At 48.3% G+C, this 72,089-nt stretch overlaps 2 pseudogenes across 2 annotated transcripts; both read right to left on the bottom strand.

Moving 5' to 3' along the window:
* Positions 1–9,491: 9,491 nt before the first annotated feature.
* Positions 9,492–36,555, bottom strand: LOC307066833 (zinc finger protein 541-like; annotated as a pseudogene). Its single transcript has 16 exons — positions 36,450–36,555; positions 35,984–36,245; positions 32,550–34,418; positions 30,738–30,796; positions 30,371–30,530; positions 28,823–29,153; positions 23,260–23,323; positions 22,525–22,667; positions 22,016–22,119; positions 20,703–20,778; positions 20,056–20,144; positions 16,424–16,564; positions 16,060–16,240; positions 15,835–15,942; positions 11,909–12,150; positions 9,492–9,529 (listed from the first exon to the last, which is right to left on the bottom strand). The product of its transcript is annotated as a zinc finger protein 541-like (transcript).
* Positions 36,556–41,312: 4,757 nt separating this feature from the next.
* On the bottom strand, positions 41,313–71,998 carry LOC307067087 (zinc finger protein 541-like; annotated as a pseudogene). Its single transcript has 14 exons — positions 71,692–71,998; positions 67,509–67,770; positions 58,261–60,129; positions 56,449–56,507; positions 56,082–56,241; positions 54,534–54,864; positions 48,927–48,990; positions 48,190–48,332; positions 47,682–47,785; positions 46,368–46,443; positions 45,722–45,810; positions 42,054–42,194; positions 41,689–41,870; positions 41,313–41,571 (listed from the first exon to the last, which is right to left on the bottom strand). The product of its transcript is annotated as a zinc finger protein 541-like (transcript).
* Between the last annotated feature and the right edge of the window lie 91 nt (positions 71,999–72,089).

Genomic DNA, 72,089 nt, shown 5'->3' on the forward strand with positions numbered 1-72,089 from the left:
TGCAAAACTATGGCTAGCCTAGCTGCTAGGAAGCCTGGGAAAGAGAATGGCTGATAAAGGGGAGAGCAGTGCCACTGGCCTCATCCAATTATTTTAAAGCTATTTTGGCCACAACCCACAGTAGGAAATATGTACACACAGAGACACACAAAATTGAAACGAGTATCACAAACTGATCCTTTTGCTTACCCTGTGTGATGCCTTTTAATATTTCCTATTCTATCCCATTCCATTTGACCCCATACTCTTTAACTTAAAACAAAATTCCTTGTCACAACCTGCTAATTTGATTTCACAACCCTCAAAGGCATGACCCATAGTTTGAAAAAGACTGAGTGACTCAGAACAGCGTTTGTTTACATCTTGGAATTGGCAGGGGTTACCCCGAGCAGCATCAGGCTTCTGTGAGCAAGGCGAGGAGGGGTGGGGAAATGGTGTTTGGAAAAGCAACAGCTAGACTTTGCCACATCCTCTTCACCTATCACTTCCCATGAGCAAATGGTAGTGTTCCGTCGACTTTCATTTTTATGACTTGCAAATAACCTGAGGGTTACTAGCATTAAATTAAATCTAAATTAAAATTAGCCTGTTTCTGGAGCTTTGCGGGGACTTTTAATTCTGTATCCTGCTCAGCAGCCTGGCCTCTGCACAACTCCTGATGACAACGCAAAACTCCGATGGCATTCCAAGTGCCGGAGGCATTCACAGGATTTTCTGGAAGGACACTTTGTCATTGTTGCATCGTGGCTGTTCTCTTGAGCTGGTTGTGGTTTCGCAAGCCCATCTTTTCGTGCTTTTTATAGCCCAGTGGTGGAGAACGAGGTTCTTCAGAATCACAGGGTCTGAGTTCAAATTCTGGCCTCACAGTGTGGTTTGGGGCAAGTGTCCTGACCCCTGGGAGCCTCAGTTTCCTGCGCTGTGGGAAATGTTCCTCCTGCCTCCCCGGGGACTGGGAGGAATCAATAGGTGTGGGGTTAGCACAGGGCCTGATACCAAGGAAGCACTGGGGCAGGGTAGGCTCTTCCTAGATGTATCAGCCAGCTTCGGCTGAGTGATTCGCAGTAATGAGTGAGCCCTAGATCTCAGCAGCTGACAGCAGCAAAGGCTCCTCTCTCGCTCGTGTGTCCGAGCTTCGTGCATTGGCTGTGGCTCCGTCCTCGTACCCATTGTCATGCCAGGACTTGGGCAGAACCGTGCGATGGCTTTTAAAGCTTCTGCTCTGAAGGAGCGCAAGGCGTCCACTCCCCTGTGCGTAATTTGGGGCTGCAGCTTGGCATGCTAATTGTGTGTCCCCCACCTCCCCTGGTCACTTTTTCAAAAGCTTTTTGAGTATGTGTGTGTCGAGGAAGGAGAGGGGCGTCTAATGTCACCCCTGGTTGAGAACCACTAGTCCTGATCTTGCCCAAAGTCAAGGACTGGGTCTGCTTTTGTTCGTTACGGTATCCTCAGCTCTCCCCCATGCTGGACACAGAGCGGGCAATTAGTAAATGCCTTTCTCACCAGGCTGCTCTTTGAACGAACGATTGGGTTTGTTTAACCACCTGTGCAAATTCATTTGTTCACCCCACAAATATTTAGTGACCCCCTACCATGTGCCATGCTCTGTGCAGGCTCTGGGTGTCCCACAGGGAACAAAACAGACAAAATCCCTGTCCTTGGTGGGGGTTGACATTTTGGTGGGGGAGATGACAAAAAATCAGAGAGACGTATGATTTTTTGATGTTCAAGTATTTTCAAAATAAAAAGTTTTCATTTTGGAAAACTGCAAATGTGCTCAAAGTAGAATAGTAAAACATGGACCCCATCAACCAACTCTTTGCCAATTTTCAGTTTTCCGCCACTCTGACAGACCAGCGCTGCCCAAGAGAGCTTTCTGCCACCGTGGGAATATTCTAGATCTGCGGTGTCCTATGGGGTAGCCAGCAGCCACGTGTGGCTGTCAAGCCCACGAAATGTCGCCACCGTGACCGCGAACTAAATGTTTAATTTCCTTTACACTCTTAAGGTAAATCTGTTTTTATTCAAAACTTTCACATTCCTCATTGTCCCCTTTTTTTCCCATTTGTTTATTGCAGTAAAATATACATAACACAACCTACCATCTCAGCCATTTCGAAGTGTACGATTCAGCGACAGTAAGTGCGTTTGCATAGTTGTGCAACCTTCACCCCCATCCTTCTCCAGAACTTGTAGCATCTTGCAGAACTGAAACTCTGCACCCACTAAACAATAACTCCCGGTTTCTCCTCCCCTGCCCCCAGTCCCTGGCAGCTGCCATTCTACTTCCTGTCTCTCCGTCATAAGTGGCATCAGATGGTATCTTTGTCTTTTTGTCACTGGCTCACTTCACCTAGCTTAAGGTCATCCATGCTGTTGCGTGTATCAGAATTTCCTCCCTGAATGCTATTCCATTGTAAATAGACACCACATTTGGCTTATCCATTCATCTGTTGATGGACACTTGGGTTGTTTCTACCTTTTGGCTCTTGTGAATAGTGTTGCTGTGATCGTGGGTGTATAAATCTGTCTTCAAGACCCTGCTTTCAATTCTTTTGTGTATATATCCAGAAGTGGACTTGCTGGGTCATATGCTAATTCTATTTTTAATTTTTTGAGGAACCGCCAAAGTGTTTTTCACAGCAGCCGCAACATTTTACATTTCCACTAACTAACAGAGCACCAGGGTTCCAGTTTCTCCAGGTCCTCGGCAAGACTTGTTAATGTTTGTTTTTTTTTTTTTAGGTGTTGGGGGTAGGAGTTTATTAATTAATTTATTTATTTTTGGCTGTGCCGGGTCTTCGTTTCTGTGCGAGGGCTTTCTCTAGTTGTGGCAAGCGGGGGCCACTCTTCATCGCCGTGCGCGGTCCTCTCACTGTCGCGGCCTCTCCCGCTGCGGAGCACAGGTCCAGGCGCGCAGGCTCAGCAGTTGTGGCTTACGGGCCCAGTTGCTCCGCGGCATGTGGGATCCTCCCAGACCAGGGCTCGAACCCGTGTCCCCTGCATTAGCAGGCAGACTCTCAACCACTGCGCCATCAGGGAAGCCTAATGTTTGGTTTTTTGATAGTAGCCCTTCTAATGGGGGTGAGGCAGCATCTGTGGTTTTGATTGCATTTCCCTAATGATTGGTGGTGTGGATCATCTTTTCCTGTGCTTATGGCCATTTGTATATCTTCTTTGGACAAATAACTACTCAAGTCATTTGCCCTAATTTCATTTCATTAGCTTGAACTTAAATGCGCGTAGTCACACATGGCTAGTGGCTTCCGTATTGGACAGCGCAGGTCAGTATGCCCCTGACCTCCCAGAACTGGATTATTTTGCAGTAAATCACAGACATTTGATCACTTCACCCCTATGTATTTTAGGATGTATTACTAAAAGGTAAGAACTCTAAAGGAAAAAAAGCAGAAAAACAAAAACACTATGCCATTGTTACACCTAGAATCTTAATCCCAATTTCTTAGTATCATCAGATATCCAGACAGCATTCAAATTCTGTCTTCCCACTCTCAGTGGGTTCATTTGTGTCTTTCAAGGCTCCCTCTGTCTGCCGGGTTGAGAGCTGCAGGCTCCTGGGTAGCCCTGTGCATGAGTGGGTAGGGGGCACGTATCACTGGTTGTGTGTGGGCCATGGTTTCCCATTCACCACTCTATTTAGCCTCGTTTATCTCACCTGACAAATGGGGTAACAACAGGGGTTTGGAAGGACCCAAGGAGACCTGGTACCTGGCAGTTTAAGTCAGACCACGTGCATAATCAAATGATATGTAAACCCTTCCATATGGTAACTCCATTTTTCGTTTTTGAAGGAGCCTCCATGCTGTTCTCCATATTGGCTGCACCAATTTCCATTCCCATCAACAGTGCAGGAAGGTTCCCCTTTCTCCACACCATCTCCAGCATTTATTATTTGTAGACTTTTTGATGATGGCATTCTGACTGGTGTGAGGTGATACCTCATTGTAGTTTTGATTTGCATTTCTCTGATAATTAGCAATGTTGAGCATCTTTTCATGTGCCTGTTGGCCATTTGTATGTCTTCTTTGGAGAAATGACTATTCAGGTGTTCTGCCCACTTTTTGATTGGGTTGCTTGTTTTGTTGTTATTGAGCTGTATGAGCTGTTTGTATATTTTGGAAATTAAGCCCTTGTCAGTCACATCATTTGCAAGTATCTTCTCCCAGGCTATAGATTGTCTTTTCCTTTTGTTTCTGGTTTCCTTTACCGTGCAAAAGCATATAAGTTTGATTAGGTCCCGTTTGATTATTTTTGCTTTCATTTCTGTTGCCTTGGGTGTAAACCCTTCAAAATGTGCTCAAGGGCCAAACGTGACAAAAGGCACCAAGTGGAAAAGCTGGGGCCTGGGGACTTTTGTCCAACCTGACTGTGCTGTGGCCAGAAAGCTTTGGGATTTGCCCCACTAGGTAAGATTCACAATGGCAGCTAAAATGATGATTGTGTAACAGTATCTATCGCTTACAAAATACTTTACTACACCAGAGGATTAAAGGCCTAAGAGCCTCTGCCATACGTGAAAATAAGGACTATGATTGTGCCCATTTTACAGATGAGGGCACTGAAGCCTAGAGCGGTGAAGTCACTTGCCCGACTTCAGCCCATGTGTGGGGAAGTGGAGATTTGAACTGCTGACTCCAACCCCAAACTGTAACCCCATGCTGGGCCTCTTGGCATCAACCTGATAGGCGACATAGATGCCAACCCTGGCACCTGAACGGGCGACCCATCTCAGGGGAACCCCGGACCTGCTGATCATTGACAAATGGTTTTCTTTTTATTATGGAAACTTTCGAGAAGATGTATATTAACTAGAACGGTGTACTGAGCCCCCCGGTAGCCATCATCCAGCTCTAACAGTTACCAACATTTGCCATGGCTGTTAGCTCTCCTCCCCCACTACAACTCTATGCTGATTATTTATTTTGTACAGTTTTGGGTTTTTTTTTTTTTTTTTTTTTTTGCAGTACGCGGGCCTCGCACTGTTGTGGCCTCTCCCGTTGCGGAGCACAGGCTCCGGACGCGCAGGCTCAGCGGCCATGGCTCACAGGCCTAGGCGCTCCGCGGTATGTGGGATCTTCCCGGACCGGGGCACGAACCTGCGTTCCGTGCATCGACAGGCGGACTCTCAACCACTGCGCCACCAGGGAAGCCCTGTTTTGTACAGTTTTTTAAAGGTAAAATTAACATGGTTGAATTGACATGTGTTGACATACACAAACCTGAGCTGTGAATTTTTAAACCCCCATGTAACGGACACCGCATCACCATGCAGAACCTTGCCCTCTCCCCGGAAAGTCCCCCTCGTCCATTGCTCTGCTGTTACCATCTGAATGAAAACACATGGATAACAGATTCTCACAGGCTGGAGCCTCCCACTGGACATTCACCCGCAGATCCCCTTTGGAGAGCCCTGTTGAGGAGACACCCACCTCCTGGCTCTACTTCTGGTCCGACGTTTACAGAACTTGGGCCACACCCAAAGCTTGGGGCATGGAGGAGGGGGGAACCCACATGGAGCTGGCGGCGCTCACAAAGCCACCTTGGGCGCTTGTGATCACCCGGGTCCAGGGCAGTGCACCTGGAATCTAGATGGGCCAGGATCCCGTGTTCCAGGGTCTTGTGACAGATGCTTTCTAGATCTTTCCAGGGCCTGGGGCTCTCCATAAAAAGGAGAAGCAGCTCCCGTTCCTGCTCTCTCTTCCATCTGCTCGCTTTATCGCTTTTTTGGATCTGAGCTATCCCAGGCATTCACAAAATGCTAACAAAGGCTGTCACCCAGCTTCGTCTTATCTTGACACTGTGGCGTGTTGGCTTCACATTTAAAAGAGAAACAATATGAGGAGAGGACCGTCTGTAGGATAGTGGTTAAGGGCGGGGACTCTGGAGTCAGCCGACCTTGGCTCAGATCCCAGCCTGACCACTGACCACTGGAGGGATTATAGAGCGTATGGCTCACCGTTCTGAGCCTCGCCTTCCTCATCTGTGGAATGGGGCTGTGAAAAGCACCTGCTTCATAGGGATTCAAAGACGGTGAACAGGCTGATACGTGTAGAGTACTTCAGACCAGCAGCCATCATCATCATCATCATCGTCATCACAGCCACCATCATTACCGTCATCAGGTCAATCCTTGTTATTCGTGGATTCCATATTTGTGAATCCGCCTATTTGCTAACATTGTTAACCCCCAAATCAGTACTCACGGCGCTTTCCTGGTCACTTGCAGACGTGTGCAGAGCCGTGAGTCTATCTTGAGTCTCCCGATGCACGTGCTACCAGCTGAGGTTGAACGCGGCGACCCTCTGCCTCTCTGTTCAGCTCGAGAGCTATAAACAAGCATCCTCTTTAGTGCCCTGTTGTTTTGCACTTTTGTACTTTCTGTGGGTGGTTTTGCTGTTAAAGACGGCCCCTCCCGTGTAGGGCTGAAGTGCCCTCCGATGTCCATAAGCCCAGGAAGGCTGCGATGTGCTCTGGAGAGATCGCGTGTGTGAGGTGACCTGCCCCCAGGCATGAGTTACAGCGCTGTAGGCCTTGAGCTCGGTGTGAGCGAATCAACCGTTTATGTTAAACAGGGTGTCTTTATTGTTTTTTTTAATTATTTTTTAAATTTATTTATTTATGTATTTATTATTTATGGCTGAGTTGGGTCTTCGTTGCTGTGCGCGGGATTTCTCTAGTTGGAACGAGCAGGGGCTACTCTCGTGGTGCGCTGGCTTCTCATTGCGGTGGCTTCTCCTGTTGCGGAGCGCGGGCTCTAGGCGCGCAGTCTCAGTAGCTGTAGCTCACGGGCTCTGTTGCTCCACGGCATGTGGGATCTTCCCGGACCAGGGCTCAAACCCGTGTCCCCTGCAGTGGCAGGCGGACTCTCAACCACTGCGCCACCAGGGAAGTCCCAAACAAGGTGTCTTTAAACAGAAACACACATAAACCAAGGGGATGTATTGATGGGTTGAGAATGGCACCAGAGGCTGGCAGAAAGCTAACCTTGTCTTTCCCCAGGGGCTGCGGCTCAGCGGCCATAATCGCAAATTCACGGTGACCTTATAGCACATAAGCACCTCAGATGATGAGACCTGACTGTATTTTGCTAGATTGAAGTGCTGATGGATTATATCATATAATGTTATATACTATTGCATGATGTGTGTGTGTGTGAATATATATATATATGTACATACACTGTATGTAGATATAGTGCAGTGTGTCTGCATATATATATGTGATAATGTACAGTGTTGTTTCCTGTGTTTTTATTTGTTGTTGTTGTTGTTGTTTTTTGCAGTACGCGGTCCTCCCACTGTTGTGGCCTCTCCCCTTGCAGAGCACAGGCTCCGGACGCGCAGGCTCAGTGGCCATGGCTCACGGGCCCAGCTGTTCCACGGCATGTGGGATCTTCCCAGGCCGGGGCACGAACCCACATCCCCTGCATCGGCAGGCGGTCTTTCAACCACTGCACCACCAGGGAAGCCCCTTTCCTGTGGTTTTAAACTTGTATTTGACCTCTCGTCTCTCTGGCTACATCTTTCTCCTTTTCACTGCCTGTCTCACTCACAGCCTCTCTCTCATTCTCTCTCCACAGCTGGCCCCCAAAAGGACGCTCCCCACATCCCCAGCTGGGGGCCCTGCGTAGAGCTGGAGTGGACGCCCCCTCCTTCCCTTCATGATTCGTTTGTAGCGCAGGTAACCAGCCAAGCATCCCGCTCATTCCCGGAGGGGCCGTGGTCTCCCATCCACCTCCCCGGAAGGGACGTTCCTTCTTGGAAGAGCCTGGCTCAGCCACATCCTTCAGCCCCGCCCTCTCCATCCTGGGCCCCCTGGGTCATTCGGGCCATTCCCCCCCAACCTCCATGCCATCTGCAGGCAGGATCTCCCTCCCCCCTTTCCGTCTTCTCCAGATTCTCTGCAGATCCTGCCTTGTCATTCCCTGGCCAGGCCTTGCCCACCTTAGGCTGGTTGGGAAGGGCAGGGGCTCGTAGGCCACAGAGCTGGTGACATGGGAAGACAGTGGGTGTGGGCGGAGATATGAAGCCAGAGAGAGTGTGTTATCTTGCCGCACGGATGCAGCAAGAGCCTTGGAAGGGCCTCTCTGGGGACAGTCCCCGGGACCAGCTCTAGAGGCGAGCGTGATGGGTGTGTGAGACTCCGGGGCCATGTGTTTCTGTTCTAGACTGTGCTTGTTAACCCAGGGCCCGTGAAGTGTGTACGTGTGTGGATACGTGTGTGTGTGTGTGTCCCATGACACACTTCCCCCTGGGAAAGAACGTGTAACGTTTCTGGCCCACATGCATGCTTCTGGCAAGAGGGTCCTTTGTTTTCATCAGACTCTCCAGGGTACTGTTCAGAGAAGCTCCTAAACTAACCATGTGGGGTCCCTCCCTGAGATTCTTTATGTCACAGAGCCGTCGAGGGTAATAGGGGCTGTAGTGGTGATCAGGAAGTTCAGAGAATGCTATTGGGGGTTAGGGGTGGTGACCCAGCTGGGTGGGGGCACGACAGTCACCATGTCCTCAGTGAGTTCGGGACCATCCCCCTCCCCCTACCAAGAAGAAAAAGAGAGGGTAGCAACTCCACGGCCCTGGACTGGGATTGTGTGTGATTTCTCATCGTGTTCTGTCTGCGTGGTTGGGAGGGAAGGATGCGTGGGCTGATGGAAGGATAGGCGGATGGGGACTTCCCTGGCGGTCCAGTGGTTAGGACTCAGTGCTTTCCCTTCCCGGGCCCGGGTTCAGTCCCTGATCGGAGAACTGAGATCCCGCAAGCCTCTCAGTGCGGCCCAAAAAAGTAAAAAGGAGGAGCGGATGGAAGGACGGGTCAGTTTGTGTGTTTGGAAGACAAGAAAGATGGGCGGTTGGGTGGAAGTTTGTAAAGATGGGTGCATGGAAGCTTGGTAGGGTGTCTGGAGCAGTGGTGGTTGGCGCGGGGGTGGATGGGCAAACAGAGAACTCGTTTTCTCACTTGTAAAATGGGGCACACGGCATCCCTTTCCCATGGGGGCTGAACAAGCTAACATTTGTGAAACGCTTGGCACAGTGCCTGGCACATGGTAAGCAGGAGCCAAATGTTAGCCGTCCTCATCCTCATCATTCTGACAGGCTCGGCCCGGCTCTGGCGGTTCCTCTGACTCAGAGCGCCTGCCCTCCTGGCCCCTCTCCCTCTCTGTTCCCCGCCTTGAGAACCACGCTGCATGTGTCTTCAGGGGGACCCAGAGCCTGGGCCCCTTCATGCCGCCTCCCCTCCCTCCCTCCTTCACCCAGTCACGTGTAGGACAGGAGCACAGGCTTGGGGCCAGACTTGTGGGTTCAGGGCTGGCTCTGCCACCTGCTAGCTGGGAGACAGAGAACCATGGTCTCAGCTCTTCCTTTTACTCATCTGCAAAGCGGGGGTGGCAGGACCCACCTCGAGGGATACTGTGGGGATTAAATGAGATACATGTGTGTGAAGCACTTAGCACGGGGCCTGCATGTGGTCAGGACTCAGTCTGGGTTGATGTCATCACCATTGTCATCAGATGCTGGGGAGAGAGAGGGAGGAGGAAAAGGCAGCTGTCTGTCTCTGATCAGGAGGCTCTGGTACGGAGGGCACCTGCCCCACCCCTACCCATGCCCCTAGACTTAAGGGGACAGAAACCCTGACCCCTCCAGGGGTCTTGGCCCCAGGGAATGGTCCTTGCAGGGAGGGTCCTGGCACGCTGCCGACATCTAACTTGTCTCCCTTGCCCTCTTCCCGCCCCGCCCCGTCCAGTGGCGATGAATGATGAGGATGGGAGATGCTTACTAGACGTGATTTGGTGAGTAATGGGCTCCACACCCCACCCTCCCCCACCCTCTCCCTCCCCTCCCCTGTCCCTCATCTCCTCAAATGTCTCTCCCCTTCTCTCTTTCAGTGACCCTCAGGCCCTCTATGACTTCTTACATGGATCTGAGAAGGTGAGTGCTGGGGCAGGGAGAAGCATCCCCAGGGCAGGGGCCTGTGGAATTGGGAGCTGAGAGACACTCCCCGCTGATTCAGTAGACATCTGCCCCTTGCCTTCCATGAGCCAGGCCCCAGGGTTATGGCAGAGAGTGAAAGAGATGGCAAATCCCTGCCCTCACTCCATACACATTTCCTTGGTAAAGAAAGCAACCGAGAGCTAATAAAGGTGATGGTGGAAAGCACCATGCAGAGCAGCATAAGAAATAATAATGTCACTTGCACAACAAAAGAGGTTTAAAAGAAAATGAATGGGAGGCGGAAGCAGGGGCTTCTCTAGCTGGTGTGAACCTGAAGGATCAAAGGGAGGTGGCCATGGCGCTCTGGGCAGGGAAAGGACAGGTAGGAAGGTTGGAAAGTTTGAGAAAGAAGGCCAGTGGGGCCGGAATGAAGGGGAAACTAGAAGGTGGTAAGACTGGAGTGGACAAAAATCACCAGGTCATGAAGGGCTTGGAGGACTTGATCGAGGAGTTCAGACTTTATTCTGAACGTGACAGGCAATTCTGACGGGTTATTAAGCAGGAGAATGCCACATTCCGTTTGCCCTCCAGAGAATGGAACAAAGTGGGGGCGAGTGGATGTCTGTTGAGCCATGAGGAGCTGTATCAGTCACCTACAGCTGCATAACAAGTTATCCCATCACTTAGTGACTTAAAACAACATTTGTTAGAGCTCTCAGTTTCTGAGGGTCAGGAACTGGGGAGTGCTTAGCTGGGTGTCTAGCTCAGTGTCTCCCCTGAGTAGCAATCAGGATGTTGCCTGGAGCCACTGTCATCTGAGGGCTTGTCTGGGGCTGGAGGATGTGCCTCCACAATGACTCACTGCCGTGGCAGTTGGCTGGAGGCCTCAGCTCCTCACCATGTGGGCCTCCCCCTAGGATTGCTTGAGTGTCCTCACAGCATGGCAGCTGGTTCCCCCAGAGCAAGTGACCCAAGGGAGAGAGGCAGGAGGAAGCTCAGTGCCTTTTATGACCTAGTCTCCAAAGTCGCACACTGTCACTTCCGTCATACTGCATTTACTAGAAGCGAGTCACTAAGCCCGCCCACACTCACAGGGAGGGAACGGGGCTCTGCTCCTTGAAAGGGGATGTATCAAATAATCTGTGGAGCGGAGGCGAGTGCGGAGCAGAAGTTGGTGGCCTGGGCCCCAGGGCAGGCACGGGAGGAGGTACCAGACGCTGGCTCTGGGATCTGTCTGGGAGGCAGAATCACTAGACTTGCTGGTGGCTTAGTCGGTGAGGAAGAAAGAGCATCCAGAATGCCTCCTGGACTTGACCTGAGCAGCTGAGTGGGTGGTGGTACCGTTCTCTGAGACTGGGAGTTCGAGGTGGATTCCAGAAGTCCAAGGGCGGCTATTGGATATACCAGTCTGGGGTTCTGGAAAAAGATCAGCTGGACAGAGAAACTGGGGAGGCTTGGCTGTGGACAACCATTCATTGGGCGCTTAGGGCCTGTTGTAGACATTGCCTATGTCTACAGGAACGAGACAGGTCCCTGTGCTCCGAGACACGGGAACAGCACGCACGTTAGGCGCCCGGGTGGCAGGGCGTGCCGGGTGCTTGGGCTGGGCAGTGGAAGGAGTGACTTAGTAGGAAGGGACGGACAGTTGTCGGGAGGAGGTGACAAATGTGACAGGCCCTGCCAGATGTGTTACCAAAGACGCTTGAGCAAAGCCACGGAGGCAGGATTCTAGAGTTCAAGGCAGGCATGTCAGGAGAGGCTCGGACTCAGTGCTGGGGTTGCCTCGCGTTTTAATCTTGCAGCCAAGCCCCTTTCTTTGGGGCGACTTTTCTGGAGGCGGAGTTTCCTGTACCCCTCGAATCTCCCCCCGCAACCCCCCCACCTCGTCTTTGTCTTTTTGTCCCATGTAACCCTCAATTGGTTTTTGTTCTAGAGGTGGGCTGGCCCACTGCCCAGCTGACCTTTGACCTTGGGTGGGGGCAGGTCTTGTTGCAGCTTGACAGTGATGAGCTCCTGGATAATCCCGGGGAGGCCCAAAGTGCCTTCTATGAAGGTCCTGGGGTAAGTAGCCCGGGGGCTCGGGGAAGGCCGTGGGCTCCAGGCATCACCCAAGTCGCCTGTGGTGGCAGCCAGTGGGGGAGGGGAGAAGAGGTCACACTCGTCCCCTGAGGCACTTTGCCGGGAGGGGGGCAGGGGGCAGTCACTGAGGAGCAGTGTGGGGTGGAGGTGAGGCCGGAGCTGCTGGACCCCCAGCTGTGCCCTCCGGCCCCTCAGAGAAGGAGGTGTGGTCCTGAGTCCCTGGCCTTGGAGGGCAGCTGCTACAGAGCTGGAACAGAGGCAGAGGCTGGCTCTGGAGTTCACAGTGGGCAGGGCGGGGGCGCTGGGGGGTCCTGTCCCGGCCCAGCCATGGGTGGGGTGTGTGACCTGGGGGAAGGGGATCGACTGCTGTGGACCTCAGTCTCCACCTGGAAGATGAACGCAGGGGTGATGAGCAAAGCCCAGAGCGGGGAACACAGTGGACTTTTATTGAGCACCTACTGTGTGCCGGGCCCACTACTCAGTGCCAGTCGTCCCTCCCTCTTCTTCCTCTTCTGTGGCCTCTCCCCTCCCCGCTTCGCTCCCCATCCCTCCCCCTCCTTTTTCCTCCTCCCCCCTCTTCTCTCTCCCTCCCACTCCCCCCTCCTCCCTCTTCATTAACATAACTATCAGTTACCAAATACCTCTCATATGCCAGGCCCTTTACAGTAATTTTTATTTAGTCCTCACAACAACCACAGTAGCATTCCAAATAATTTATCTGGCATAATATAAATGACTAAATCCAGAACCCAACAAATACACATTATGTTCATGTTATTACATTTACGGACCAGTAACAATGTGCATTATTCTTACCCGTGCCATCCTCTTAATGCCCATAACGTCCCTGGTCAGGTTCTCAGCACCTCCTGTACGTGACGTCAGTGAACGTCACGACTGTCCTAGGAGGCGGGTTTGGTTATGGCCATTTAGCGGTTAGGAACTCAGAACTGCCTGGTCCTTGGTTGGGGGCTGAGCCGGAGCCCCATCCTGCCAGGCACTGCCCTCCACTCAGCAGCAGGGTGACCCCTTTCCCCGGTTTGGGAGGCAAGGAGGGAGCAGTGCCCACCTCACTGAGCTGTTATTAACGACAACATGGACAGTAATAATGACGGTAACAACGATAGATGATGTTTCTCACGTGCCAGCCAAGAGCCACGTACTGCTCTGAGCCCTCCACGAGGATTAACTCAGAATCTTTCAAACTACAGGTGTTGTTATTTTTTTTTAATTTTATTTATTTTATTTATTTATTTTTGGCTGCATTGGGTCTTCATTGCTGTGCATGGGCTTTCTCTAGTTGCGGCGAGTGGGGGCTACTCTTCGTTGCAGTGCGCGGGCTTCTCGTGGCAGTGGCTTCTCTTGTTGCAGAGCATGGGCTCTAGGCGTGCGGGCTTCAGTAGTTGTGGCTTGCAGGCGCTAGAGCGCAGGCTCACTAGTGGCGCATGGGCTTAGTTGCTCCGCGGCATGTGGGATCTTCCCGGACCAGGGCTCGAACCCGTGTCCCCTGCATTGGCAGGCAATTCGTAACCACTGTGCCACCACAGAAGCCCCTGAACTACAGGTTTTGATCCATTGCCTGGTCAAGTATCAGTGGGTTTTCCATGCCCTTGGCATAATTATTACTTGTGGAATATTTGCTCTAAAATGCATGTATACATTACACACTCGTGACCTGGATTGCCATCCCGGAAAGCATTTAAGTAAAATCACGTTCCGGACTTCCTTGGTGGTGCAGTGGTTGGGAGTCTGCCTGCCGATGCAGAGCCCTGGTCTGGGAAGATCCCACATGTCGCAGAGCAAATAGGCCCCTGAGCCACAACTACTGAGGCTGCGCATCTGGAGCTTGTGCTCCGCGACGAGAGGCCGTGACGGTGAGAGGCCCGCGCACCGCGATGAAGAGTGGCCCCCGCTCCCCGCAACTAGAGAAAGCAATTGCACAGAAACGAAGAACCAACACAGCAAAACAACAACAACAACAAAAAGTTAAAGGGCATTAAAAACAAACAAACAAACCAGATATATTGGGGGTAGGCGTTTTCCATCTCAGTTACAGAATGCGAAAACTGAGACTCAAAACAGGGAAAATGACTTGCCCAAGGTGGCAAAGAAGGAAGAAGAGCCAGGCTGTAAGTTCTGGTTCATTTGATGCCAGAGTCCTTTCCCCAACCACAGTGCCCGCACCGCTTCCAACTCAACTTCCTCCTCTGCTCCTCCTCCCTCCCCGTCTTTTCAGATGTACTGAGCTGCAACCTGGCCCTTCTGTGAAGCCTCCTGACACCACCGTTTGCCCTGCTCCCCTAGCCAGTCCCTCCGAAGGCAGCACACAGTTACAGACACAATCACGCCTTTAAGCCATCAATCCTCTGATGTGTCCCTCTTCCTCATCTCAGTTAACAGCATCTACTCAGTTGCTCAAACCCCAACCTGCCCTACCAACCTCCATCTGTCCTTTTCCTTACCAGCTCTCCCTGTGACGTGAGACCCATCAGCAAGTCTGAATTTACTTCTAACATGATCTCTAATCCTTGCGCTTCTGGCCTCTTCACTGCTCCTCCAGCCCAGGCCACCATCTCGGCTGAGAGCCTTCCAGCTACTCTCCAGGATTCCCGTCTTGCCGCCCACGGCCCCCACACAGCAGCTAGAGCTTTGCACAGCCTCCCCTGGTTCCCGTGGCAGAGTCTGTGCTTTGCCTCACCGGGGCCTGGAAGTGGGTCTCAGCCTCAGCAGCATCCTCAGTGTGGCTTCCCACCCCCGCGCCATCCACCTGCCAAAGTCTGCCACTCCGTCACTCCCTCGGACTTGGCCCCCTGCTGTACTTTCCTCATGTCACTTTGTGGTGGACACAAGGTCTGACTCCCCAGTGGCCATTTCTGCTTCCTCTTCTTTTCCTGGCAAATGGGATTCCAGTTTGGATCGGGTGACAACAAATTTGAGGGAGCACACGGGTTCTCCCCACTCCTGGAACTGGGGGGAACACAACTTATGCTTTTGTCCTGGAGACAAATCTTGAGGGTCCGGGATAACGGTGGCCACTTCCCTTTCCACTGCCACGATCAGTTTAGAAAGAGCACGAGCTACAGTTCTGGCCGAGGAGACGTGAGGGGCGTTCTGTGGGGCGCTGCTACAAGCTTTCCTCACTTTTAAAAAGGGGAACAAGGAAGGGAGGGAGCTGCTCTCTGCCCTGTACCCTCTGAAGGTTTGGGTGCTCGGCGTACAAGAGTGGATTCTTGCTGCTGCTGCTGCAGCCGACTTGCAGACGCTGGCCACTGCTGGCCGGCCTTGACTTCACCGTGGAGCCACTGGCACCACCACGTGTACTGAGAGCTTAAACCTACGCTGACTCCTCTGTTATTATGGCCAACAGCATATGCACTATAGATATCTAAACTCACCTTTTTGCTGCTTTATCACTGCTACCTTCCCGCTCCTAAAATGTAAGCTCTGTGAGGGGGAGGGGCCTGTCCCTCCATCACTAGGTCCCCATCACGTGGACTGGGCATTGTCTGGCACAGCTACAGCAGGTGCTTGATAAATGCTGGCTGCATTAATGTATGAGGCTCCTCCAGGGCAGGGACTCAGTCACTGTGGCTTCTGGGAGCGGCAGGGGCTCAAAAGCCTTCGCTGGATCAACAGGCAGGGAAGCCAGAAGACAGCTGCTTTAGAAACCAGTTTAATAATATATACAAGGAGAAATGTACAAAAACAACTTAACAAGAGAGATGCAACAGGCCTGGAGGTGCCCGTCCCAACTCGCTGCCCACGCAGAGGGCTGATGCCAGCCCCTAGCTCGCCCTTCTCCTCCTACAGTTGGAAGGGCTCCACGGGCCACCTTGCCCTGACGGTGGGATCCACGTGGTCCTGAAGCCGGTGCCACTTCATGTGGGCATTCCGACCCTTGATCTTGCCAAACACCCTGAGGAGGCACCAGAGGACACAGGGGTCAGAGCAGGGGGAGGCGGGTAGCCCTGAGGGGGGCACCCCAGAGCGCTGAGGGCAGGCGGTGTGGGAACGTCCAGGGAAGGGGCGGTACCTCTCACACTCCCGGCAGGGAAAGAGCCCTGGCCCTTGCTGCTCCCCGGCAGCTCAGGGGTCCACTTCGAGCTGCTGTTTGGGCTGGAGTTGGGGATGGACTCCCTCCTGTAACTCTCAGTAGTCCTTTGTAATTTGGGGGTTGGACGGTGGCTGCGTTTCCTCCGAGGGCTACGAGTGACCTGCAGAGGGGGCAGAGGTGATGAAAGGATGCTGACGGCCCCGCCGCCCTTCTAAGGGAGAAGCAGGTGTCCAGAGCGTCCAGACGTCGCGGGGTGCACCCCCCCACCGCCACCCAGCTTGGATGAGCACCGGGCATCCAGATCCGTGCTGAACTCCTGAAGCCCTACCCCGAGACCCTCTACCTTCGCTTCTGTCCTGTCTGCTTCACCCAGCTCTCTCTTGACCCTCTTTTCCGGCACTGGGGCTCGGCCGCAGTCAAACTCCATCATTTTCTTCTGCATGTAGTAGAACTCGACACACTGGGCTACTGTTTTTGTCTGGACCTAGTGGAGGAAGACAGAAACCGGCTAAGGACAGTGCCTCAGGAGTAGCAGTGAGGATGGCCTTGACGCCCTAAATCCCCTCCCCATGGGGCCAGCCGCCACTTTTTGAAAGCCCTCCTGAAACGTCTCTCCCCTACGGCTTGGTATGCTCCTCTGCTACTGGGGACAGAGAATCACAAAGTCCTCCTGGGGATGAAGGAGTTCAGAGAGAAGCCACCAGAGTCAACACCATCTAATCTCTGCACGCTCTGAGCAACAAGACTGGCCCAGGAAGGCTTCTCTCCAGGAAAACGCACACAAAGGTACACATGAGGACACTCACTGTGACATCATGTGGAGCCACATGTCTACTGATAGGGACTAATTAAAGCAGAGTGTCCTTACATGGTGGATACCTCACAACCTTATGCGACAGCTAGGCAGAGCCCTCCAAAAAACTGAAGAGGAAGGAATACTTCCCAACTCAGTCCATAAGTTCAACATTTCTCTGATACCAAAGCCAGACAAAGATATTACAAGGAAAGAAGGCTACACACCAATGTCCCTCATGAACATAGATGAAAATTTTGAAACAAAACTTTAACGAACAGAATCCAACAATATATATATGTATATATATATATATAAAGGACAATATACCATGACTAAGTGGAGCTCATCCCAGAAACGTGAGGTTGGTTTAACAATCTAAAATCAATGTACTTCATCATATTAAACTTAAAAAAGAAAAATCATATGAGCATCTTGATAGGTGCAGAAAAAGCATTTGATACAATCCAATGTCCATTCCTGATGGAAACTCTCAGCAAAATAGAAATACAAGGAACTTCTCTTCAACATGATAAATGATACCTACAAAATCCCTACAGCTAACGGTGGAGTGGTTTCCCCTCAAATATCATGAACAACACAAAGATTTCCACTCTCACCACTTCTACTCAATACTGTACTGGTGGTTCTAGAGTGCAAAAAGGCAAGAAAAAAAGTAAAGGCATCCAGGTTGGAAAGGAAGAAATAAAGTGTCTTTATTTACAGATGATATGACTGTCTATGTAGAAAATTCAGTGGCATCCACAAAAAAGTTACCAAAACTAGTAAGTTAGTTTGGCAACATTTCAGAAGACAAGATCAATATAAAAATCAATTTTATTTCTATACATACTAGCAACAAACCATTGGAAACTGAAATAAAAAAGAACTCTATAACATCATAAAAAATACAAGTACTGGGCTTCCCTGGTGGCGCAGTGGTTGAGAGTCCGCCTGCCGATGCAAGGGACACGAGTTCGTGCAACGGTCCTGGAGGGATCCCACGTGCCATGGAGCGGCGGGGCCCGTGAGCCATGGCCGCTGGGCCTGCGCGTCCAGAGCCTGTGCTCCGCGGCGGGAGAGGCCACAATTGTGAGAGGCCCGCGCACCGCAAAAAAAAAAAACAAAAACAAAAGAGAAAAAAACCAAGCGCTTAGGAATAAATCTGACAAAAAGTATGCAACAACTGTACACTAAAAACTTCAAAACATTGCTGAAAAATTAAAGATTGAAATAGATATACCCTGTTCACGAGTCAGAAGACTCAATATTGTTAAGGTAACAACTCTCCCCAGTTGACCTATAGAGTCAAAAACAGTACCAATCAAGTTCCTAGCAGGAATTTTTATTTTGAAATTGACAAGTTATTTCTAAAATTCATAGGGAATTAAAAATGATCTAGAATACAAAAAATAACTTTGAAAAAGAATAACAAAGGTGAAGGACTAACATTTTCTAATTTCAAGACTTAGAATAAAGCTACAGTAATAAAGACAGTATGGGAATAGCTTAATAAAAGACAAACAGATCAATGGAACAGAATACAGGGTCCAGAAGTAGATGCATATATATATGGCCAACTGATATTTAACAAAGGTACAAAAGCAACTGAGTGGAGAAAGTATGGTCTTTCCAACAAAAGGTATTGGAATAAATATCCATATGCAAAAATGAACTCACCTCGCACCCCATACAAAAATAAACTGAAAATGGATCATGAATCTAGAAATAAAACCTAAAACTATAAAACCTCCAGAAGAAAACATAGGGGAAAATCTTTGTGAATTTGGGATAGGCAAAGATTTCTTAGATACAACACGAGAAGCACAATCTATAAAAGAGAAACTAGTAAGTTATGCTTAAGCAAAATTTAAAACTTTTCTTCAAAAGACACTGTTAGGAGACTGACAAATGGCATATTGGGAGAAAATATTTCCAAAGCATATATCTGGATAAAGGACTGGTGTTCAGAACAAAATAAGAACTCCTACAGCTCAATAAAAACACAGACACTCCAATAAAAACAGAGGCAAAAGATATGAACAGACAGCTCACCAGAGAAGGTGCACATATAGCAAAAAAATACAAAGATGCTCAGCATCATTAGTCATTAGGAAAATGGAGTCAGATGCTACTGTACACTCAATAGAATGGCTAAAATTAAAGAGACTTAGCATACCAAGTGTCGACGAGGGTGTGGAGCAACTGGACCTTTCATAACCTGCTGGTGGGAATGGGAAGTGGTATAGACACTTTGGAAGACAGTTTGGCAATTTCTTAAAACGTTAAACATATATCTACTATAAGTTACCCTCATTCCCCTCCTAGGTATTTATAATCCCAACCCCGTGTCCGCAAAAAAACACAAAAAACCCACTACATGTCCGTACAAAGACTTGTATGTAAATGTGCAGAGCAGCTTTATCTGTAGTCATCAGTAACTGGAAACCACCAACAGGTGGATGATTAAATGAACAGTGGTCCGTCCACACAGTGGTATACTCCTCAACAGTAAAGGGATGAAGTATGGGTACACACGACAACATAGATGAATCTCAAAATCATTAGGTTGAGTGTAAGAAGCCAGACAAAGCAGATCACATGCTGTACGATTATTCCATTTATATAAACCTCTAGAAAATGCAAACTAATTTAGAGTGACAGAAAGTAGACAAGACTTGACTAGGGACCCGGGTGGAAGGAAGGAAGGGTTGCAAAGGGGCAGGAAGGAACTTTTGGGGGTGACAGATATTTTCATTATCTTGATCATGGTGGTGGTCTTACAAGTGTATAAGTATGTCAAAAACATTAAATCTTACACTTTGATTATGTGCAATTTTGCGTACATCAAGTTAAAAAAACAGCAAAATAATCAGCAGGATATTAAGTATATGATGTCATCCTTTTTTGAGAAAGTGCATATAGGTGTGTAAAATCCGTATGGGCAGTCAATACCTGTCAGGTTATCAATCAGAAGTAGGATTGTGGGGAGGGGCCTGGAGGGCTTTATTTTGAACATGGGATTCATTTCTGTACTGTTTGGGGTTGTTCAAAGCAATGGCATTTCAGTTGTCAACTGTTCACAGCATGAGCAGAGTATCGCCCTTGACAGGCCCTGCAGTTCTAGCGCCTCGGCCGTGTGAAGGAGCCTTGCCTATACCAGCCTGCCATGTTCGCCTTACCATCTTGTGTATCAAGTAGAAGTCCTTCTTGTAGGCACAGAACGCCTTCTTAAAGAGCCTCTTCTCCATGGAGGTCCAGATGTACGAACCTATTGGAGAAACAGCCAAGAGGAGGAAGGCTGTTTCTCCTTCTGGGACCACAGCCACGGCTGAAGTGCAGACTCCCCTCCTTTTTCAGGCCACCGAGTGCCAATTATATGCCAAGATTTCTGCTAAGCCCCTTACTTGCTTTATCTCACACAATCCTCACAAAAACCTTAGCAGGTAGGGGCTCTTACCATCCCCACTTGACAGGTGCAGCAACTTGAGGCTTCCTCTGGTTAAGAGACTTGCCAAGGGCAGGCGTGGGCCGCTGATTGCCTGACTCCAAGGCTGGAGTGCTCAACTGGGAAACCTGAGCCCACCCCAACCTGGCACCCCCTTCCTGGCCAGGAAGAGCCCACGAGGGAACCAGTGGAAAGGGGAAGGTTGGATCCAACTAGAGAACAGCACCCACTGAGTCCCCCAGAGAGGACGAGCCCTTCTGGGAGGGCAGGTGTAGGCCCCAAGAGAACTCCGGGAGGCGCGTGCAGAGCTTGCCATGGAAACTGACTGGCTCGCAGGGGCCTCAGCCAGGCCAAAACCACGCGGGCAGCCACGCTCGTTACCTCTGTAGTGATAGTTGGCGAGAGGGTGAGTCCGTGGCTTCTGGGGTCCTCTCAGTAAGAGGGTCTCCAGGGCAACCTGGAACGAGAGGAGTGGTGGGCAACTCTCTGAGGGAGGGAAGGTGAGGTAGAGGCCCGCCTTCATTCTTTCATTCATTCAGAAAATATGTGCAGCCCTCCCTAAAGCCACCCCTACCCCAGGGCGACTCAAAGTGTGGTCGGTCTGTGGACCGGCCACCAGCTGTGAACCACTTGGGACACATTGCCTACGGCACTAAGCAGACTGTTGAGTGCAGCTGACGTTACCTTTTTCATAGCAAGATTTACTTGATGACGAAACAGTGTGTGGACTTATTCTGGCACAAGCTCCTTATTTCTTCAGGGAGCAGCATTTGGAGTGGCACTGCCCCCGCCCTACCCCATGTTATGTTCCTCATAGGACTAATCATTATCTATCACTTTAAAAAAATGTATTTCATGTGTTCACTCTCCTAAAATGTAAGCCCTGCAAAGAGAGGGCATTTGTCTTGCTCAACAGCGTAACCCTGGTCAGGACTAGCTATGCAGTTTGCAGGACCCAGCGCAAAATGGAAACACGGGGCCCTGTGCTCAGAAACTATTAAGAATTTCAAGATGGTGGCAGCAGAGCATTAAACCAAGAATGGGCCCCTGAGCTGGCCCCAGCCTGATACCATGACATCACCAGGTGTCAGGAGGACCCAGTAAATGTGTGCTGATTACTCTGCTGAGCACCCACCACGTGCCAGCCACTGCCTCTCAGCTTGAGAAAAAGCACCATGTAGCCCTGACTCTAGGGTCTCCAACTCGGGTGACGTGACGTCCTCTCCCACTACACACAGTTGGACTTCTTCATTTGCTAAACTTCAGGATTGTGAGGAGGGTCCTTGGAGAAGGCAGAGGCATTTCTCTTGCATCAGAGGTTTTCATACACCATTTTTAATCAAAAAGTGAATGTTCACTAAGTAAACCAGATAATGCAGGCCCTGAGTTGGTTCTGCTAGGCACCGCCTCCCCAGTGCTGCTCTGAGATGAGGTAACGCTGGAGGAACCCTGGTGCTCTGCTGTCACCCCAGATAAATAACTGATTGAGCCCGTATGTTTGCATTTCTCCTACGTTCAAAAGGACACCACCAGTCCCAAAGCGACCAGGGAGAAGGGTGTGTGGCCAGCCTTTGGTTCTCGTGAGCTGTAAAGCCCCAAGTAGAAGGCACGTGTCTTGCGCCTAGAGCCCCTGGCCCTAAGAGAGCAGAGAGCTTCCCACAGCTCCTCTGAGCCCCCCCTCACCTGCACCTCACCTGGATGTTGCCCTGGGCTTCATGCAGACAGTGCAGAGCGAGCTCCAGGTTGGTGCCCCTGCTCGGCATCACGCTGGAGCAGGCCACGTTGAAGAGCTCGGTCACTGTTTCCAGCAGGCAGCCCGGCAGCGGGAAGGAGAGGAGACACAGAGGGTCAGCAAGTGCCAGAGAGGAAACCTCCCCAACAGCACAGATGGGGCGGGGGGCTCCTGTCACCATCTCCCTCACCTCTCTGTTACAAGCAGGCTGAGGGAAGGGAGTGACAAGGAGGACGGGCAGAAACCCTGCTCCTGGCACCTGCTCTGGATGGCCTGGCCAGCTACTGGGTGAGAGGAGAGGTGGGGCAAGGGACTGCAGCACAGCAAAGCAGTCCTGCACTGAAGGCCAGCTCTGCCCACCCCACGCCCGCCTGGGGATCACTGTTTCTTGGTCAAGGTGAGAACTGGGAGGAGAAACCCCTTGGACATGGAGGAGGGCCCTCGGGAACCTGGCCCCAAAGTCTCAGCCACCTCTATCCTGCGTCTTCGGGTTGGTCATCACATCTCTCCATGGCTTCCAGACCAAAATAGCTACATGCTCGTCACTTCCAGACAGGGATCTGTCCTGGAGTTCTGGGATCTCAGCCTGAAACCGGCTTCCTATGTTGATGTGTCTGAAATGAGGCCACACACATGGACATAAAAGACATGTGTGTGACCAAGATGGGAAATACAAGAGAGATGTGCGGTGAGCCCTGCTCTGCAGGGCTGTGGAACCCACCTTTTGGCCATCTCTCAGACACAGGGAGTGCTCATCAGCCCAGTAGACACGCGCAGGTATTCCAGAGACCTCTTGAGGGATACTTCCTTCCTTCCTCCAATTGGCTTTATCGCCAGATTTCTGGCTTCAGGCGTTTGGGGTCTAGGACAGGGGAGGTATGTGCTGATACCTGGCATTCTTCTGTATCCAAGGTAACATCCAAGCTACAAAACAGTATCTCACTGCGCCATCACCAATTCTATCTAGAACCCCAGGGTGCTGGGCATTCTGTCCCCAGAGATCCAACTATGGTATGTCTGGACAGAAGGAATATTGGGGAAACACCTGGAAAAATCCACCACGTCTCTGCTAGACAGGTTCTGGGTCTAGACCTGACTTTCCCGTGATGCAGGCTCCCTTGGGAAAAACCGACACTGGAATGCAAGGAGGGTAAAAGCATCCCCACATTGCAAGGACCCTCAAGTTCTAAGTCTGTTCCAACTCACGGTTCAGTGCTGATCTTGCTGTTGTCCTTCACCACATTGATGCCAAAAGAGCCGTCCATGTGATCTGGAAAACACCCAAAGAAGAGCCTCAAGAAGACTGGCTACAACTGACCCATGAGGCCCTTTTTGCCTGCCTTTCCAGAGTAGCTAAAAGCAGGCTCTTCAAGATTGCATGGTATACACACACTACTGTATATAAAATAGATAATCAACAAGGACCTACTGTATAGCACAGGGAACTATACTCAATGCTCTGTAATAACCTATATGGGAAAAGAATCTAAAAAAGAATAGATATGTGAATATGTATAACAAAATCACTTTGCTGTATACCTGAAACTAACACATTGTAAATCAACTCTAATCCAATATAAAATTGAAAATTAGAAAAAAAAGATTGCATGGTATGGAGTTTCCTCAAACATTAAAAGTAGAACTACCATATCATGCAGCAAACCCACTTCTGGGTATTCATCCAAAAGAACTGCAGTCAAGACCTCAAAAAGATATCTGAACTCCCACGTTCACTCCAGCACCATTCATAATAGCCAAGATGTGGAAACAACCTAAATGTCCACTGACAGATGAGCACATAAAGGAAATGTGACATAAACATACAATGAAATACCATTTAGCCTTAAAAGGAAATTCTGCAATATGCAACAACATGGATGACCATTGAGGACATTATACTAAGTGACATAAGCCAGTCACAGAAAGAGAAATACTGCATGACTCCACTTATATAACGTATCTAAAGTAGTTGAATTCATATTGATAGAATCAAAGAGTGGAATAGGGGTTACCAGGGGTTGGGGCAGTGGGAAATGGGAGGTTACTAATCAATGGGCATAAAGTTTCAATTAATCAAGCTCTAGAAATCTGCTGTATAACATTGTGCCTATAGTCAACAATAATGTATTGCACACTTAAATATTTGTTAAAAGGGCAGATCACAGATTAACTGTTCACATCACAATAAAATAAAATAAAAAGATTGCATGGAAGGGGGATAATACTTCTGAAAAAGTAGAGTAAGGAACTCGGCAAAACAACAAATTTACTTACAAAAATCATTAAAAAAAAAAAAAAAAGAACAGTAAGCTAAAGTCTCTGCAAGTTGTCCTAAAGGCATACAGCATTTTAAGAAATACTCATTCAAGAAAATCTACTAAATCTTGGGAAGAACAGTGAGAGTCTGTGGCACTGGAGCCATGGCCCACTCCCTTACCCACCTAGCCCCCAGCTCTTTGTAACGGAAGCTCTACCCAGGTAGGTGCAGCCAAGGAGATGGGGGCTTCTTCTTCCCCTGGCTCCCATGCTTAAGGAATTAAAGTAAGATAAAATAAAAATTTCTCATCAAAGAGAAAATGCCATCAAGAGATGGAAATTATATTTTAAAAAGAAACAAATGTGGACTTCCCTGGCGGTCCAGTGGTTAAGACTCCACGCTTCCACTGCAGCGAGCACGGGTTTGATCCCTAGTCGAGGAAGTAAGATCCTGCATGCTGTGCGATGCAGCCAAAAAAAAGAAGAATCAAATGGAAATAATTCAGGGGTTAAAAAAGTACAATAACCAAAATAAGGCTCAACAGAAGATCTCAGCTGGCAGAAGAAGTGATCAGCAAACCTGAAGATAGAACAATGGAGACTATGAAATCTGATGAACAGAGAGAAAAAAATATAGGAAAGTGAAGAGAGCCTCAGAGAAATGTGAGATGTCATTAAATGCAACAATATATATGTAGTGGGAGTACCAGAAAGAGGGGAGAAAGGGACAGAATATTTAAAGTATTAATGGCTGAAAATTTCCCAACGTTGATGAAAAACAATATGTATATCCAGCAAACTCTACAAACTCCAAGAAAGATTAAACACAAAGAGCTCTACATCCAGACATAACATAGGCAAAATGTGGAAAGCAAAAATAAAGATAAGATCTTGAAAGCAAAAAGGGAAAAACAATTTGTTACATACAAGGGCACTACAGTAAAATTAACAGCTAACTTCTTAACAGAAACGATGTAGGTTACAAGGCAATGGGATAATATATTCAAATTACTGAAAGTAAAAAAGTGTTAACCAAGTATCTTATATTCAGCAAATTATCTTGCAAAAATGAAGGTAAAATAAAGACACTCCCAGATAAATAAAAACTGAGGATACCTGTTGCTGGCAGACCTGTCTTACAAGAAATATTGAAGGTGAAATATTATTCAGCCCGCAAAATGCAACAAAGTACTGATACATAGTGCAACGTGGATGAAACCTAAAAACATCATGCTAACTAAAAGAAGGCATTCATAAAGGACCACATATTGTATGATTCCACTCATAGGAAATATGCAGAATAGCGTAATCGATAGAGACAAAGTAGATTAGTCGTTACCCATGGCTGGGGATGGGGAGGATGGAAAGGAGGGACTGCTAATAAGTACAGGGCTTCTTTCGGGGATGATGAAAATTTCTGAAAACTGATGGTAGTGATGGTTGCACAGCTCTGTGAATATACTAAAAAACATTGAATTCTATACTTTAAAGGGATGAATTGTATGGTATGTGAATTATATATCCCTAATAAAAATAGATACTAAAGAAAGTCCTTCAGATTGAAAGCAAATGACATCAGATGGTAACTTGAATCCAAACAAAAAAAAAAAAAAAAAAAAGCGAAGCGCTATTAAATATGGGTAACTATAAAAATCAGTATGATTACATATTTCTTTTCTTTTCTTAATGGCCTTAAAAATACCTGCATAAAACAATATGTATTGTGGGCCTGTAACATACAGAAATATAATATATGTGACAGTAACTGCACAAGGAGCACAGCTGCATTGGAGTAAAGGAATATCACCTCAGTAACTCAAATCCACAAGAATAAATGAAGAGATCAGAAATGGTAAATAAGAAGGTTAATATAACAACCTCTATAAATCATGCTTGCTTTCCTTTATCCGCTCAGTGTTTTTACACGAAATAAAATTATATAAAGCAATAAACATGACCAGTAAGGTATTACTGGTTCTCTCACATATAATAGCAAAAGAGTTAGAAGGGTTAGAAGAGTTAGAAGAATTAGATTACAAATCAATAAAAGGCAGCAATTTGGAAAATTCACAAATATGTGAAAATTAAGCAACACACTGTTTAATAGTCAGTGTATTAAACAAGAAGTGGAATGATAAATTAGAAAATACTTTAGCTGAATGAATATAAAAACACAACATATTAAACTTACAAAATGTAGCTAAAGCAATGTTCAGAAGGAAATCTATAGCTGTAAAATGCCTGTATTAAAAAAGAAGAGGGCCTTCCCTGGTGGCGCAGTGGTTAAGTCCGCCTGCTAGTGCAGGGGACATGGGTTCGTGCCCCGGTCCGGGAAGATCCCACATGCCGCAGAGCAGCTGGGTCCATACCGCAAAAAAAAAAAAAGAAGAAGAAAAATCTCAAATCATTTATGGTCAACTGATTTTCCACAAAGGTACCAAGACAGGGCTTCCCTGGTGGCGCAGTGGTTGAGAGTCTGCCTGGCGATGCAGGGGACATGGGTTCGTGCCACGGCCTGGGAAGATCCCACATGCCATGGAGCGGCTGGGTCCGTGAGCCATGGCCACTGAGCCTGCGCGTCCGGAGCCTGTGCCCCGCAACGGGAGAGGCCACAACAGTGAGAGGCCCGTGGACCGCAAAAGAAAACAAAACAAAACAAAGTACCAAGACTATTCAATGAGAAAAGAACAGTATTTTCAAGTGCTGGAAGAACTGATACATACATGCAAAAGAATAAATTTGGACTCCTACCTCATACAGTATATAAAAGTTAACTAAAGATTGATCGCAGGCCTAAGAATAAGTTGGACTTCATCAAAATTAAAAATTGTGTACTGCAAACCATATCATAAATAAAATGAAAGGACAACCCACAAAATGGGAGAGAATTTGCAAATCATATATCTGATAAGGGGCTTGCATCCAGACTATATAAGGAACTGAGACAGCGCAATAATAAAAAGATAAGAATTCAATTTAAAAAATGGGCAAAGGATCTGAACAGACATTTCTCCCGAGAAGATATACAAATGGATAATAAGCACATGGAAAGATTCTCAACATCGTTAGCCATCAGGGAAATGTAAATCAAAACCACATGGGCTTTCCAGGTGGCACAGTGGTTGAGAGTCCGCCTGCCGATGCAGGGGACACGGGTTCGTGCCCCGGTCTGGGAAGATCCCACATGCCGCAGAGCGGCTGGGCCCGTGAGCCATGGCTGCTGAGCCTGCGCGTCCGGAGCCTGCGCTCCGCAACGGGGGAGGCCACAACAGTGAGAGGCCCGCGTAACGCAAAAAAAAAAAAAAAAACCACAATGAGGGGGCTTCCCTGGTGGTGCAGTGGTTGAGAGTCCGCCTGCCGATGCAGGGGACGCAGGTTCGTGCCCCGGTCCAGGAGGATCCCGCTTGTTGCGGTGCGGCTGGGCCCGAGAGCCATGGTCACTGAGCCTGCGCATCCGGAGCCTGTGCTCCACAACGGGCGAGGCCACAAACACTGAGAGGCCCACGTACCGCAAAACAAACAAACACCCCACAATGAGCTACCACTTTACACCCACTAGGATGGTTATAATGAAAAAGACAGATAAGAAGTGTTAGCAAGGATGTGGAGATACTGGAACTTTCATACAATGCTGGTGGAAATTTAAAATGACCCGGCCATTTTGGAAAACAGTCCGGCAGTTCCTTAAACGGTGAGACATAGTTACCCTTTGACCCAGCATTCCACTCTGAGCTGTATACCCAAGAGAAATGAGGACTTATGTCCAAAAACAACTTATACATAAATGTTCTTAACAGCACTATTTGCAATAGCCAAAGGACGAAAACAACCCAAATGCCCCTCAACTGATGAATGGATAAATAAAATGTTGTCTCTCCAGAGAATGGAATATCATTCATCCATAAAAAGAAATGAAGCACTGATGCATAGTACAACATGGATGAACCTTGACAACATTATTCTAAGTGAACAAACTACACACAGAATGTCACATATTGTATGATCCCAATTATATGAAATGTCCAGAATAGGGAGACCCATAGAAAAAGTAGGTTGGTAGACTGGTGGTTGCCCAGGGCAGAGGAGCTGGGGGCTACAGGGCCTGTGTGTAACCGCTCGTGGATATAATCATCTGGGGTGATGAAAATGCTCTAGAATTAGATTGTGGGATGGGTGTACAATCCTAAGAATACACTAAGAAATCACTGTACACTTTAAATGGGTGATTCATATGGCATGTGAATTATATCTCAATAAAGCTATTTAAACAATTACTCGAAAGGGCAGGCAGAATGGTGGTTAGGCTAAATTGAGTCTATTTTCTTTCTGGCTACAAAATTATAAGCACCCAGAAGGCTGCTGGTCCCAGGTGGTCCTGGGATAGTTCTGAACAGCAACAGGACCACCAGACCACACCCAAGCTTAGGCCAGAGGGAATGGCTGGACCAAATTCTACAGGGGGCGGGGGTCTGGCCCCCCGCAGGCCTATCATGGGGTGATCAAGCTCACTCACCAAGCATGGCACTGATGTGCCTGTCGGGACGGGCCCGGGCAGATGTGGAACAGAGAGTGTTGAAATACAGCCCAGAGCCCTCCCGGATGGGGCTGAGCATCGGGGGTGGCGTGTAGGCAGGGCACTGGGACAGTCCCTTCAGGAGGAGGTCCACCAGGAACACGGGCGAGCACAGGCAGCTCTGGCGGCATCCTCCCGGGCCCGGCTCCCCAGACATGGAGGGCGGAGGAGGGATGAGCAGTGCCTTGGGCCGTCGGAGCTTCTTCCTCTTCCGCTTCCTGTGTTGGCTGCTCTCCTTGCTGTCTCTCTCTTCCCCGTCCTTCTCCTGTCCCCGGAGAAGAAGAGACTTCAGAAACACAAGGGTCACCTGAGGCCACCGGCCCCACAGCTCAGTCCTCAAGATGGCCTGAGAGTGGGAAAGGGTACTGACCAGCCAGACGCACACCCAGCATGGCCGTGCAAAGAGTCCTCAGCGCAGGAAGCCGGGCAGGGCCACCACGCCTGAGCCAGACTCCAGACCCTAAGCCGGGCGATATTTGAGGCTGGGGCCTTCTCAGGCACACATACCTCCCAAGGAGAGGCCCTCATTCAAACCATTTTGGAAATTCATGTCCGTTGTTAAAGTGACTGGCACTTAAAGTGTGGGGGCCAGACGGATGCAACAGCATGACAAAAGGAAAACCTGTTGCCCTCAAAATCACAGCAGCTCCTGGGAGACAAGCAGTGGGCTCCATGCATCCCGTACCCGAGTCCAGCATGAACGTCTCCAGGTGGGGTCTTCCAGCACAGGCTGAAGAGACGACGGCTTGAGCTTGCTACACTCTCTCTTACCTCCACGCAATCTCCCCTCCTCTCTGCCCATCTTACCCCTCCTCATCCTCCAGCTCTCAGCTGCAACACCCCCTTCCTCAGGCAGGGTCTCTGGTGCCCTCGGGGCTCCTACAGCTCCCTCTCTCAGCCCGGCCCGTTCTGGGTGGTCAGCGTCCGGGGATGGGTCTATCTACTCCGCTGGGCTGGGAGCCCCAGGATACGGGGACAAGCCTGCTGTGGTCGCTGCAGTGTCCCCAGCCCTGCCCAGCACAGGGCCAGACACAAAGGAAGTTCACTGGAGGTTGAATGGATGAATGAACACGCAAATCAAGCTCTTCTGGAGTCAGGATTTGGGGGCTTTTCTCACAGCTCCCACTGGCAGCTGGAAAGCAGCTGGAAGGAAGTGCACCCACCTTGCTCCCCGGAGGATGGTTCGCTGGAGCCACAGGCACCGACACAGGGACCACCAAAGGGGATGCGGTCATGTTGTCCAAGGACTTCCTGGCTCTCGGGGAACTCTGCCTGTCCCCCTCCGGCCTCAGCACCTGTCTTGGTGGCTTGCAATACTCCATGCCACACAACTACACACAGAGAAGAGCCAGCCCTTTAAGAGACACAGTACGTAGGGAGCAAGGGGCCCCTCCAGAGCAGCACAGCCCTGACTCCCGGCCCCCAGCCAGGCTCCCCGCAGGAGGGCGGCTCCATCCTGAGATGAATGGCAGCTTCGAGCCCCTTCACCTGCGGCTCCTGCTTCCCTCGAGGCGACGGCCACTGGTCGCTGTGAAAACACATGTGGCTGCTCAGCCCTCTCTCGGTATAAAACATCTGGCTGCAATTCTTGCAGATGTAAGTGCTCCTTGGCTCTGCCCAGTCTGTGGGACCACCATTGTGCTGGTTCCTGTGGGGAAGAAAGGGAGAATGGGACTCCGTCCCCAAACACTGATCCTCTGACAGCTTTGGACGAACCCTAAAGAAATGGAGATGATGCCCCCGATTCTCTGTGGCCTGGTGCTCACCCCTTCAGGAGTGAAGCATTCAGAGCTCGCTCACCCAGGGCCAGCACATCAAAGCCACCAGAGGATTCCCGAGGGGCTTCGGAACTTACCAGCCACACGCCATGTTCTCCTCCTTCATCGGGTGGGGGAGCCGGTAGATATTTCCACCCTGAAGACGAAAATACATCTGAGCCAACATATCAGAAATGAGATGCAAGAGTGAAAACTATAAGACTTGGAAGAAAACACAGGTATAATTCTTGGTGACCCTGGAGTAAGCAGTGGTTTCTTGGATGACTCCAAAACCAAACAAAAGACAGACGTATTGGACTTCATCAAAACTTACAACTTCTGTGCTTCAAAGGACAGCATCAAGAAGTGAAAACACAGAATAAGAGAAAGAAGTGCAAATCATGTATCTGATAAGGGACTATGTAGATTTCTGTATCTGTGATACATAATGAACTCTCACAGCTCAAAAATAAAATCACAACCCAATTTAAAAATGGGCAAAGACTCTGAAGAGACACTTATCCAAAGAGGATATACAAATGGCCAATAAACACATTAAAAGATGCTCAGGATTATTAGCCATCGGGGAAATGCAAATTAAACCATAATAAAATTATCATTTCCCACCCACTAAGGTGGCTGTAATCAAAAGAACCAACTGGACAATAACAAGTGTTGGTGAGGATGCAGAGAAACCGCAGGCCTCATACACTCTGGGTAGGAATATAAAACAGCACAGCTTTTTGGAAAAGTCTGGCACTTCCTCCAATAGAATTACCCTAGAGCCCAGCAATTCCCCTCCTAGGTATTTTACAAGAGAAATGAAAACATATGTCTAAACAATAATCTGTACACAAATGTTCATAGCAGCGTTATCACAATGGCCAAGAAGTGAAAACAACCCAAATATCTATCAGTTGATGAATGGATAAATAAAATATGGTGTATCCATACAATGGACAAGTTACCAGCGATAAAAAGGACTGAAGTTCTGACCTGTGCTACAGCACAGAGGAGCTCTGAGAACATCATGGGAAGTGAAAGAAGCAAAAGACACAAAAGGCCACACAGCGTTATGATTCCAATCACATGAAGTGTTCAGAATAGGCAAATCCATGGAGACAGAAGGTAGATGCATGGTTGCCAGGGGCTGGGAGGGATGGAGAGATTGTGGGTGACAACCAAGGGTGTGGGGTTTCTTTCTGCGGTGATGAAAGTGTTTTGGCAAAGAGTGGCGATGGGTGCATGACTTTGTAAACAGACAAAAAACCACTGCACTTCAAGATGGCGAATTAGATGGCACGTGAATATTAAAGCTATTAAAAAAAATAAGACGTGGAGGTAGCTGTGGTGTGACAGGAAGGATGCTGGACCTCGGAGCATCATGAAGAGACGTGGCCGAGCTCTCTGCACCCAGGACGTCGTGGGCACGATGTGGGAGGACCCAAGCTGCTCCACAAGGGCGGACCGGCGCCAGGCCTGCAGCAGGGGCCAAGTCGGACTTGTGGACCTGTGATTCACAACCAGAATAGACACAGAATTTCACGTACAAATATCAAGGGCAAAGGAGCTCTGCCTTTACATGCTCTGAAGAAGAGAAGGAGGCAAATCCAAAAGGAAGCGAAAGGCAGAAAGAAAGCAAATAGAAAAAGTTTAGTGAAGAAACATGACGCAAAGTGTCTCTGACAACTCTAAAGCCCTGTTCTGTTTTGTGTGTGTGTGTTGCAGGGCGGAGGGTGATGGGAGGAACCATCACCCCTCTGGACCTTCAATCCCCCCTCTGTAAACAAACTGCATCTGACGATTTGCTGAGGTTAAATACAGTGCCTGGACAAGTCAGAAACACGGACACAGGTAAGGACGACACTCTGCCTCCCGCATGGTTAGGTCCCGTGAGAGGGCCCTGGTACCTGGATCCTGTTGAATATCGTCAGCTTGGACTTGGAGTCCCAGGGGGCATCCGCTGGAGGCCTGGCTGACGACGAGAAGGAGGCCATGGCTACCTGGCTTGGAGAAGCCGCACAGCACATATCCATTTTTACCTTCTCCTTCTCGAAGTCTGAAAAGGGCTGGGCCCTGGAGTTGCCAGAGAAGAGCCTGTAGCCTCCGCCCCAGGAGCAGGCCGGGCCCTCTCCACCTTTTGTGGCCCCGGAAGCCGTGCCATTCTCAGCCTGGGCCTGCTTCCCTGGGAGGTGGGCTCTGGATGGCTCCTCCCCTCCTAACTGGGTCTGACACAGGCTCCCGGGGGAGATGTCCCCCAGGTCCAAGGTCCCTTTCGAGGATCTCAACTGCTTGGCCAGAGAGGAGATGTCTGGCTTCCCAGGAGGGTCCAGGGACGACGCTGTGAGGGCAGGTGGAGCAGCAGCCACTTTTGGTCTTCCCTTTGTGTCCTGCCTCACGCTGCTGGGGGAGGCCTCTGTGGGGAAAGAGGGTGTGGATTTTCTCCTGCGGGCTAGGGATCCCTCTGGCTCAGGGTTCACGGGGCCAGCATGGAGAGAGTCAACAGTGGGCGCCATAGGTGGGGGCTGCCGTGGCCACGGCCCCTGCAGTGACTTCAGGGCAACTTGCTTGCCGTCGGGTGTGGGAAGCTGGGAGGAGGCGGCAGCCACCTGGGTGTGGGAGAAGATCCGCTGGGACTTGGTGATCATCTGGAACACCTGCATCTGCTCGTGGCTCACCAGAGACTCCTGAAACCTCAGGAACAGCTGCCGGAAGAGCGGCGTGGCATCCGACGGGAGGCCGCTGGACTTTGGGCCGTTCTGGGGTCCAGGCTCACCAGGGTTCTGCCACGAGAAGGAGTCGCAGTCGAACTTGCTCTTCTTGGAAGCCCAGGAGTCCTCTTCCCCGCTGGTGCTGGCATATCTGGGGTCACCCGAGGCTTCCCCCGGTGCCTTCAGGAGCGTGGGAGGGAAGGGCGGCGTGCCCTCCACACCGGTGCCCCAGCTGGGTGAGGGCTCCCCCGCAGGGAAGTCGCTGCTGAGCCCGGGGCAGGCCCGGAGCCCTCCTGGGACGGCACTTCAGAGGGCTTGTGGATGACAAACATACTGTTTCCTTTGCTCTTAGGGCAGCCCGACAGGTTTCGGAGCCACTGGAAACTGTGGTCTGATGGCTGGGAACTGGCGGGGACCGTCTGGCAATGGAACAGAGGCAGGCAGGCGGGCAGGGGAGCGCCCTCGGGCCAGCCCTCCAGGGATGATGGGGGCTGGAGCAGCGGCAGCTCCGGCTCGGCTGGGTCGGGGCCGCTGTTCTCCGCTGCCCCTGAGCGGATGGCTGTGAACACGTCCATGGCAGGCTCCTTCCGTGGGGGCCGGGGCTCCTCGGGAACCTCAGTGCCCAGGGCTCCTGGGGCCGCCGGGGTGCTGGCTGGGCCCCAGAAGGAGGACCCTGACGAGGGCAGGGAGGAACAGGCCGTGATCCTCCCTTCGCCGCTGTCTGAAGGCCCTCCCGGGGCTGGCCTGGGAGAAGGGATCTTCTGGCAGACGATGCTGTTCCCGATACAGCACAGGAGATCTCGGTTGGGCAAGAGGGAGCTGGGGAATGGGGCTTCCGGGGGCACTAGGGACCACAGGCTCGCGGGTGCGGGCTGGTTGGCAAACTCGTGCGCGTGGGGTGAGTTCCCGCAGGGCTCCTCCTCCGGGGGGGCCTCCTTGAGGATGCACAGGCCGTGCTGGACCTCATAGTGCCGACGCATGGAGCGGTAGTCGCAGTACCTCTTGCTGCAGCCCTGCTCAAGGCACACAAAGGGCTTGGTCTTCTGGTTGGTGAGCATGTGCCCGGTCCTGGCATCACATGAGGAGAAAGTTAGTGGGTGTCTCGGGGTGGGTCACCCACTGCAGGAACCCAGGCGTGTCCCCAGGGGGCAGCAGTATCGCAACTCAGAAACTGTGCTCAGACCCTATGAGGAAAGACCCCTGCTACGGCCAAAGACGTCTGGAAGGGGGAGCTCTTGCCCTCACCCCTAAGCAAACCCCTAATCTGAGATTAAAAAAATCAGTGGGAGCCAAGTCAGAGTTCCCCAAAGTGGGTTCCTAAGGAACACCAGTCTCCAGAGTTGCTCCCTGAGGACTTGGGCTCAGCTGGCAAATAAGTTTGGAAAAAACACTCTTTACTTCTTGGAGGTTCCTAGTAGCAAACTGAAAAGCCACAGAGCAGATAAAGAGAGATCTGTTGAACTTTCCATGTCTCTCAAACTTATTTGCCCACAAAACCATTTTTTTAAATAGACCCGTTTAGCATCCCTGAGAACCAGAGAACCAGAGTTCTGAGAACGCACTTGAGGAAATGCTAACTTGGGGATGATCCTTCTTTGAACAAAGGAGTCTTTGCCTTCCCACAGGAGTCCTCTAGACAGCTACCTGGGAGCCCGACAGCAACAACAACAAAAAGCCAAATTTGCCTATAATTTCTGCAAATATCAACGAATGCAAGTATGTATTATATTTACATCATACTTATACCTGCATTAATATGTTATAAATATAAACAAATGGGTAAATCACCCTCTGGGTTCCCAACAATCCTACTCCGGATGGTTCTAATCAATGGAACCCAGTAAATAATGAAACCCTTTCCCAAACGTGGACCCTTGGCCTCCATCTGAGGGAAGCAGCAGAGAGGGCATCCGGAGACCCACTTTCTAGCCCTAACTGTTACCAGCTTGTGACAGGAGTAAATCATTTCCCATCCTTAATGGCGAGAGGGGAGAGGATACAATGAAAGCGGGATCCATCGAAGCCTCAGTAAAGGCTGGGCGAGCTGTAAACATGCAAGGGATCGTCCTCTCCCACTTACGAGTCTCTCAGTTTGAAAGTCTGTCTCTCCTCCCTCGGCAGCAAGAAAACTTATCATTTCTAAGACATGAAGAACAAACGGAATTCTGCTCCTCTTACACTGAGCTTGCTTTTTAAAGTCAAGTTTTGAAAAAAAATCGAGTTAATAAAAGGGAATTTAAACAGGAAAAAAGAGAGTGAACACTCCATTGCCATGTTCTAGAAACAGGCATTTCAGAACCCCTCACGCCCTGGTGTTATCCCAACATATATTCCTCATGGAGTGCATATCTGTTCTGCTCAGACACCTACCAGGGACTCTGAAACTTTCTCTACACAGTTAGCCCAACTCCCTCCATGACAAAATTGCCTCTGGAGTGTGTTTTTAAAGCACATGGGTCCTGTCTGAAAATCGCAGCGGCGCTCTCCTCACTGGAGTGAATCTGGAGGCTGGGGAGGGCGGGCTGTCCGGGGCAGTGTAGGCCCTGCCCCCCCCAAACACTGGCCGTGGTAGGAGCACAGGTCGCACACACCTGGGACACCCGACGGTGGGGGGCGGTGCAGGTGGATGGTACGGGAGGCAAAAGAACCGGGAACACGCCCAGCCCCCAGCAGCCCCCTGAACAGACATCCCGACCAGACTCCTCTCCTGGCTGTGGGTTACGTAGTGCTTGCTGAGAGAACTGGCAATGCTGAACACCTTCCCGCAGAGGCTGCAGTCCAGGAGTGGGTTCTGAGGGGACCTGTGCGGCCGCTTTCCTTTCCTTGTGCTCCCAGACGTGGCCCTGCCCCCTTCGTTAGCCTCTTTGGGCACCTTGACCACGCCTAGCCCCAGGTCTAGACAGAGGGAGAAAGCACAGGTTATGACATCCGGGGACATCGGAGCCCGGGCGGAAGTACTCTACCACCCTCGGACCAACTTCAGCAGCTGAGTCCAACTCAGGGAGTTGGCCGAGAACCCCAACTTCAGCAGCTTCACTCGCAGAGAAGACGAGGCTTAGCACCAGGTGAGGGGGAGAAGGGACCCTGGTCAAGCCACACCTCCAGGGCAGCACCCAATCTTGAAGCCACACTTGGGGGGTAAGGGAGGGGACAGCAACAGTCTGAGTGCTTCCAGGACAGAGTGACTGGACAGGCAGGACTTCATGACGGTAACATCAACAGCACACTTGCAAGTGCAATCCAGAAATGCACAAGGCAAAATCTTAGAAAAGTTTAGGTCCTTTCTCCCAGCCAATTCCACTCTGGTTTTTTAATTAAGGAAATTAAGGCAGATCTGTACAAATTAACGGAGACCTTGCAGTGAACTGCAAGCGAGTTAACTGCAGCATTGTTTTTCCTGGTGAAATGTGAGAAACCACCTAATAACTGACACGAGGGCAGGTGGGTGACTGCATTCTGGTCTCAATGGTCTATGGCGCAGGCATTTAAGATACAACTGTAGGAAAATATCCATTGACGTGAAAGGATGTTCATGCTGTACCACTAAGTGCTGTGCCACTAACAAGAGGATTGTTGAAAAACGGAATGATCTAGTCTTTAAAAGGGAAAAATAAATTTGAATAGAAACAAACAGAATGGGATTGATTGGTAGCATCATGGATCAACTTAATTTTCCTTTTCCTATATATCTGAATTTTCCATGTTTCTCTACTCCTTGGGTAAATGAGTAGTTTTTTTTTATAATTTCATTTTTCATTTTTTTTCTTTGAACCATGAGTTATTTTAGAAGAGTGTTCTTTAGTTTCCAAATACTTGAAGACTTTTTTCTCTTATTTCTTTTACTTATTTATTTATTTGTGGCTGCATTGGGTCTTCATTGCTGCGCGAGCTTTCTCTAGTTGTGGCGAGTGGGGGCTACTCTTTGTTGCGGTGTGTGGGCTTCTCATTGCAGTGGCTTCTCTTATTCCGGAGCATGGGCTCTAGGCTCACGGGCTTCAGTAGTTGTGGCACGCGGGCTCAGTACTTGTGGCTTGCAGGCTCTAGAGCGCAGGCTCAGTAGTTGGGGCGCATGAGCTTAGTTGCTCCGCGGCATGTGGGAGCTTCCTGGACCAGGGCTCGAACCTGTGTCCACTTCACTGGCAGGTGGATTCTTAATCACTGCGCCACCAGGGAAGTCTGCAATAAAGTATTCTTAAACTAACATATGTACTTTTGTGTGTGTGTGTGTGTGGTACGCGGGCCTCTCACTGTTGTGGCCTCTCCCGTTGCGAAGCACAGGCTCCGGACGCACAGGCTCAGCGGCCATGGCTCACGGGCCCAGCCGCTCTGCGGCATGTGGGATCTTGCCGGACCAGGGCACGAACCCGTGTCCCCTGCATCAGCATGCAGACTCTCAACTACTTCGCCAACAGGGAAGCCCCACTTTTTTTTTTTTTAACAGAAAATGCTACTCCACACTGAATAGACTATAGTATAGTGTAAACATAACTTATGGGCACTGGGAAAGAAACAAACAAAACTCCTATGATTGGCCTTATTGTGGTGGTCTGGAACCGGAACTGCAGTACCTCTGATGTATGCTGATACTTGAGCGACGGGAGTCAAAACTGAGAGCAGAGGTTCTCTAACTCTGGTTTCATTAAGAAATAGCTGGTGAGACTGTGTTAAAAATTCAGGTTCAAACACACCTAGTGCCCAGATCTTAGTTTTTAATACTGTTCTCCAATAAAAGTAACCAGGGCTCCTTGGATAAACGGTTGGTTCTAGGACTGGGCAGGAAATTATACAGGATGTGCTTAGAGTATCTGGTAGTTCCAGAACAGAAGTCTCTCAGCCTCCATCTCGTTGTCTCTCTCCCTCATAGACACACACACACACATGGGGTATGTCAAAGAGACACAGGAGCCAACTGAATGAGCTCCCAATAGTCAAAGCTGGAACAATCTGAGCAACAAAGTAGCACTGGATAATAACCCAGTCTATAAAATCTCCGTGAGCCCACGCTGACGTAAATGAATGACTGAACAAATAAATAAATGGCCGTGCATGATTCCAAATAATTTGTGTGGCTATTCTGCCCTCAAGAAGTTGAAGCATGACTCTTCACACCTTACGCATGAACTGTGCACAGTGACTTCCTTCCACAGATGACAGTATTGGGGGCGGGGACTAAGTTTACAGCGTAGAAACATGACAAACATTGTCAGCCAGGTGGTGGAGGTTAACGTCAACAGTGACAAGTCACACTGATACTGTGCACCCTGAATACCATGTGAGGACAGTGGCACTTCACTTCTGTGTTCTTCCTCCCCCTCGGATCATAAGAAACATAAGACAAACCCCAGCTGAGGCACATTCTCCAAAATACCTGACCACGACTTCTCATAACTGTCATCAAAAACAAGGAAAGTCTGGGAAACTGTCACAGCCATGAGGAGCCTAAGGAGATGTGACAACTAAATGTAATGTGGTGTCCTGGGAGGATCCTGGCACAGAAGAGGGACATGAGGTAAAAACTAATGAAATCTGAATGAAGCATGGACTTTAGTTAATAATAACATAGCAATATTGGTTCATTAATGGTAACAAAAGTACCATACTCATGTAAGATAAGAATAGGGGAAACTGAGTGTGGGGTATATGGAAATTCTCTATACCATCTTCCCAATTTTTATGCATATCTAAAAACTATTCTTCTAAGAAAGTTTCTTTAAAAAATTTAAGTTCCAGGGCCCTACCTCCAATGATTCAGATTAGGAAAGTCTGTGGTGGGGTACAGGAATTTGCATTTTTCACAGGACCCCTAGATGATTACGATGCAGATAATTTGGGGTTGAGAAAACACTGTTTTCTGGGGGTGGAGTTTGGCTGGGGGGAGGTAATTCATAAGAAACCTTTGCCCAGGGCTTCCCTGGTGGCGCAGTGGTTGAGAGTCTGCCTGCCGATGCAGGGGACACGGGTTCGTGCCCCGGTCTGGGAAGATCCCACATGCCGCGGAGCAACTGGGCCCGTGAGCCAAAATTACTGAGCCTGCGCGTCTGGAGCCTGTGCTCCGCAACAGGAGAGGCCGCGATAGTGAGAGGCCCGCGCACCGCGATGAAGAGTAGCCCCCGCTCTCCACAACTAGAGAAAGCCCTCGCACAGAAACGAAGACCCAACACAGCCAAAAATAAATAAATAGATAAAGCAAACTGTCAACAAGTAAAAATAAACACTATAAAAAAAAAAGAAACCTTTGCCCAACTCTCTTCTTACATTCAGAAATTCTTCTGGACCACCCACTTGTGCTTGCCACTGTATTCTGACAGCAGATAAGATGGGGGTGAGTTTGGATAACCACAAACAGTTTGGGTTCCCTGCCCCTCTAAACAGCACTATTGTAAAAGCTTCCAATAGTTTAAAGCTGTTAAGTTTCAGCTTAATTTCTTACACAGCAATAGATAACTAATATACCACCCGACCATGAAGCCAGAGACTTTCATTTCCAGTGTCATCAGGCTTCACTTGTTATGGAGGGTGGTACCCACACGGTGACAGCAACAGCATGAGTGCTCAGGTCATACGGGGCACCTGCCAATATCCGATTTACATTTTTCTCATCAAGGCTTCCCTGGTGGCGCAGTGGTTGAGAATCTGCCTGCCAATGCAGGGGACATGGGTGCGAGCCCTGGTCTTGGAAGATCCCACATGCCACGGAGAAACTACGCCCATGAGCCACAACTACTGACCCTGCGTGTCTGGAGCTTGTGCTCGGCAATGAGAGGCCGTGATGGTGAGAGGCCCGCGCACCGCGATGAAGAGTGGCCCCCGCTCGCCGCAACTAGAGAAAGCCCTCGCACAGAAACGAAGACCCAACACAGCAAAAAAAAAAAAAAAAAAGTGCCTCAGGAGTAGCAGTGAGGATGGCCTTGACGCCCTAAATCCCCACGGCCCCCACACAGCAGCTAGAGCTTTGCACAGCCTCCCCTGGTTCCCGTGGCAGAGTCTGTGCTTTGCCACACCGTGGCCTGGAAGTGGGTCTCAGCCTCAGCAGCCTCCTCAGTGTGACTTCCCACCCCCGTGCCATCCACCTGCCAGCGTCTGCCACTCCCTGTCACTCCCTCGCACTTGGCCCCCTGCTGTACTTTCCTCATGTCACTTTGTGGTGGACACAAGGTCTGACTCCCCAGTGGCCATTTCTGCTTCCTCTTCTTTTCCTGGCAAATGGGATTCCAGTTTGGATCGGGTGACAACAAATTTGAGGGAGCACACTGGTTCTCCCCACTCCTGGAACTGGGGGGAACACAACTTATGCTTTTGTCCTGGACACAAATCTTGAGGGTCTGGGATAACGGTGGCCACTTCCCTTTCCACTGCCACGGATCAGTTTAGAAAGAGCACGGGCTACAGTTCTGGCCGAGGAGACGTGAGGGGTGTTCTGTTGGGCGCTGCTACAAGCTTTCCTCACTTTTAAAAAGGGGAACAAGGAAGGGAGGGAGCTGCTCTCTGCCCTGCACCCTCCGAAGGTTTGGGTGCTCGGCGTACAAGAGGGGATTCTTGCTGCTGCTGCTGCAGCCGACTTGCAGACGCTGGCCACTGCTGGCAGGCCTTGACTTCACCGTGGAGCCACTGGCACCACCACGTGTCCTGAGAGCTTAAACCTATGCTGACTCCTCTGTTATTACGGCCAACAGCATATGCACTATAGATATCTAAACTCACCTTTTTGCTGCTTTATCACTGCTACCTTCCCGCTCCTAAAATGTAAGCTCTGTGAGGGGAGGGGCCTGTCCCTCCATCACTATGTCCCCATCACGTGGACTGGGCATTGTCTGGCACAGCTACAGCAGGTGCTTGATAAATGCTGGCTGCATTCATGTATGAGGCTCCTCCAGGGCAGGGACTCAGTCACTGTGGCTTCTGGGAGCGGCAGGGGCTCAAAAGCCTTCGCTGGATCAACAGGCAGGGAAGCCAGAAGACAGCTGCTTAACAACACACTTTATTAAGACAAACAACTCAAAACGTACAAAAACAACCTAACAAAGGAGACGCAACAGGGCTGGAGGTGCCCATCCCAACTAGCTGCCCACGCAGAGGGCCGATGCCAGCCCCTAGCTCGCCCTCCTCCTCCTACAGTTGGAAGGGCTCCACGGGCCACCTTGCCCTGACGGTGGGATCCACGTGGTCCTGAAGGCGGTGCCACTTCATGTGGGCATTCCGACCCTTGATGTTGCCAAACACCCTGAGGAGGCACCAGAGGACACAGGGGTCAGAGCAGGGGGAGGCGGGTAGCCCTGAGGGGGGCACCCCAGAGGGCTGAGGGCAGGCGGTGTGGGAGAATCCAGGGAAAGGGCGGTACCTCTCACACTCCCGGCAGGGAAAGAAGCCCTGGCCCTTCCTGCTCCCCGGCAGCTCAGGGTTCCGCTTCGAGCCGGTGTTTGGGCTGGAGTTGGGGATGGACTCCCTCCTATAACTCTCAGTAGTCCTCTGTAATTCGGGGGTTGGACGGTGGCTGGGTTTCCTCCGAGGGCTACGAGTGACCTGCACAGGGGGCAGAGGTGATGAAAGGATGCTGACGGCCCCGCCGCCCTTCTAAGGGAGAAGCAGGTGTCCAGAGCGTCCAGACGTCGCGGGGTGCACCCCCCCACCGCCACCCAGCTTGGATGAGCACCGGGCATCCAGATCCGTGCTGAACTCCTGAAGCCCTACCCCGAGACCCTCTACCTTCGCTTCTGTCCTGTCTGCTTCACCCAGCTCTCTCTTGACCCTCTTTTCCGGCACTGGGGCTCGGCCGCAGTCAAAATCGATCATTAGTTTTTGCGTGTAGTAGTACTCGACACACTGGGCTACTGTTTTTGTCTGGACCTAGTGGAGGAAGACAGAAGCCGGCTAAGGACAGTGCCTCAGGAGTAGCAGTGAGTATGGCCTTGACGCCCTAAATCCCCTCCCTATGGGGCCAGCCGCCACTTTTTGAAAGCCCTCCTGAAACGTCTCTCCCCTACGGCTTGGTATGCTCCTCTGCTACGGGGGACAGAGAATCAGAAAGTCCTCCTGGGGATGAAGGAGTTCAGAGAGAAGCCACCAGAGTCAACACCATCTAAGCTCTGCACGCTCTGAGCAACAAGGCTGGCCCAGGAAGGCTTCTCTCCAGGAAAACGCACACAAAGGTACACACGAGGACGCTCACTGTGACATCATGTGGAGCCACATGTCTAACGACAGGGACTAATTAAAGCAGAGTGTCCTTACGTGGTGGATACCTCATAGCCTTATGCGACAGCTAGGCAGAGCCCTCCAAAAAACTGAAGAGGAAGGAATACTTCCCAACTCAGTCCGTAAGTTCAACATTTCTCTGATACCAAAGCCACACAAAGATATTACAAGGAAAGAAGGCTACAGACCAATGTCCCTCATGAACATAGATGAAAATTTTGAAACAAAACTTTAACGAACAGAATCCAACAATATATATATGTATATATATATATATATATATATATATATATATATATATATATATAAGGACAATATACCATGACTAAGTGGAGCTCATCCCAGAAACGTGAGGTTGGTTTAACAATCTAAAATCAATGTAATTCATCATATTAAACTTAAAAAAGAGAAATCATATGAGCATCTTGATAGGTGCAGAAAAAGCATTTGATACAATCCAATGTCCATTCCTGATGTAAACTCTCAGCACAATAGGCATAGAAGGAACTTCTCTTCAACCTGATAAATGATACCTACAAAATCCCTACAGCTAACGGTGGAGTGGTTTCCCCTCAAATATCATGAACAACACAAGGATTTCCACTCTCACCACTTCTACTCAATACTGTACTGGTGGTTCTACAGTTCAAAAAGGCAAGAAAAAAAGTAAAGGCATCCAGGTTGGAAAGGAAGAAATAAAAGTGTCTTTATTTACAGATGATAGGCCGGTCTATGTAGAAAATTCAGTGGAATCCACAAAAAAGTTACCAAAACTAGTAAGTCAGTTTGGCAACATTTCAGAAGACAAGATCAATATAAAAATCAATATTATTTCTATACATACTAGCAACAAACCATTGGAAACTGAAATAAAAAAGAACTCTATAACATCATAAAAAACACAAGTACTGGGCTTCCCTGGTGGCGCAGTGGTTCAGAGTCCACCTGCCGATGCAAGGGACACGAGTTCGTGCAACGGTCCTGAAGGGATCCCACGTGCCATGGAGCGGCGGGGCACGTGAGCCATGGCCGCTCGGCCTGCGCGTCCGGAGCCTGTGCTCCGCGGCGGGAGAGGCCACAATGGTGAGAGGCCCGCGCACCGCAAAAAAAAAAAACCCAACAAAAACAGAAAAAAACCAAGCGCTTAGGAATAAATCTGACAAAAAGTATGCAACAACTGTACACTAAAAACTTCAAAACATTGCTGAAAAATTAAAGATTGAAATAGAGAGATATACCCTGTTCACGAGTCAGAAGACTCAATATTGTGAAGGTAACAACTCTCCACAGTTGACCTATAGAGTCAAAAACAGTACCAATCAAGTTCCTAGCAGGAATTTTTATTTTGAAATTGACAAGTTATTTCTAAAATTCATAGGGAAATAAAAAGGATCTAGAATACAAAAAATAACTTTGAAAAAGAATAACAAAGTTGAAGGACTAATATTTTCTGATTTCAAGACTTAGAATAAAGCTACAGTAATAAAGACAGTATGGGAATAGCTTAATAAAAGACAAACAGATCAATGGAACAGAATACAGGGTCCAGAAGTAGATGCATATATATATGGCCAACTGATATTTAACAAAGGTACAAAAGCAACTGAGTGGAGAAAGTATGGTCTTTCCAACAAAAGGTATAGGAACAGTAAATATCCATATGCAAAAAATGAACTCACCTTGCACCCCATACAAAAATAAACTTACAATGGATCATAAATCTAGAAATAAAACCTAAAACTAGAAAACCTCCAGAAGAAAACATAGGGGAAAATCTTTGTGACTTTGGGTTACGCAAAGATTTCTTAGATAGAACACGAGAAGCACAGTCTATAAAAGAGAAACTAGTAAGTTAGGCTTAAGCAAAATTGAAAACTTTATTTCAAAAGACACTGTTAGGAGACTGACAAATTGCATATTGGGAGAAAATATTTCCAAAGCACATATCTGGATAAAGGACTGGTGTTCAGAACAAAATAAGAATTCCTACAGCTCAATAAAAACACAGACACTCCAATAAAAACAGAGGCAAAAGATATGAACAGACAGCTCCCCAGAGAAGGTGCACATATAGAAAAAAAACACAAAGATGCTCAGCATCATTAGTCATTAGGAAAATGGAGTCAGATGCTACAGTACACTCATTAGAATGGCTAACATTAAAGAGACTTAGCATACCAAGTGTCGACGAGGGTGTGGAGCAACTGGACCTTTCATAACCTGCTGGTGGGAATGGGAAGTGGTATAGCCACTTTGGAAAACAGTTTGGCAGTTTCTTAAAACGTTAAACATACATCTACTATAAGTTATCCTCATTCCCCTCCTAGGTATTTATAATCCCACCCCCATCTCTGCAAAAAAAAAAAGAACCCAGTACATGTCCATACAAAGACTTGTACGTGAATGTTCAGAGCAGCTTTATCTGTAGTCATCAGTAACTGGAAACCGCCAACAGGTGGATGATTAAATGAACGGTGGTCCTTCCACACAGTGGTATACTCCTCAACAATAAAGGGATGAAGTATGGGTACACACGACAACATAGATGAATCTCAAAATCATTAGGTTGAGTGTAAGAAGCCAGACAAAGCAGATCACATGCTGTACGATTATTCCATTTATATAAACCTCTAGAAAATGCAAACTAATTTAGAGTGACAGAAAGTAGACAAGACTTGACTAGGGACCTGGGTGGCAGGAAGGAAGGGTTGCAAAGGGGCAGGAGGGAACTTTTGGGGGTGACAGATATTTTCATTATCTTGATCATGGTGGTGGTCTTACAAGTGTATAAATATGTCAAAAACATTAAATCTTACACTTTGATTATGTGCAATTTTGCGTACATCAAGTTTAAAAAAGAGCAAAATAATCAGCAGGATATTAAGTATATGATGTCATCCTTCTTTGGGAAAGTGCATATAGGTGTGTAAAATCCGTATGGGCAGTAAATACCTGGCAGGTTATCAATCAGAAGTAGGATTGTGGGGAGGGGCCTGGAGGGCTTTATTTTGAACATGGGATTCATTTCTGTACTGTTTGGGGTTGTTCAAAGCAATGGCATTTCAGTTGTCAACTGTTCACAGCATGAGCAGAGTATCGCCCCTGACAGGCCCTGCAGTTCTAGCGCCTCGGCCGTGTGAAGGAGCCTTGTCTACACCAGCCTGCCATGTTCGCCTTACCATCCTGTGTATCAAGTAGAAGTCCTTCTTGTAGGCACAGAACGCCTTCTTAAAGAGCCTCTTCTCCATGGAGGTCCAGATGTCCGAACCTATTGGAGAAACAGCCAAGAGGAGGAAGGCTGTTTCTCCTTCTGGGACCACAGCCACGGCTGAAGTGCAGACTCCCCTCTTTTTCAGGCCATCGAGCGCCCATTATATGCCAAGATTTCTGCTAAGCCCCTTACTTGCTCAATCTCACACAATCCTCACAAAAACCTTAGCAGGTAGGGGCTCTTACCATCCCCACTTGACAGGTGCAGCAACTTGAGGCTTCCTCTGGTTAAGAGACTTACCAAGGGCAGCCGTGGGCCCCTGCTTGCCTGACTCCAAGGCTGGAGTGCTCAACTGGGAAACCTGAGCCCACCCCAACCTGGCACCCCCCTTCTGGCCTGGAAGAGCCCACGAGGGAAACAGTGGAAAGGGGAAGGTTGGATCCAACTAGAGAACAGCACCCACTGAGTCCCCCAGAGAGGCCGGGCCCTTCTGGGAGGGCAGGTGTAGGCCCCAAGAGAACTCCGGGAGGCACGTGCAGAGCTTGCCATGGAAACTGACTGGCTCACAGGGGCCTCAGCCAGGCCAAAACCACGCGGGCAGCCACGCTCGTTACCTGTGTAGTGATAGTTGGCGAGAGGGTGAGTCTGTGGCTTCTGGGGTCCTCTCAGTAAGAGGGTCTCCAGGGCAACCTGGAACGAGAGGAGTGGTGGGCAACTCTCTGAGGGAGGGAAGATGAGGTGGAGACCCGCCTTCATTCTTTCATTCATTCAGAAAATATGTGCAGCCCTCCCTAAAGCCACCCCTACCCCAGGGCGACTCAAAGTGTGGTCGGTCTGTGGACTGGCCACCAGCTGTCAACCACTTGGGACACATTGCCTACAGCACTAAGCGGACTGTTGAGTGCAGCTGACGTTACCTTTTTCATAGCAAGATTTACTTGATGACGAAACAGTGTGTGGACTTATTCTGGCACAAGCTCCTTATTTCTTCAGGGAGCAGCATTTGGAGTGGCACTGCCCCCGCCCTACCCCATTTTATGGTCCTCATAGAACTAATCATTATCTATCACTTTAAAAAAATGTATTTCATGTGTTCACTCTCCTAAAATGTAAGCCCTGCAAAGAGAGGGCATTTGTCTTGCTCAACAGCGTAACCCCGGTCAGGACTAGCTATGCAGTTTGCAGGACCCAGCGCAAAATGGAAACACGGGGCCCTGTGCTCAGAAACTATTAAGAATTTCAAGATGGTGGCAGCAGAGCATTACACCAAGAATGGGCCCCTGAGCTGGCCCCAGCCTGATACCATGACATCACCAGGTATCAGGAGGACCCAGTAAATGTGTGCTGATTACTCTGCTGAGCACCCACCACGTGCCAGCCACTGCCTCTCAGCTTGAGAAAAAGCACCATGTAGCCCTGACTCTAGGGTCTCCAACTCGGGTGACGTGACTTCCTCTCCCACTACACACAGTTGGACTTCTTCATTTGCTAAACTTCAGGATTGTGAGGAGGGTCCTTGGAGGAGGCAGAGGCATTTCTATTGCATCAGAGGTTTTCATACACCATTTTTAATCAAAAAGTCACTGTTCAGTAAATAAACCAGATTAATGCAGGCCCTGAGTTGGTTCTGCTAGTCACCGCCTCCCCAGTGCCGCGCTGAGATGAGGTAACGCTGGAGGAACCCTGGTGCTCTGCTGTCACCCCAGATAAATAACTGATTGAGCCCGTATGTGTGCATTTCCCCTACGTTCAAAAGGACACCACCAGTCCCAAAGCGACCAGGGAGAAGGGTGGGTGGCCAGCCTTTGGTTCTCGTGAGCTGCAAAGCCCCAAGTAGAAGGTACGTGTCTTGCGCCTAGAGCCCCTGGCCCTAAGAGAGCAGGGAGCTTCCCACAGCTCCTCTGAGCAACCCCTCGCCTGCACCGCACCTGGATGTTGCCCTGGGCTTCATGCAGACAGTGCAGAGCGAGCTCCAGGTTGGTGCCCCCGCCCGGCATCACGCTGGAGCAGGCCACGTTGAAGAGCTCGGTCACTGTTTCCAGCAGGCAGCCCAGCAGGGGAAGGAGAGGAGACACAGAGGGTCAGCAAGTGCCAGAGAGGAAACCTCCCCAACAGCACAGATGGGGCGGGGGGCTCCTGTCACCATCTCCCTCACCTCTCTGTTACAAGCAGGCTGAGGGAAGGGAGGGAAAAGGAGGACGGGCAGAAACCCTGCTCCTGGCACCTGCTCTGGATGGCCTGGCCAGGTACTGGGTGAGAGGAGAGGTGGGGCAAGGGACTGCAGCACAGCAAAGCAGTCCTGCACTGAAGGCCAACTCTGCCCACCCCACCCCCGCCTGGGGATCACTGTTTCTTGGTCAAGGTGAGAACTGGGAGGAGAAACCCCTTGGACATGGAGGAGGGCCCTCGGGAACCTGGCCCCAAAGTCTCAGCCACCTCTATCCTGTGTCTTCGGGTTGGTCATCACATCTCCCCATGGCTTCCAGACCAGAGTAGCTACATGCTCGTCACTTCCAGCCAGTGATCTGTCCTGGAGCTCTGGGATCTCAGCCTGAAACTGGCTTCCTATGTTGATGTGTCTGAAATGAGGCCACACACATGGACATAAAAGACATATGTGTGTGACCAAGATGGGAAATACAAGAGAGATGTGCGGTGAGCCCTGCTCAGCAGGGCTGTGGAACCCACCTTTTGGCCATCTCTCAGACACAGGGAGTGCTCATCAGCCCAGTAGATACGCGCAGGTATTCCAGAGACCTCTTGAGGGATACTTCCTTCCTTCCTCCAATTTGCTTTATCGCCAGATTTCTGGCTTCAGGCGTTTGGGGTCTAGGACAGGGGAGGTATGTGCTGATACCTGGCATTCTTCTGTATCCAAGGTAACATCCAAGCTACAAAACAGTATCTCACTGCGCCATCACCAATTCTATCTAGAACCCCAGGGTGCTGGGCATTCTGTCCCCAGAGATCCAACTATGGTATGTCTGGACAGAAGGAATATTGGGGAAACACCTGGGAAAATCCACCACGTCTCTGCTAGACAGGTTCTGGGTCTAGACCTGACTTTCCCGTGATGCAGGCTCCCTTGGGAAAAACCGACACTGGAATGCAAGGAGGGTAAAAGCATCCCCACATTGCAAGGACCCTCAGGTTCTAAGTCTGTTCCAACTCACGGTTCAGTGCTGATCTTGCTGTTGTCCTTCACCACATTGATGCCAAAAGAGCCGTCCATGTGATCTGGAAAACACCCAAAGAAGAGCCTCAAGAAGACTGGCTACAACTGACCCATGAGGCCCTTTTTGCCTGCCTTTCCAGAGTAGCTAAAAGCAGGCTCTTCAAGATTGCATGGTATACACACACTACTGTATATAAAATAGATAATCAACAAGGACCTACTGTATAGCACAGGGAACTATACTCAATGCTCTGTAATAACCTATATGGGAAAAGAATCTAAAAAAGAATAGATATGTGGATATGTATAACAAAATCACTTTGCTGTATACCTGAAACTAACACATTGTAAATCAACTCTAATCCAATATAAAATTGAAAATTAGAAAAAAAAGATTGCATGGTATGCAGTTTCCTCAAACATTAAAAGTAGAACTACCATATCATGCAGCAAACCCACTTCTGGGTATTCATCCAAAAGAACTGCAGTCAAGACCTCAAAAAGATATCTGAACTCCCATGTTCACTCCAGCACCATTCATAATAGCCAAGATGTGGAAACAACCTAAATGTCCACTGACAGATGAGCACATAAAGGAAATGTGACATAAACATACAATGAAATACCATTTAGCCTTAAAAGGAAATTCTGCAATATGCAACAACATGGATGACCATTGAGGACATTATACTAAGTGACATAAGCCAGTCACAGAAAGAGAAATACTGCATGACTCCACTTATATAACGTATCTAAAGTAGTTGAATTCATATTGATAGAATCAAAGAGTGGAATAGGGGTTACCAGGGGTTGGGGCAGTGGGAAATGGGAGGTTACTAATCAATGGGCATAAAGTTTCAATTAATCAAGCTCTAGAAATCTGCTGTATAACATTGTGCCTATAGTCAACAATAATGTATTGCACACTTAAATATTTGTTAAAAGGGCAGATCACAGATTAACTGTTCACATCACAATAAAATAAAATAAAAAGATTGCATGGAAGGGGGATAATACTTCTGAAAAAGTAGAGTAAGGAACTCGGCAAAACAACAAATTTACTTACAAAAATCATTAAAAAAAAAAAAAAAAAAGAACAGTAAGCTAAAGTCTCTGCAAGTTGTCCTAAAGGCATACAGCATTTTAAGAAATACTCATTCAAGAAAATCTACTAAATCTTGGGAAGAACAGTGAGAGTCTGTGGCACTGGAGCCATGGCCCACTCCCTTACCCACCTAGCCCCCAGCTCTTTGTAACGGAAGCTCTACCCAGGTAGGTGCAGCCAAGGAGATGGGGGCTTCTTCTTCCCCTGGCTCCCATGCTTAAGGAATTAAAGTAAGATAAAATAAAAATTTCTCATCAAAGAGAAAATGCCATCAAGAGATGGAAATTATATTTTAAAAAGAAACAAATGTGGACTTCCCTGGCGGTCCAGTGGTTAAGACTCCACGCTTCCACTGCAGCGAGCACGGGTTTGATCCCTAGTCGAGGAAGTAAGATCCTGCATGCTGTGCGATGCAGCCAAAAAAAAGAAGAATCAAATGGAAATAATTCAGGGGTTAAAAAAGTACAATAACCAAAATAAGGCTCAACAGAAGATCTCAGCTGGCAGAAGAAGTGATCAGCAAACCTGAAGATAGAACAATGGAGACTATGAAATCTGAAGAACAGAGAGAAAAAAATATAGGAAAGTGAAGAGAGCCTCAGAGAAATGTGAGATGTCATTAAATGCAACAATATATATGTAGTGGGAGTACCAGAAAGAGGGGAGAAAGGGACAGAATATTTAAAGTATTAATGGCTGAAAATTTCCCAACGTTGATGAAAAACAATATGTATATCCAGCAAACTCTACAAACTCCAAGAAAGATTAAACACAAAGAGCTCTACATCCAGACATAACATAGGCAAAATGTGGAAAGCAAAAATAAAGATAAGATCTTGAAAGCAAAAAGGGAAAAACAATTTGTTACATACAAGGGCACTACAGTAAAATTAACAGCTAACTTCTTAACAGAAACGATGTAGGTTACAAGGCAATGGGATAATATATTCAAATTACTGAAAGTAAAAAAGTGTTAACCAAGTATCTTATATTCAGCAAATTATCTTGCAAAAATGAAGGTAAAATAAAGACACTCCCAGATAAATAAAAACTGAGGATACCTGTTGCTGGCAGACCTGTCTTACAAGAAATATTGAAGGTGAAATATTATTCAGCCCGCAAAATGCAACAAAGTACTGATACATAGTGCAACGTGGATGAAACCTAAAAACATCATGCTAACTAAAAGAAGGCATTCATAAAAGACCACATACTGTATGATTCCACTCATAGGAAATATGCAGAATAGCGTAATCGATAGAGACAAAGTAGATTAGTCGTTACCCATGGCTGGGGATGAGGAGGATGGAAAGGAGGGACTGCTAATAAGTACAGGGCTTCTTTTGGGGATGATGAAAATTTCTGAAAACTGATGGTAGTGATGGTTGCACAGCTCTGTGAATATACTAAAAAACATTGAATTCTATACTTTAAAGGGATGAATTGTATGGTATGTGAATTATATATCCCTAATAAAAATAGATACTAAAGAAAGTCCTTCAGATTGAAAGCAAATGACATCAGATGGTAACTTGAATCCAAACAAAAAAAAAAAAAAAAAAAAAAGCGAAGCGCTATTAAATATGGGTAACTATAAAAATCAGTATGATTACATATTTCTTTTCTTTTCTTAATGGCCTTAAAAATACCTGCATAAAACAATATGTATTGTGGGCCTGTAACATACAGAAATATAATATATGTGACAGTAACTGCACAAGGAGCACAGCTGCATTGGAGTAAAGGAATATCACCTCAGACAGTAACTCAAATCCACAAGAATAAATGAAGAGATCAGAAATGGTAAATAAGAAGGTTAATATAACAACCTCTATAAATCATGCTTGCTTTCCTTTATCCGCTCAGTGTTTTTACACGAAATAAAATTATATAAAGCAATAAACATGACCAGTAAGGTATTACTGGTTCTCTCACATATAATAGCAAAAGAGTTAGAAGGGTTAGAAGAGTTAGAAGAATTAGATTACAAATCAATAAAAGGCAGCAATTTGGAAAATTCACAAATATGTGAAAATTAAGCAACACACTGTTTAATAGTCAGTGTATTAAACAAGAAGTGGAATGATAACTTAGAAAATACTTTAGCTGAATGAATATAAAAACACAACATATTAAACTTACAAAATGTAGCTAAAGCAATGTTCAGAAGGAAATCTATAGCTGTAAAATGCCTGTATTAAAAAAGAAGAGGGCCTTCCCTGGTGGCGCAGTGGTTAAGAGTCCGCCTGCTAGTGCAGGGGACATGGGTTCGTGCCCCGGTCCGGGAAGATCCCACATGCCGCAGAGCAGCTGGGTCCATACCGCAAAAAAAAAAAAAGAAGAAGAAAAATCTCAAATCATTTATGGTCAACTGATTTTCCACAAAGGTACCAAGACAGGGCTTCCCTGGTGGCGCAGTGGTTGAGAGTCTGCCTGGCGATGCAGGGGACATGGGTTCGTGCCACGGCCTGGGAAGATCCCACATGCCATGGAGCGGCTGGGTCCGTGAGCCATGGCCACTGAGCCTGCGCGTCCGGAGCCTGTGCCCCGCAACGGGAGAGGCCACAACAGTGAGAGGCCCGTGGACCGCAAAAGAAAACAAAACAAAACAAAGTACCAAGACTATTCAATGAGAAAAGAACAGTATTTTCAAGTGCTGGAAGAACTGATACATACATGCAAAAGAATAAATTTGGACTCCTACCTCATACAGTATATAAAAGTTAACTAAAGATTGATCGCAGGCCTAAGAATAAGTTGGACTTCATCAAAATTAAAAATTGTGTACTGCAAACCATATCATAAATAAAATGAAAGGACAACCCACAAAATGGGAGAGAATTTGCAAATCATATATCTGATAAGGGGCTTGCATCCAGACTATATAAGGAACTGAGACAGCGCAATAATAAAAAGATAAGAATTCAATTTAAAAAATGGGCAAAGGATCTGAACAGACATTTCTCCCGAGAAGATATACAAATGGATAATAAGCACATGGAAAGATTCTCAACATCGTTAGCCATCAGGGAAATGTAAATCAAAACCACATGGGCTTTCCAGGTGGCGCAGTGGTTGAGAGTCCGCCTGCCGATGCAGGGGACACGGGTTCGTGCCCCGGTCTGGGAAGATCCCACATGCCGCAGAGCGGCTGGGCCCGTGAGCCATGGCTGCTGAGCCTGCGCGTCCGGAGCCTGCGCTCCGCAACGGGGGAGGCCACAACAGTGAGAGGCCCGCGTAACGCAAAAAAAAAAAAAAAAAAAAAAAAAAAAAAAAAAAAAAAAAAACCACAATGAGGGGGCTTCCCTGGTGGTGCAGTGGTTGAGAGTCCGCCTGCCGATGCAGGGGACGCAGGTTCGTGCCCCGGTCCAGGAGGATCCCGCTTGTTGCGGTGCGGCTGGGCCCGAGAGCCATGGTCGCTGAGCCTGCGCATCCGGAGCCTGTGCTCCACAACGGGCGAGGCCACAAACACTGAGAGGCCCACGTACCGCAAAACAAACAAACAAACAAACACCCCACAATGAGCTACCACTTTACACCCACTAGGATGGTTATAATGAAAAAGACAGATAAGAAGTGTTAGCAAGGATGTGGAGATACTGGAACTTTCATACAATGCTGGTGGAAATTTAAAATGACCCGGCCATTTTGGAAAACAGTCCGGCAGTTCCTTAAACGGTGAGACATAGTTACCCTTTGACCCAGCATTCCACTCTGAGCTGTATACCCAAGAGAAATGAGGACTTATGTCCAAAAACAACTTATACATAAATGTTCTTAACAGCACTATTTGCAATAGCCAAAGGACGAAAACAACCCAAATGCCCCTCAACTGATGAATGGATAAATAAAATGTTGTCTCTCCAGAGAATGGAATATCATTCATCCATAAAAAGAAATGAAGCACTGATGCATAGTACAACATGGATGAACCTTGACAACATTATTCTAAGTGAACAAACTACACACAGAATGTCACATATTGTATGATCCCAATTATATGAAATGTCCAGAATAGGGAGACCCATAGAAAAAGTAGGTTGGTAGACTGGTGGTTGCCCAGGGCAGAGGAGCTGGGGGCTACAGGGCCTGTGTGTAACCGCTCGTGGATATAATCATCTGGGGTGATGAAAATGCTCTAGAATTAGATTGTGGGATGGGTGTACAATCCTAAGAATACACTAAGAAATCACTGTACACTTTAAATGGGTGATTCATATGGCATGTGAATTATATCTCAATAAAGCTATTTAAACAATTACTCGAAAGGGCAGGCAGAATGGTGGTTAGGCTAAATTGAGTCTATTTTCTTTCTGGCTACAAAATTATAAGCACCCAGAAGGCTGCTGGTCCCAGGTGGTCCTGGGATAGTTCTGAACAGCAACAGGACCACCAGACCACACCCAAGCTTAGGCCAGAGGGAATGGCTGGACCAAATTCTACAGGGGGCGGGGGTCTGGCCCCCCGCAGGCCTATCATGGGGTGATCAAGCTCACTCACCAAGCATGGCACTGATGTGCCTGTCGGGACGGGCCCGGGCAGATGTGGAACAGAGAGTGTTGAAATACAGCCCAGAGCCCTCCCGGATGGGGCTGAGCATCGGGGGTGGCGTGTAGGCAGGGCACTGGGACAGTCCCTTCAGGAGGAGGTCCACCAGGAACACGGGCGAGCACAGGCAGCTCTGGCGGCATCCTCCCGGGCCCGGCTCCCCAGACATGGAGGGCGGAGGAGGGATGAGCAGTGCCTTGGGCCGTCGGAGCTTCTTCCTCTTCCGCTTCCTGTGTTGGCTGCTCTCCTTGCTGTCTCTCTCTTCCCCGTCCTTCTCCTGTCCCCGGAGAAGAAGAGACTTCAGAAACACAAGGGTCACCTGAGGCCACCGGCCCCACAGCTCAGTCCTCAAGATGGCCTGAGAGTGGGAAAGGGTACTGACCAGCCAGACGCACACCCAGCATGGCCGTGCAAAGAGTCCTCAGCGCAGGAAGCCGGGCAGGGCCACCACGCCTGAGCCAGACTCCAGACCCTAAGCCGGGCGATATTTGAGGCTGGGGCCTTCTCAGGCACACATACCTCCCAAGGAGAGGCCCTCATTCAAACCATTTTGGAAATTCATGTCCGTTGTTAAAGTGACTGGCACTTAAAGTGTGGGGGCCAGACGGATGCAACAGCATGACAAAAGGAAAACCTGTTGCCCTCAAAATCACAGCAGCTCCTGGGAGACAAGCAGTGGGCTCCATGCATCCCGTACCCGAGTCCAGCATGAACGTCTCCAGGTGGGGTCTTCCAGCACAGGCTGAAGAGACGACGGCTTGAGCTTGCTACACTCTCTCTTACCTCCACGCAATCTCCCCTCCTCTCTGCCCATCTTACCCCTCCTCATCCTCCAGCTCTCAGCTGCAACACCCCCTTCCTCAGGCAGGGTCTCTGGTGCCCTCGGGGCTCCTACAGCTCCCTCTCTCAGCCCGGCCCGTTCTGGGTGGTCAGCGTCCGGGGATGGGTCTATCTACTCCGCTGGGCTGGGAGCCCCAGGATACGGGGACAAGCCTGCTGTGGTCGCTGCAGTGTCCCCAGCCCTGCCCAGCACAGGGCCAGACACAAAGGAAGTTCACTGGAGGTTGAATGGATGAATGAACACGCAAATCAAGCTCTTCTGGAGTCAGGATTTGGGGGCTTTTCTCACAGCTCCCACTGGCAGCTGGAAAGCAGCTGGAAGGAAGTGCACCCACCTTGCTCCCCGGAGGATGGTTCGCTGGAGCCACAGGCACCGACACAGGGACCACCAAAGGGGATGCGGTCATGTTGTCCAAGGACTTCCTGGCTCTCGGGGAACTCTGCCTGTCCCCCTCCGGCCTCAGCACCTGTCTTGGTGGCTTGCAATACTCCATGCCACACAACTACACACAGAGAAGAGCCAGCCCTTTAAGAGACACAGTACGTAGGGAGCAAGGGGCCCCTCCAGAGCAGCACAGCCCTGACTCCCGGCCCCCAGCCAGGCTCCCCGCAGGAGGGCGGCTCCATCCTGAGATGAATGGCAGCTTCGAGCCCCTTCACCTGCGGCTCCTGCTTCCCTCGAGGCGACGGCCACTGGTCGCTGTGAAAACACATGTGGCTGCTCAGCCCTCTCTCGGTATAAAACATCTGGCTGCAATTCTTGCAGATGTAAGTGCTCCTTGGCTCTGCCCAGTCTGTGGGACCACCATTGTGCTGGTTCCTGTGGGGAAGAAAGGGAGAATGGGACTCCGTCCCCAAACACTGATCCTCTGACAGCTTTGGACGAACCCTAAAGAAATGGAGATGATGCCCCCGATTCTCTGTGGCCTGGTGCTCACCCCTTCAGGAGTGAAGCATTCAGAGCTCGCTCACCCAGGGCCAGCACATCAAAGCCACCAGAGGATTCCCGAGGGGCTTCGGAACTTACCAGCCACACGCCATGTTCTCCTCCTTCATCGGGTGGGGGAGCCGGTAGATATTTCCACCCTGAAGACGAAAATACATCTGAGCCAACATATCAGAAATGAGATGCAAGAGTGAAAACTATAAGACTTGGAAGAAAACACAGGTATAATTCTTGGTGACCCTGGAGTAAGCAGTGGTTTCTTGGATGACTCCAAAACCAAACAAAAGACAGACGTATTGGACTTCATCAAAACTTACAACTTCTGTGCTTCAAAGGACAGCATCAAGAAGTGAAAACACAGAATAAGAGAAAGAAGTGCAAATCATGTATCTGATAAGGGACTATGTAGATTTCTGTATCTGTGATACATAATGAACTCTCACAGCTCAAAAATAAAATCACAACCCAATTTAAAAATGGGCAAAGACTCTGAAGAGACACTTATCCAAAGAGGATATACAAATGGCCAATAAACACATTAAAAGATGCTCAGGATTATTAGCCATCGGGGAAATGCAAATTAAACCATAATAAAATTATCATTTCCCACCCACTAAGGTGGCTGTAATCAAAAGAACCAACTGGACAATAACAAGTGTTGGTGAGGATGCAGAGAAACCGCAGGCCTCATACACTCTGGGTAGGAATATAAAACAGCACAGCTTTTTGGAAAAGTCTGGCACTTCCTCCAATAGAATTACCCTAGAGCCCAGCAATTCCCCTCCTAGGTATTTTACAAGAGAAATGAAAACATATGTCTAAACAATAATCTGTACACAAATGTTCATAGCAGCGTTATCACAATGGCCAAGAAGTGAAAACAACCCAAATATCTATCAGTTGATGAATGGATAAATAAAATATGGTGTATCCATACAATGGACAAGTTACCAGCGATAAAAAGGACTGAAGTTCTGACCTGTGCTACAGCACAGAGGAGCTCTGAGAACATCATGGGAAGTGAAAGAAGCAAAAGACACAAAAGGCCACACAGCGTTATGATTCCAATCACATGAAGTGTTCAGAATAGGCAAATCCATGGAGACAGAAGGTAGATGCATGGTTGCCAGGGGCTGGGAGGGATGGAGAGATTGTGGGTGACAACCAAGGGTGTGGGGTTTCTTTCTGCGGTGATGAAAGTGTTTTGGCAAAGAGTGGCGATGGGTGCATGACTTTGTAAACAGACAAAAAACCACTGCACTTCAAGATGGCGAATTAGATGGCACGTGAATATTAAAGCTATTAAAAAAAATAAGACGTGGAGGTAGCTGTGGTGTGACAGGAAGGATGCTGGACCTCGGAGCATCATGAAGAGACGTGGCCGAGCTCTCTGCACCCAGGACGTCGTGGGCACGATGTGGGAGGACCCAAGCTGCTCCACAAGGGCGGACCGGCGCCAGGCCTGCAGCAGGGGCCAAGTCGGACTTGTGGACCTGTGATTCACAACCAGAATAGACACAGAATTTCACGTACAAATATCAAGGGCAAAGGAGCTCTGCCTTTACATGCTCTGAAGAAGAGAAGGAGGCAAATCCAAAAGGAAGCGAAAGGCAGAAAGAAAGCAAATAGAAAAAGTTTAGTGAAGAAACATGACGCAAAGTGTCTCTGACAACTCTAAAGCCCTGTTCTGTTTTGTGTGTGTGTGTTGCAGGGCGGAGGGTGATGGGAGGAACCATCACCCCTCTGGACCTTCAATCCCCCCTCTGTAAACAAACTGCATCTGACGATTTGCTGAGGTTAAATACAGTGCCTGGACAAGTCAGAAACACGGACACAGGTAAGGACGACACTCTGCCTCCCGCATGGTTAGGTCCCGTGAGAGGGCCCTGGTACCTGGATCCTGTTGAATATCGTCAGCTTGGACTTGGAGTCCCAGGGGGCATCCGCTGGAGGCCTGGCTGACGACGAGAAGGAGGCCATGGCTACCTGGCTTGGAGAAGCCGCACAGCACATATCCATTTTTACCTTCTCCTTCTCGAAGTCTGAAAAGGGCTGGGCCCTGGAGTTGCCAGAGAAGAGCCTGTAGCCTCCGCCCCAGGAGCAGGCCGGGCCCTCTCCACCTTTTGTGGCCCCGGAAGCCGTGCCATTCTCAGCCTGGGCCTGCTTCCCTGGGAGGTGGGCTCTGGATGGCTCCTCCCCTCCTAACTGGGTCTGACACAGGCTCCCGGGGGAGATGTCCCCCAGGTCCAAGGTCCCTTTCGAGGATCTCAACTGCTTGGCCAGAGAGGAGATGTCTGGCTTCCCAGGAGGGTCCAGGGACGACGCTGTGAGGGCAGGTGGAGCAGCAGCCACTTTTGGTCTTCCCTTTGTGTCCTGCCTCACGCTGCTGGGGGAGGCCTCTGTGGGGAAAGAGGGTGTGGATTTTCTCCTGCGGGCTAGGGATCCCTCTGGCTCAGGGTTCACGGGGCCAGCATGGAGAGAGTCAACAGTGGGCGCCATAGGTGGGGGCTGCCGTGGCCACGGCCCCTGCAGTGACTTCAGGGCAACTTGCTTGCCGTCGGGTGTGGGAAGCTGGGAGGAGGCGGCAGCCACCTGGGTGTGGGAGAAGATCCGCTGGGACTTGGTGATCATCTGGAACACCTGCATCTGCTCGTGGCTCACCAGAGACTCCTGAAACCTCAGGAACAGCTGCCGGAAGAGCGGCGTGGCATCCGACGGGAGGCCGCTGGACTTTGGGCCGTTCTGGGGTCCAGGCTCACCAGGGTTCTGCCACGAGAAGGAGTCGCAGTCGAACTTGCTCTTCTTGGAAGCCCAGGAGTCCTCTTCCCCGCTGGTGCTGGCATATCTGGGGTCACCCGAGGCTTCCCCCGGTGCCTTCAGGAGCGTGGGAGGGAAGGGCGGCGTGCCCTCCACACCGGTGCCCCAGCTGGGTGAGGGCTCCCCCGCAGGGAAGTCGCTGCTGAGCCCGGGGCAGGCCCGGAGCCCTCCTGGGACGGCACTTCAGAGGGCTTGTGGATGACAAACATACTGTTTCCTTTGCTCTTAGGGCAGCCCGACAGGTTTCGGAGCCACTGGAAACTGTGGTCTGATGGCTGGGAACTGGCGGGGACCGTCTGGCAATGGAACAGAGGCAGGCAGGCGGGCAGGGGAGCGCCCTCGGGCCAGCCCTCCAGGGATGATGGGGGCTGGAGCAGCGGCAGCTCCGGCTCGGCTGGGTCGGGGCCGCTGTTCTCCGCTGCCCCTGAGCGGATGGCTGTGAACACGTCCATGGCAGGCTCCTTCCGTGGGGGCCGGGGCTCCTCGGGAACCTCAGTGCCCAGGGCTCCTGGGGCCGCCGGGGTGCTGGCTGGGCCCCAGAAGGAGGACCCTGACGAGGGCAGGGAGGAACAGGCCGTGATCCTCCCTTCGCCGCTGTCTGAAGGCCCTCCCGGGGCTGGCCTGGGAGAAGGGATCTTCTGGCAGACGATGCTGTTCCCGATACAGCACAGGAGATCTCGGTTGGGCAAGAGGGAGCTGGGGAATGGGGCTTCCGGGGGCACTAGGGACCACAGGCTCGCGGGTGCGGGCTGGTTGGCAAACTCGTGCGCGTGGGGTGAGTTCCCGCAGGGCTCCTCCTCCGGGGGGGCCTCCTTGAGGATGCACAGGCCGTGCTGGACCTCATAGTGCCGACGCATGGAGCGGTAGTCGCAGTACCTCTTGCTGCAGCCCTGCTCAAGGCACACAAAGGGCTTGGTCTTCTGGTTGGTGAGCATGTGCCCGGTCCTGGCATCACATGAGGAGAAAGTTAGTGGGTGTCTCGGGGTGGGTCACCCACTGCAGGAACCCAGGCGTGTCCCCAGGGGGCAGCAGTATCGCAACTCAGAAACTGTGCTCAGACCCTAAGAGGAAAGACCCCTGCTACGGCCAAAGACGTCTGGAAGGGGGAGCTCTTGCCCTCACCCCTAAGCAAACCCCTAATCTGAGATTTAAAAAATCAGTGGGAGCCAAGTCAGAGTTCCCCAAAGTGGGTTCCTAAGGAACACCAGTCTCCAGAGTTGCTCCCTGAGGACTTGGGCTCAGCTGGCAAATAAGTTTGGAAAAAACACTCTTTACTTCTTGGAGGTTCCTAGTAGCAAACTGAAAAGCCACAGAGCAGATAAAGAGAGATCTGTTGAACTTTCCATGTCTCTCAAACTTATTTGCCCACAAAACCATTTTTTTAAATAGACCCGTTTAGCATCCCTGAGAACCAGAGAACCAGAGTTCTGAGAACGCACTTGAGGAAATGCTAACTTGGGGATGATCCTTCTTTGAACAAAGGAGTCTTTGCCTTCCCACAGGAGTCCTCTAGACAGCTACCTGGGAGCCCGACAGCAACAACAACAAAAAGCCAAATTTGCCTATAATTTCTGCAAATATCAACGAATGCAAGTATGTATTATATTTACATCATACTTATACCTGCATTAATATGTTATAAATATAAACAAATGGGTAAATCACCCTCTGGGTTCCCAACAATCCTACTCCGGATGGTTCTAATCAATGGAACCCAGTAAATAATGAAACCCTTTCCCAAACGTGGACCCTTGGCCTCCATCTGAGGGAAGCAGCAGAGAGGGCATCCGGAGACCCACTTTCTAGCCCTATTACCAGCTTGTGACAGGAGTAAATCATTTCCCATCCTTAATGGCGAGAGGGGAGAGGATACAATGAAAGCGGGATCCATCGAAGCCTCAGTAAAGGCCGGGCGAGCTGTAAACATGCAAGGGATCGTCCTCTCCCACTTACGAGTCTCTCAGTTTGAAAGTCTGTCTCTCCTCCCTCGGCAGCAAGAAAACTTATCATTTCTAAGACATGAAGAACAAACGGAATTCTGCTCCTCTTACACTGAGCTTGCTTTTTAAAGTCAAGTTTTGAAAAAAAATCGAGTTAATAAAAGGGAATTTAGGAGCGAAGAACAGACGCCCTCCGGCGACCTACACGCAGAGGCGGGGCCAAATCCAAAGCTGAGACCCGGGAGCTGTGAGAACAAAGAAGAGAAAGGGAAACCTCTCCCAGCAGCCTCAGAAGCAGCGGATTAAAGCTCCACAATCAACTTGATGTACCCTGCATCTGTGGAATACATGAATAGACAACAAATCATCCCAAATTGAGGAGCCAGGAGTCAGTACTGTGCCTCTGAGGTGGGAGAGCCAACTTCAGGACACTGGTCCACAAGAGACCTCCCAGCTCCACATAATATCAAACGGCGAAAATCTTCCAGAGATCTCCATCTCAACACCAGCACCCAGCTTCACTCAACGACCAGCAAGCTACAGTGCTGGACACCCTATGCCAAACAACTAGCAAGACAGGAACACAACGCCACCCATTAGCAGAGAGGTGGCCTAAAATCATAAAAAGTCTGCAGACACCCCAAAACACACCACCAGACGTGGACCTGCCCACCAGAAAGACAAGATCCAGCCTCATCCACCAGAACACAGGCACTAGTCCCCTCGACCAGGAAACCTACACAACCCACTAAACCAACCTTAGCCACTGGGGACAGACACCAAAAACAACAGGAACTACGAACCTGCAGCCGGCAAAAAGGAGACCCCAAACACAGTAACATAAGCAAAATGAGAAGACAGAAAAACACACAGCAGGAGAAGGAGCAAGATAAAAACCCACCAGACCTAACAAATGAAGAGGTAATAGGCAGTCTATCTGAAAAAGAATTCAGAATAATGATAGTAAAGATGATCCAAAATCTTGGAAATAGAATAGACAAAATGCAAGAAACAGTTAACAAGGACCTAGTAGAACTAAAGATGAATCAAGCATCGATTAAAAACACAATAAATGAAATGAAAAATACTCTAGATGGGATCAATAGCAGAATAACTGAGGCAGAAGAACGGATAAGTGAGGTGGAAGATAAAATAGTGGAAATAACTAATGCAGAGCAAAATAAAGAGAAAAGAATGAAAAGAACAGAGGACAATATCAGAGACCTCTGGGACAACATTAAACGCACCAACATTCGAATTATAGGGGTTCCAGAAGAAGAAGAGAAAAAGAAAGGGACTGAGAAAATATTTGAAGAGATTATAGTTGAAAACTTCCCTAATATGGGAAAGGAAATAGTTAATCAAGTCCAAGAAGCACAGAGAGTCCCATACAGAATAAATCCAAGGAGAAATACGCCAAGACACATATTAATCAAACTGTCAAAAATTAAACACAAAGAAATCATATTAAAAGCAGCAAGGCAAAAACAACAAATAACACACAAGGGAATCCCCATCAGGATAACAGCTGATCTCTCAGCAGAAACTCTACAAGCCAGAAGGGAGTGGCAGGACATAATTAAAGTGATGAAGGAGAGAAACCTGCAACCAAGATTACTCTACCCAGCAAGGATCTCATTCAGATTTGATGGAGAAATTAAAACCTTTACAGACAAGCAAAAGCTGAGAGAGTTCAGCACCACCAAACCAGCTTTACAACAAATGCTAAAGGAACTTCTCTAGGCAAGAAACACAACAGAAGGAAAAGACCTACAATAACGAACCCAAAACAATTAAGAAAATGGGAATAGGAACATACATATCGATAATTACCTTAAATGTAAATGGACTAAACGCTCCCACCAAAAGACACAGATTGGCTGAATGGATACAAAAACAAGACCCATATATATGCTGTCTACAAGAGACCCACTTCAGACCTAGAGACACATACAGACTGAAAGTAAGGGGATGGAAAAAGATATTCCATGCAAATGGAAACCAAAAGAAAGCTGGAGTAGCAATTCTCATATCAGACAAAATAGACTTTAAAATAAAGACTACTAGAAGAGACAAAGAAGGACACTACATAATGATCAAGGGATCGATCCAAGAAGAAGATATAACAATTGTAAATATTTATGCACCCAACATAGGAGCACCTCAATACATAAGGCAAACACTAACAGCCATAAAAGGAGAAATCGACAGTAACACAATCATAGTAGGGGACTTTAACACCCCACTTTCACCAATGGACAGATCATCCAAAATGAAAATAAATAAGGAAACACAAGCTTTAAATGATACATTAAACAAGATGGACTTAATTGATATTTATAGGACATTCCATCCAAAAACAACAGAATACACATTTTTCTCAAGTGCTCATGGAACATTCTCCAGGATAGATCATATCTTGGGTCACAAATCAAGCCTTGGTAAATTTAAGAAAATTGAAATTGTATCAAGTATCTTTTCCGACCACAATGCTATGAGACTAGATATCAATTACAGGAAAAGAGCTATAAAAAATACAAACACATGGAGGCTAAACAATACATTACTTAATAACGAAGTGATCACTGAAGAAATCAAAGAGGAAATTAAAAAATACCTAGAAACAAATGACAATGGAGACACGACGACCCAAAACCTATGGGATGCAGCAAAAGCAGTTCTAAGAGGGAAGTTTATAGCAATACAATCCCACCTTAAGAAACAGGAAATATCTCGACTAAACAACCTAACCTTGCACCTAAAGCAATTAGAGAAAGAAGAACAAAAACATCCCAAAGTTAGCAGAAGGAAAGAAATCATAAAAATCAGATCAGAAATAAATGAAAAAGAAATGAAGGAAACAATAGCAAAGATCAATAAAACTAAAAGCTGGTTCTTTGAGAAGATAAACAAAATTGATAAACCATTAGCCAGACTCATCAAGAAAAAAAGGGAGAAGACTCAAATCAATAGAATTAGAAATGAAAAAGGAGAAGTAACAACTGACACTGCAGAAATACAAAAGATCGTGAGAGATTACTATAAGCAACTCTATGCCAATAAAATGGACAACCTGGAAGAAATGGACAAATTCTTAGAAATGCACAACCTGCCAAGACTGAATCAGGAAGAAATAGAACATATGAACAGACCAATCACAAGCACTGAAATTGAAACTGTGATAAAAAATCTTCCAACAAACAAAAGCAAAGGACCAGATGGCTTCACAGGCGAATTCTATCAAGCATTTAGAGAAGAGCTAACGCCTATCCTTCTCAAACTCTTCCAAAATATAGCAGAGGGAGGAACACTCCCAAACTCATTCTACGAGGCCACCATCACCTTGATACCAAAACCAGACAAGGATGTCACAAAGAAAGAAAACTACAGGCCAATATCACTGATGAACATAGATGCAAAAATCCTCAACAAAATACTAGCAAACAGAATCCAACAGCACATTAAAAGGATCATACACCATGATCAAGTGGGGTTTATCCCAGGAATGCAAGGATTCTTCAATATACGCAAATCAATCAACGTGATACACCATATTAACAAATTGAAGGAGAAAAACCATATGATCATCTCAATAGATGCAGAGAAAGCTTTCGACAAAATTCAACACCCATTCATGATAAAAACCCTGCAGAAAGTAGGCATAGAGGGAACTTTCCTCAACATAATAAAGGCCATATATGACAAACCCACAGCCAGCATCGTCCTCAATGGTGAAAAACTGAAACCATTTCCACTAAGATCAGGAACAAGACAAGGTTGCCCACTCTCACCACTCTTATTCAACATAGTTTTGGAAGTTTTAGCCACAGCAATCAGAGAAGAAAAGCAAATAAAAGGAATCCAAATTGGAAAAGAAGAAGTAAAGCTGTCACTGTTTGCAGATGACATGATACTATACATAGAGAATCCTAAAGATGCTACCAGAAAACTACTAGAGCTAATCAATGAATTTGGTAAAGTTGCAGGATACAAAATTAATGCACAGAAATCTCTGGCATTCCTATATACTAATGATGAAAAATCTGAAAGTGAAATCAAGGAAACACTCCCATTTACCATTGCAACAAAAAGAATAAAATATCTAGGAATAAACCTACCTAAGGAGACAAAAGACCTGTATGCAGAAAATTATAAGACACTGATGAAAGAAATTAAAGATGATACAAATAGATGGAGAGATGTACCATGTTCTTGGATTGGAAGAATCAACATTGTGAAAATGACTCTACTACCCAAAGCAATCTACAGATTCAATGCAATCCCTATCAAAATACCACTGGCATTTTTCACAGAACTAGAACAAAAAATTTCACAATTTGTATGGAAACACAAAAGACCCCGAATAGCCAAAGCAATCTTGAGAACGAAAAATGGAGCTGGAGGAATCAGGCTCCCTGACTTCAGACTATACTACAAAGCTGCAGTAATCAAGACAGTATGGTACTGGCACAGAAACAGAAAGATAGATCAATGGAACAGGATAGAAAGCCCAGAGATAAACCCACGGACATATGGTCACCTTATCTTTGATAAAGGAGGCAGGAATGTACAGTGGAGAAAGGACAGTCTCTTCAATAAGTGGTGTTGGGAAAACTGGACAGGGACATGTAAAAGTATGAGATTCGATCACTCCCTAACACCATACACAAAAATAAGCTCAAAATGGATTAAAGACCTAAATGTAAGGCCAGACACTATCAAACTCTTAGAGGACAACATAGGCAGAACACTCTATGACATAAATCACAGCAAGATCCTTTTGGACCCACCTCCTAGAGAAATGGAAATAAAGACAAAAATAAACACATGGGACCTAATGAAACTTAAAAGCTTTTGCACAGCAAAGGAAACCATAAACAAGACCAAAAGACAACCCTCAGAATGGGAGAAAATATTTGCAAATGAAGCAACTGACAAAGGATTAATCTCCAAAATTTATAAGCAGCTCATGCAGCTCAATAACAAAAAAACAAACAACCCAATCCAAAAATGGGCAGAAGACCTAAATAGACATTTCTCCACAGAAGATATACAGACTGCCAACAAACACATGAAAGGATGCTCAACATCTTTACTCATTAGAGAAATGCAAATCAAAACTACAATGAGATATCATCTCACACCAGTCAGAATGGCCATCATCAAAAAATCTAGAAACAATAAATGCTGGAGAGGGTGTGGAAAAAAGGGAACACTCTTGCACTGCTGGTGGGAATGTGAATTGGTACAGCCACTATGGAGAACGGTATGGAGGTTCCTTAAAAAACTACAAATAGAACTACCATATGACCCTGCAATCCCACTACTGGGCATATACCCTGACAAAACCATAATTCAAAAAGAGACATGTACCAAAATGTTCATAGCAGCCCTATTTACAATAGCCCGGAGATGGAAACAACCTAAGTGTCCATCATTGGATGAATGGGTAAAGAAGATGTGGCACATACATACAATGGAATATTACTCAGCCATAAAAAGAAATGAAATTGAACTATTTGTAATGAGGTGGATGGACCTAGAGTCTGTCATACAGAGTGAAGTAAGTCAGAAAGAGAAAGACAAATACTGTATGCTGACACATATATATGGAATTTAAGAAAAAAAAAGGTCATGAAGAACATAGGGGTAAGACAGGAATAAAGACACAGACCTACTAGAGAATGGACTTGAGGATATGGGGAGGGGGAAGGGTAAGCTGTGACAAAGTGAAAGAGCGGCATGGACATATATACACTACCAAACGTAAGGTAGATAGCTAGTGGGAAGCAGCCGCATAGCACAGGGAGATCAGCTCGGTGCTTTGTGACCGCCTGGAGGGGTGGGATAGGGAGGGTGGGAGGGAGACGCAAAAGGGAGGGGATATGGGAACATATGTATACATATAACTGATTAAATTTGTGATAAAGCAAAAAATAAAAAAAAAAAAATAAAAAAAAATAAAAAAAATAAAAATAAAAGGGAATTTAAACAGGAAAAAAGAGAGTGAACACTCCATTGCCATGTTCTAGAAACAGGCATTTCAGAACCCCTCACGCCCTGGTGTTATCCCAACATATATTCCTCATGGAGTGCATATCTGTTCTGCTCAGACACCTACCAGGGACTCTGAAACTTTCTCTACACAGTTAGCCCAACTCCCTCCATGACAAAATTGCCTCTGGAGTGTGTTTTTAAAGCACATGGGTCCTGTCTGAAAATCGCAGCGGCGCTCTCCTCACTGGAGTGAATCTGGAGGCTGGGGAGGGCGGGCTGTCCGGGGCAGTGTAGGCCCTGCCCCCCCCAAACACTGGCCGTGGTAGGAGCACAGGTCGCACACACCTGGGACACCCGACGGTGGGGGGCGGTGCAGGTGGATGGTACGGGAGGCAAAAGAACCGGGAACACGCCCAGCCCCCAGCAGCCCCCTGAACAGACATCCCGACCAGACTCCTCTCCTGGCTGTGGGTTACGTAGTGCTTGCTGAGAGAACTGGCAATGCTGAACACCTTCCCGCAGAGGCTGCAGTCCAGGAGTGGGTTCTGAGGGGACCTGTGCGGCCGCTTTCCTTTCCTTGTGCTCCCAGACGTGGCCCTGCCTCCTTCGTTAGCCTCTTTGGGCACCTTGACCACGCCTAGCCCCAGGTCTAGACAGAGGGAGAAAGCACAGGTTATGACATCCAGGGACATCGGAGCCCGGGCGGAAGCGCTCTACCACCCTCGGAACAACTTCAGCAGCTGAGTCCAACTCAGGGAGATGGCCGAGAACCCCAACTTCAGCAGCTTCACTCGCAGAGAAGACCAGGCTTAGCACCAGGTGAGGGGGAGAAGGGACCCTGGTCAGGCCACACCTCCAGGGCGGCACCCAATCTTGAAGCCACACTTGGGGGGTAAGGGAGGGGACAGCAACAGTCTGAGTGCTTCCAGGACAGAGTGACTGGACAGGCAGGACTTCATGACGGTAACATCAACAGCACACTTGCAAGTGCAATCCAGAAATGCACAAGGCAAAATCTTAGAAAAGTTTAAGTCCTTTCTCCCAGCCAATTCCACTCTGGTTTTTTAATTAAGGAAATTAAGGCAGATCTGTACAAATTAACGGAGATCTTGCAGTGAACTGCAAGTGAGTTAACTGTAGCATTGTTTTTCCTGGTGAAATGTGAGAAACCACCTAATAACTGACACGAGGGCAGGTGGGTGACTGCATTCTAGTCTCAGTGGTCTATGGCGCAGGCATTTAAGATACAACTGTAGGAAAATATCCGATGACGTGAAAGGATGTTCATGCCGTACCACTAAGTGCTGTACCACTAACAAGATGATTGCTGAAAAACGGAATGATCTAGTCTTTAGAAGGGACAAATAAATTTGAATACAAACAAACAGAATGGGATTGACTGGTAGGATCATGGATCATCTTAATTTTCCTTTTCCTGCCTATCTGAATTTTCCATGTTTATGTACTTTTTGGGTAAATGATAAAAGGTATTTCCACGAATCACCTCATCAGAGGAACAGGTGAAGAGGCTGGGAATGTCCATGTGGGAGAGGGAGATGTCTTCAAGTAGCTGAAGGGCCAGGATGTGGAGGAGGGAGCACACTGCTTCTGTCTTGCTACAAGGGGCAGAGCTAGATTTGATGAATAAAAGGTAAAGAGAGGGACTTCCCTGGTGGCGCAGTGATTAAGAATCCGCCTGCCAACGCAAGGGACATGGGGTCGAGCCCTGGTCCAGGAAGATCCCACATGCTGCGGAGCAGCAAAGCCCGTGCGCCACAACTACTGAGCCTGCGCTCTAGAGCCCACGAGCCACAACTACTGAAGCCCACGCACCCAGAGCACGTGCTCTGCAACAAGAGAAGCCACCTCAATGAGAAGCCCGTGAACCGCAACGAAAAGTAGCCCCCGCTTGCTGCAACTAGAGAAAGCCCACATGCAGCAACGAAGACCCAATGCAGCCAAAAATAAATAAATAAATTTATATTAAAAAGATGTGTAAAAAAAAGTATAGGGAAGCTGATTTTAAATCACTAGAAACGTAAGGACAGTGGATACAAGACCTAAGAACTCTGCAGGCTTGCTGCTGTGTTCCTAGCTCCTGGGATTCCCATTCCTGTACTCGTAGGCACACAGTAACTGTTGGATGGATGAATCATGGAAGATTTTTCTACCCCTTAAGATGGATTAGACTGCCTCACGTGATAGCAAGTTTAAACACTGCCCTTCATCTAGGATGCAGCAGAGGCTGGACCCAAGAATCCAACAGGTCAGGGCGTGCATACTGCACTAAAGGACCCCAAAGGCTAATTCTCTGTGGCTGAGATGTAGCTTGAGAGACACAGCAGAAAGGAACCTCGACTCTCATCCCAACTCTGTCTCTGGCCATTTGTCACTTAACCTGTCTGGTCTACATCTTCTTCATAGGAAAAGCTGCTGTGTTGAGTGGTCGAATGATTCTAACAGTTTAAATGACGGAAAATAGGACTCCCATGTGGGAAAGTCCTTGCCTTGAGAACTTACTTTTAAAATGTTCATTAGAGGGCTTCCCTGGTGGCACAGTGGATAAGACTCCGCGCTCCCAATGCAGGGGGCCCGGGTTCGATCCCTGGTCAGGGAACTAGATCCCATATGCATGTGGCAACTAAGAGTTCGCATACCACAGCTAGGGAGCCCACCTGCCACAACTAACACCTGGTGCAACCAAATAAATAAATAATAATATTTTTTTTAAAAAAGATGAGTATTTAAAATAAATAAATAAAAATAAAATAAAATGCTCATTAGGACCTCCCTGGTGGCACAGTGGTTAAGAATCCGCCTGCCAAAGCAGGGGACACGGGTTCGAGCCCTGGTCCGGGAAGATCCCACATGCCGCGGAGCAACTAAGCCCGTGCGCCACAACTACTGAGCCTGCACTCTACAGCCCGCGAGCCACAACTACTGAGCCCACGTGCCACAATTACTGAAGCCCGTGCACCTAGAGCCCGTGCTCTGCAACGAGAAGCCACCGCGATGAAGAGCCCGTACACAGCAAAGAGGAGTAGCCCCCGCTCGCCACAAATAGAGAAAGCCCGCGTGCAGCAACGAAGACCCAACGCAGCAAATAAACAAACAGAAGTTTTTCTCTAAAAATAAATAAATAAATAAAATGCTTATTAAAGCAACTGTTAAACTAGAGAACAAAATGTGGTTTCAAAAAAATTGGCAGGGACACTGAAAAACAGGCACATTGAGTCACTGGCCCGGGAAGCCACTTGCTCTTCCCAGAAAGCATGTGCACAAGCTCTAAAACTGTGTGTGTTCTCCAACCAGCAAGCCTACACGGAGGAATATGTGCGAAGAACTCATCCAAGAGAAAAGTCAATGGAAAAGTTATTCACAGATCCACTGTAACAGTCTATCAGGCAAGAATATGGTCCGACAATACAATGGAATAACCATTACAATGACAACCGAATAGTCTACCTTCATATAAGAAAGCAGACTCACTAAGTTTTAGAAACTTCAAATGAATTAGACACTTAATACATCTCTGCAAAACCATGTGTACCCTAGTGGCCTCACCTACGTTTTTTAAAAATCCACGTGTGGGAGCCATGGTGGGGATTTTAATTGTTATTACTTTTCTTTATTTTCTAACTTTTCTATATAAATCTATATCACTTTCTAATTAAAATATATAAGCATATCCATTTGTATGAATCTGAATTTAAGTTAGAGAAGTGTAAAGAGTTAAAATTTAACGTTCAGTGGATTTTTTTTAATAAGGTAACCAAAAAAAAAATCCTCAACTTTAAAACAAATTAGGAAAAATTGAACTAGATTAATGCTTTGTAACATTCACTGGGGGGCACAGACCCATATGAAAATCTGGTGAAATATCACAGTTTCTCTGCCCAGCAAAACGCACACGTACTCACCCTAGCAGCATTTTTAGGTAATTTCTGTGGTTCAGGTTGAGAACCTTAATTACTGTAACCAGGCCTGGCCCAGCACCTGCAATACCAAGGATGGCCTTGGTTTCTAGGATTTCACATTTAGCCATGGTTCCAACACGGGGACAAGGCTAACGGCTTGTCTACATTGTGTGGAGTGCGGGCCTCGGCAGTCTTTCATTCTAGCGAGTACGCAGGACAGTTCTTGAGCTGCTGATCCCAATTAACATTGACATTTGTTCTGCAGGGCTGTTCCAGATGTGGCCTTCCACGCGTGTGGTGTGATTATAAATACGAAGGAGCTCTAAGTCAACTCGTCTAAGCAACTTACCCAAGAACCCATGAAGTGGGTTAAAAACAAAAATCAAATTTATCCTATGGCGGAAGTCTGAAGGTAAACCAAAAGGTGATGTAACCAACGTCTCTGACTGTTCCACTAGTTCTCCCTTTGCTCCTCCGCTGCGGAAGAGAAAGACTTAGAACTGCATCAATGGACTGTGGGAAGGTATTCTAACAGTATTGGTAAAAATCACTACCATCTGTCCAGTGCTTCCCAGCCTGCAAAGTGCTTTTACTTTCATTTCTTCTTTTGCTTCTTACTGCTGGCACTCTGGGGGGAAAGCAGAGTGGGTATTATTGTAAGGCAGTCTGAGATTCTGGATCTGCATACTCCACCAGTGGCTTCATGGAGTCACTGTCCTTCCCTGAATACACGGACAGGGCATCCAAGTTGTCCTCCAGCATCTCGCTGGGCACGTCAGGCATCAGGAGGCTGGGGTCCAGGTCCAAGTGGCTCAGGCCGTCGTACAGCAGGTCTCGTGAGCCAGGCCCCAGATCCCGGTTGAGGGTGTCACTGCATTTGAGCGCCTGGCTCTCGGGAAACGAAGGGAGGTGCATCTCGGATGGAAGGGTGCCCTTGTCCCCCAGGCTGCACTGGTCCATGGCTCTCCACTACCAGGTCTCAGCCAACAGCTACTCTCTAGACAAGCAAGGCTGTGTAAGGAGTCAGGGAGGAGAGAGCTCTTGGTGGTGT

This window comes from Hyperoodon ampullatus (assembly GCF_949752795.1).
Source record: "Hyperoodon ampullatus genome assembly, chromosome: 18".
Lineage (NCBI taxonomy): Eukaryota > Metazoa > Chordata > Mammalia > Artiodactyla > Ziphiidae > Hyperoodon > Hyperoodon ampullatus.